Source organism: Pistacia vera, unplaced genomic scaffold (genome assembly GCF_008641045.1).
Source record: "Pistacia vera cultivar Batoury unplaced genomic scaffold, PisVer_v2 Contig1212, whole genome shotgun sequence".
Classification (NCBI taxonomy): domain Eukaryota; kingdom Viridiplantae; phylum Streptophyta; class Magnoliopsida; order Sapindales; family Anacardiaceae; genus Pistacia; species Pistacia vera.
The window spans coordinates 78646-133935 of NW_022195263.1; the positions used below are offsets into that span (position 1 = coordinate 78646).

Genomic DNA, 55290 nt, shown 5'->3' on the forward strand with positions numbered 1-55290 from the left:
CATACCTACAATATCCAAAGGCTCTTCATCTGCTAGGTATACCTTTCCATGATTTCTAGCCACATAATTTTCTAGAATTTCACAGTGTGCAGTGGTATGAAATGAAGCTCCTGAATCTAAAACCCAAGAGTCAATAGAATTATCAATAAATAAAAGTAAAACATCTTGTACCTCTTCAGTTACGGCATTGGCGGCGTCATTATCGTTGTTTTCCTCTTTCTTTAATGCTTTGCAATTCCTCTGTATGTGGCCTTTGTTGCCACAATTCCAGCACTCAACTTTTTTTCCAAAGCTAGACTTGCTTCTTTCGTTCCTTGATTTTGATCTTCCTCTACCTCGGTTTAATTTTTTATCATAGCCCCTGCCTCTTGTTTCAACATTTAAAGCATTCGATGTTATCTCACCTAAATATTTCCTGTGAACCTCCTCAGTGAGAATTTTATCCCTGATATCAGTAAGTTTTAATTCCGCACTACCTGTTGAATTACTAACTACTACTCTCTTATGCTCCCAAATATTTGGTAGAGAGGCCATAAGAATTAGGGCACGAACTTCTTCATCAAAATCAATTTTTACAAACGACAGTTGATTAATAATTGTATTAAAATCATCCATATGCTCTATCACGGAAGCACCCTCTTTCATCTTAAGATTAAATAATTTTTTCATAAGATGTACCTTGTTAATCGCAGAAGGTTTCTTATACATATTAGACAAGATCTTCATCAACCCTATTGTGGTTGTCTCCTTCACCACATTACTTGTCACGTTCTTAGTCAATGTCAATTGAATGACTCCTAATACTTGTCTATCAAAGAGTGCCCAATCTTCATTTGACATTCTTTCGGGTTTTGCTCCTAAGATAGGTAGATATAATTTTCTGCCATACAGATGATCTTCAATCTGCATCTTCAGAATCGTAATCTGTTTCATCAAACTCGTTGATCCCAAGTGCAGATCCTTCTTCTTCTCCAACCATCACTTTCTTCCTCAAACTTTGCTCTGATACTAGTTGTTGGGGGGATTTAATTGAATACTAGCAAATCCTAAATCCCTGAAATAAAAAAATAGTGCAAATAAAGGACACAAAATAACCACATACACAAACACAAGATTTATAGTGGTTCACTCTCTGTATGAGAGCTACGCCCACTTTGTCGCTGCGGAATTTCACAATGAAGAAGTAGAAAAGAAATTACAAGAATCTCTGAAGCCTCACAAATTGGCTCACTCACTAAACCTTATTTGGTGGCTCTCACTCTCTAATTGTGGCTCTGCCTTCTATTCTTTTTGTGATATCTAACTCTATGACTTAACCCCTTTTTATAGGTAATAGATGGGACACAGTTCTTAATATGACTCAAATCCCATATCCTAATAGGAATTATATTTTAATTTCTAATACAATTATAATCCTATTTCCAATTGTATTCCTAAAAGAAAATAATTCTACTTAAACACAAATTAGGAAAACCCATGTCCTAATCCAACTCTAATTTGGACTGAATTTGGCTTCACAATCTCAACAGTATAGACAATTTTCAATATAAAAAATTCAATGTTGTGTAGTGTTGAAGCAAAAATACACCAACTAGAGCGATCTGATCGACCTTAACGGGATCGAAATTGATGTGTGCGTGATTACGGATAACCAGTAATGTATTAACGGAAAATGCAATAAAGTAAATGACACAATGAGTTTTTAAAGTGGTTCGGCAAGTTATACTCTTGAGCATACGTCCACTATTTTTGTATTTGCTGTGAAAGCTTACAATAGTAATCCTATAACAATTTGTTAACCCCCTGCTCATCGTTGGAGGGGGTTTACATATAGATTTTGTACAAAAGAAAGAGCGAAAATAAAGGGCTTACAATTAAGATTGAAATGCAACTCTAATATTCTCACGATTGAGCGCTGAGGTTGCGCTAGGATTGCTGTTGATCTGATCTCTTCCGAGATATCCGGGATTTGAAGTTATTTGTGAGCTGGTTGAACAACTGTAAGGATTGATTGCAACTAACTTGTGCTAGGTCGAGCTACAGCTCAACGAGCTTCTGCTAGGTCGGATAATCGATCAAGTTGAACTGATTCTGGATCGAGCTATAACCTCGCAATTCTCTGAGCTTGATAGAAAAATCACACACAACATGCAGAGATGTATATATTGACCTTTCTATTTAAAGAAATTTTGTAAGTAATATAACAATGTATTATTTTAGCTATTAATTTAATTATTCACTCAATTCTAATAAGGGCAAGGTGGATTCTTGGTTTCAACGACCTTGACTTGTGGTTATGGGCAAGTGTGTAACATAGAGGCTGAATATTTATTAAATTTTGATACATTCCTCCCTTCACCACAATATAGTATTAATGTATTTTTAAATTCATTAGTCTATAATAGTAGGCTGATTGAACCTACTTTACAGATCTGTAGATTCAACTGGATTAATTAATTGAATTATTTTTGTACTTCAAGTATGAAATAGGTATTGATGTGTATCAAGTTGTTGGATGATAAAGACATTTCTAATTTTGTATTCGAAAGGATGTGATTTTAATTCATAAGTACTATGTCCACAAATCAAAAATATTTTAAATAATAAAAAAATGCGGTTCTCTTATCTATCTATATTTCATAAAATTAAAGAGAAAAAATATAATAATACAAGAGTAAAGATAATAATTATTTAATTCTAATTAAAAATCCAAAGCTATAATGCATTGACTAAATACCAATTCTAATTATAACTAGGATAGAGAATTAATCACCGGGGCCCTGGCTGTGACTTTCCAAAGCTGAAGGGGGGAAAGAAAACTGTTTGCTAGCTTCTTCAAGTTTTTGACACCTGTGACCGTTTGCAATCTTATAATGATCCGAGTCTTCCTCACCGTCAAAGATGGGAAGAAGAATCTGCGAAAAAAATGATCAAAGGAGCATTTAGAAGCCTGTATATGCGCAACACGTTGTTATGTTTTATTAAGAATGTTAGCTGCTATACACTCAAATACATCTATTATCTATATACACCATTGAATGCGAAAGCAAAAGAAGAATGCAGCGGCTGCAGCTGCACGAGTAATTAAATTATTAATTATCAGTATTATGGATGAACATATGAACTTATCTCTTAAAACAAACCGTTTCTTTTTCTTTTGCACGATTAAAGGCGGGTATTACTATTAGTTAAATGAGTGAGTATGAAAGAAAGGAAACTTGTGAATTAATCCAGAAAAGACTGGACTTGATGAATCTGATAAGAAAAAAGGTACATAGCATAGACAGTGGTTGACGTTTGTTGTCTGCAAAATTTTCTAAAGCAAGCACTTCTCTTTTACAAAATGATAACTCCAACCCAACCTAACTCCAACCCAACCTTTTTGAATCTAAACGTTTACGTTTCAACTGGGGTAGGTTTTCACTGTTTTATCTTTTTAAGCACAATTTACCTCCCCCAGTTACTCAACTCAACGCAAACCTAATCATATGATCAGTGTTATTGTGTCGGTGGAATAGTCAAATTTTTATTTTCCAAAAATCTACAGTAAACTGCTGCGTTTCGACTTGGTTGTTGGGTAACCAAATGATATGACAAAAGAAGTTTCGTATGATACTTGTTAATTTCCTACAAAAGCTCCTCAAATCTTGGAAAAATTTGCATTTTATCACACGTGTCATTCACTTCTTCTCTCCATGTTAAGATGAAGGGAGTCGGTTATTAGGGTACTGTTAGTGTTACCCGCTCCACTTAGGCAATAATCGAATAGCCCATCTTATAAATAATTAAGAACAAATTAAAGCCAACATTGGTCATAAAGGGTGGTAATGTTACTAGCACATTATCATAATTCATAGTATTGTCCTAATTAAAATGAGATATTAACTATTCTAAGAATTTATTTAAAGAGAAAAAAGAAGGGCTATTAATAAAACACTTAGTAGAGTTGGGGAACATTATTGGATCTACTTTACAAGAAAATACTTAATAAAGTTATAGTTTATTGTCATTTGATGTGGTTGACTTAATAACACCCGTGCTATTCTTTATAATTCATAGTAAATGACCAACATTGTTCATGAACTTTACATAATGGGTGGGTTAATTTGAGAAATTTTAATAGAGTAATCGACCCATTCCCACCCAAGGTTTGACAAAATCCTAAGTTGGTACTCCTAGTTACATTTATTTCAGATTCTCACCCTTAAAGTGACGAAAAAGTGTTTGATGACGGTAAAGGGATAAATTGGTTATTTTGCATGGACGGTGCACGTTAATGCCTCTAACAGTCTTCTGGCGCACGTTAGCAGATGACGTCCCCGATGTTTTTCGCCCTTTTTATGGCGATTCTTCCACCCAAAATCACCATTGTCACCACCATTTGAACCCCCATCCTCCCCTTTAAGAAACCTTACCCTTCACAACCCCTCATCACTTGCCAATTGCTAGCCACAGCAACCGTGACATGCGACTGGTTTTTGCCAGTTTTCGATCGTTTTGAACGGCAAAAACCCCAACCACCACCAAGATTTGACTCCTCACATCCTCCCCTACAAAACCCTTAACCTTCCCAGCCACAGTAGCTCATTGTTTGTCATCCACCACTTCACCAAAAAAGGGCCAATGAACATGAACTCTCGCCCAACGAACGGCAACTAAACAGTTGCTAGGGACATAGGGCTTTTATAGAGTTGGAGACGCTGGTTGTAGTGGTGGTGTCCAATTGGATTTTCGCCATCAGAATTCGGCGAAGAACAGTGAAACCCTAAGCCTAATGGCGTTGACGATTGGAGGGGCCAATGAGTCGGGAACCAGAGGGATTTTGGATGACGGACTACGAGGAGGGTGATTGAGGTGACAGGGGGTTCGACGCCGTAAAAAATAGCCTAGATCGAGCAAAAATCAAGAGATTGTGTAGTGACCAAGGGTGTTATTGAGATAATTTGAAAATAAAATTGTAAGTTATAGTTTTACTAATTTAGGGGTTAAAACAAAATTTATTAATTTAAGGTTAAAGGCATTATGGTAATTGTACCCTCTATACCCTAAAAATTACTAACAGTATTATTTTAAAAGTGAGTATCTAGAATAAATATAATTAGGGATACCAACATAGGATTTTGTCAACCCTTTGGTGGGAATATATCGTTACCTAGATTTTAATATGGATTCATGCATCATTAATGACAACACATGAAAAAGACGCAAGAAACTGAGAGGGTATGACCAGACAAATCTAAATTAAACCGTGTGCTGTGTGTTAGAATTCTCTCTATTAAATGGCAAGTTCGTAAATTCCTATGGGGAAAATTGTAGGAGTTAGTTGGGCCCGAATTGATATGCTGGGCCCAACATCTTGAAAATGTTGGAAACCATTTGTCTTTCGACGGGGACATGTGGGCTATGGTCAGTGGTCACCAAGCTTTGTCTGGACCATTTGGGACAGGGAGTATCTTCAATCTCATGTGTTACTGCATCAATTTTCTACGCAATCAACATGATTGAATTTGAAACTAATATGTTAAAATCTAAACCGAATTAAAATGTTAAAAAAAAAGTTGGATTTTGTTCTATGCTCATGTAAATAATAAAACGCCCAATGGTTTTCTGACAAATGGAGATCCTAATTTCTGGTAAAATCTATCCCTGGTACAAATGAATCTTTTGGTGATGATAATGCTTTGAAAAAGGAAGCGACTAGGAGACTTCCTTAGTCTGTCAAGTGGGCCACTACCAATGTAATGTCTTCTAGAACTGGGAAATGGGTAATTTATTGATTATTTTCAAACTGGGAAATATAAAAAACATTTAATGGTTCTGGTTTATGTTAAGGTATTTGCTCTGATTTGCTTCCATGTGGTGTGCCGCAACAGGCAACACCCTAAAGACTAGGTCTCGTTTGTAGGTTGTAAAAGTTGAACCACTAATCTTGAATTAAGACCATCTTATTATGACTATTATGACAATGGGCCATCGTCTATTACTAAATTAATTAAAATTTATAACGCTTCCTTATAGGTGTTCAATTCTTGTCATGTTCATTGAAAAGGAATTTTTAATAATTAACTCAATCCACTCTAATTCTGTTGGAAAGTTGAATCAGACTTATTTAAAATATCCCATACCAACGTTAATCTCAATCAAATCAATTATAATTAAAGACTTTCTCCAAATTACTCTTTAGATGACTCAAAATTTTTATTATAAAGAATTTATTTATCAAAATAAGAGTTCAATTGACTCTTTATTCTTTAAATATAAATTAAAAAGTGAGTTTAACTCTCTACATCTAAATAGTCAAATTTTACTTTTTATCTCTATTTTATTTAATAAATTATAAGTTTCTATGTATTTTATTATTAATTCTCTCTCCTATTAAGTTTATCTCTTATTTATTAAGTCTAATTTAAAGAGTTTATTGAATTTGAATATAAAATTTATTCTTTATATTTAGAAATTAATAAAAATATTTTTATCTATGTAAAATATGTTCTTTCATTAGAAATTAATAAAAAAAAATTTATCAATGTGAAATATGCTCTTTCATTGGTCATGTTTTAAAAGATAATATTAGTGAACCTGAAACACGTACTATTTTAAGCATGAGAAACTCATGTCGCACGGAGTAAATTATTGTGGCATTGGCTGGCCCCAATTGTATAGTACTTTGGCACTTTGCCAAGCCATTTCATGATAAGATGGAACCCATAAATGGCACGATAAGCAACGTGGGTTAGAATTTAGGCTGGATTTTTTTTTTTTTTTTTACCTGCCCACCAATAATCAACAGGCAAGATAAGTGGACGGCCATGGCCCTCCTTCTCCTTCATTCAAACACTGAATCTATTGCAAAATTATTCCAATCAAGATGGGGACCATAACACTGTTTTCATACTCAATAGGTGTATAAATGCTGTGTGTTTGTCATTTTCATAAAGCTATTAACTCCAAAGATTCATTATTTTGAGTAGGTATCCAAAGAATGCCTAATAAATTGACAAACTCGGAAAATATAGCAGTCCAAGACCCACTTAACAAATTCAAATGTATATGTTTTGCACGTGAGTTGTAACCTTAAGGTCCTCAACTACCATTTGCCAATGGATATTCCATTCCCTAATTAATTCATTACTCAAGTCAATCACATTGTTTATTGCTTTTATCAACTGCATAATTTTTGTTATCTCTTCTCGTAAAATAGAAAATTATAATCTCCACATATAACACACAAACCATTCCATTCTTCTTTCTTATTGCTTTCAAATTTTATATAATTTTTTTTATCTGTTCATAAAATAATGTCAGCAATACTCATAACATACAATATAATTCATACTAAATTTGGTATTTTCTTAAGAAAAATGCATTTGTATATTCCAATAGAATCAATTTACCCAGCCCAGTACAACCACCCTTAGAGGGCCCAAAAATATTCAATGAACAAGCCCATAGGTAAAATCCAGTCCAGTTTTTATGTGATCTTTAAACTGGAGTCAAGTTTGCTGTATAATCATAATGTACCCATTAAAGTAGAGCGCGTTTTGGGTACATTTTTGCTTGGGACTTGGGAGACCAACACTCGAATAGTTGGCTGAATCCTGGGCGAGGAATTCTAATCAGCAAATCTCACTATTGTCATCGCAAAACTGCACAATTCTGCTTCACTCAAGGCCTCTAAACAATTACAAAACCAGTTAAAAGGATTTGCAAGCCCAATATTTGATTATTACCCCGCAATCGGCATTTGGCAGTAGAATAAATAATCCCACAGCATATGGTCAGTCATAAATACAATTTATATGACTCGATTCTCACTTTATTAATCACAAGGTTATAATTAATTATATACATGTTTATACGATCTTATATAGGGGACAGTGCATGCATGTTGTGGCATTGGAAAGTATCGGACATCAACGGAGAAAGATTTTGATTTATGTTTTTATCCAAATGCCAAATAAGTATGTGTTATTTGATGGTCTCCTCTCCTGGCTCTTGTTTTCTTGCGCTGGAGATGCAATAAATTATATATGACATTTGACCTTTAGAAGTTAATTTGCTGAGTCAACTATCAATATAATTTATATATCCATTGTGTCAATATATTTACAAAACTCTCAATTATCAGAATCCTGTTGGGTTCCCGTCCCCTGCCTGATTGCATGAGGCAGGCTTTAATTGCCATGCGATTGTTGGATAAGGGATGCATTAGATGTGCCGTAATCACAGTCATTGTCAATGGGAGCCATAAAACCCAACCCAACCTAAACGTTGGGCCGGCTGCAATGGTTGTACAAGTCTTATTACAGTGGCCAGAGTGCAACTTGCAAATGTGAAGTCTCAAGTTTTGATCAGCATGTGAAGATGGAATTGATTGGTCTTCATCAAAACGTCTGACTTTCCTTAACAAAACGACAGAGTCGGCTCACCAGATAGATAGTCCCTAGAAAATTCTGCGTACAGAATACCTCCAAAAATATCAACCCACGTGCTTATCTTGTGCGTCAATAGGAAACTTAATAGAAACCTCCTCAATTCCAATTGGTTTTGGAATAAAATATCTTCATAAATCTTTGTAACGTTAACCCCTGGAGAGTGACTTCAATTTCCACACAAAACTTGTTTCACCGACCCTGGATTCCGACAAATAACTTGTTATTAACGTGCAAACCTTATCTCTTCTGTCGATAATTCATATTTTCCAGACACTAGTCTGGAACATTTCAGATGCTGTTTTTTTAATGAATTGTTTAATCGCATGTAGCATTTCTTTACATTTTAGTTTAAGGGACAATGACCCCTAAGCTTGGGATTATTTACAATGATCTTTCTGAGGTTAACTTAGAACCAAATGTTTTCAGAAAAGAATCTTACAAGCATGAAAATTTAATTTGTTTAATATATGTAAATTATTATTTTTATTTAAATTACATGTTTCTGAGAGGTACTTCTTTAATTTGATTTTAAAGACTAATAGAATCATTCTTAAATTATTTTTTTTTTGAATAATTAGTAATTTTATAAAGAATAAAAAAGTATAATATAAACGGGACAAATCCAAAACAGTACAACTCTGAATAGTAAAGGGATGACGCCAAACAAAAAGAACAAAGGAGCCCAGATATACACCCTTTACACACCCAAGTCCCAACCACACCCACATGAACAACCGAAAAAAAGGGGCCAGGGGTGGCTATATAGAGGCCCTTTACACGGCCAAGAACCATTCTTAAATTAAGAATTTATCTTTACGAGATTGAAAAAAAAAAGTGAATTATATACTAAGATTTTTAAAACCGTAACTTTTAAGAAGATATTCCTTAACTATGGATAGAAGAGATGAGGTTTGCACGTTATTGTCCCTTGAAACTAAAATGGAAAGAAATCAATGGTCCTAACCTTAGAAAGATTATTGTAAAGGTTAAACAATTCCACTGATCTGATATCATAGGAGATATAGGACCCCGTAAAATGGAGTGGCATCTTCTAGAAATATAGGACTAGACGATAATGATTTTGTCACCCATATCACAGTTGGATTAAAAGTAGAGGGTTATCATGAATCATGATATAGGACCCCGTAAAATGGAGTGGCATCTTCTACAAACCAAACTCACTTTGGATTCGATAATTAATATTGAAAAATTGAGAAATATACTAAAGTTTAACTTATATGATGGATAATATCAAAGAAATGATTTTCAAAGTCTAGGCATAAAATAAACAATATTCATGCTCTATTAATAAGTCAAATCGAAATAATACATTTCATTTATTCTATTTAGTCTCCGATAGTGTAGTCCTACACTCCCACACATCCAACTCATCGTTCCTATCAAAACAGTAAAAACCGGACCCACTTTTAAATTTTAATCATAGAAAAGACGAAACTGGCGTAGCCGGTTAAAAGGTTTTAAAAAAGTACAGATGATACCCCCCACCTGTCCGTTCTTATCCGTTTTGTCAATTTTCTTTCTCCCTCTCAATCCAATTTTTTCCCTTCAAATACTAACCCAAATCAACTGTCAAACTCCATCTCTAATCTAGTAATCTCTCTTGAAGCTTTCTCTATTTCTTACAACACAAAAACCCTCAACTCCGGTTTCTCCTCTCTCTTTCTTTTAAACACACACAACACCAGATATGGCTACCAATCTCCTTTCTTTCAGGCCTGCAGGAGTCCAAGCCAGAGCATCACGGGCTCCCCGAAAACCCGATTCCAACAAACAGGGGAGTCCTTCCTCCAACTGGTGGACCCCGCTTTTTGGCTGGTCCTCCGAACCTGACTACATTGACTCCAACGGTAAACCAGATCAGTCGGAATCTGATCCCGAGATGAAGTCTATGAAAGCTTCTCGGTTCACGCCGGGTTGCTTCACGGAGGAGAAGGCAAAGCAGCTTCGGATGATGACAAAGGACACCTCTTTTCATGACGCCATGTACCACTCAGCCATCGCCTCTCGCCTCGCTTCCGATTTCAAGTTTCAATCGGAGTCGGAAAGCTAATATTAGACCCGGATCAGTAATTTTTTTTTTTTTTTAATAATTAGAATTATAGTTTTATAATTTGTAAGGTTGTGTAAGTCCGACTTTTAGGGATGAAATGCTGATGAATGATGTATGGTTTAGTTGGTTACGTGGAAGAAGGTGATCTGATTAAGTGATGTAATTATATGTTAAACAACTGATAAACTATGTAATTATTGTTTCATATAATGTCACTTTTAATTATTTTTTATTCCTTGTGAAAGAAGTTTTATGGAATCTTTTAATAAACCTCAATTTGTGGTTTTAGTAAGTAAAAAGATGATTTGACATATACCAGATTATCACAAAACCATTGGATTCAACTGATTAAGAATTAATAATTAGGACCCTGGTTTATAAGACTTAGAGCATAGTGAACGGTCAAGATATAAGAATGAAAGAAACAAGATTCTTCAAGTTGTCAATGGCATATTCGGATTCTGAGTTCTGACTTCCGACTGGATCCCGGTTCTTTCGAGGCAGTCTTTAAGCATCCAACAAGAAGATGCTTTTGTTTTAGGATATTTGCTGAATGATCTTTTTTTCTTATATTTGTTTTTTATTAATTATTATTATATGGATTCCAATGTGTGCCGAGGATTATCTCCCCTCGGATATTGGCTCCTTTAAGTTTTAGTTATGTTTTATTTCTCTGTTTAATATGTTATGTTTTATTTTATGTTTAATATTTGGGTCTTGCGCTATCCTTATCATTTGAGGTGATATTACACATCCAAGAGGTTGAACTTACGTACATGGAATCCTCTTCAACTTTATCTACGTTTACTGCTCCCATAAATACTAGCTTATCTAGATCTTCTTCTAAGGTAGACAGTTTGTATAAAATATCTTATATCCCAGAAAATCAAAAAATCCAAGAAACTATCCCTCCCATTGTAAATCCTTATACAGCCTTTTCCAAGTCTTCGTCTTCTTTGTCTAAAACCTTTAAAACTCTTGTCAGACCTTCCAGAAAGCCAATCAAAGAGTATGTCCACACTAGTACTTTTGACAAGTGTCAAATTCCAGCCACAACCCAAGAACAATATGTTACTTTGGAAATCCCTCAAGAATCCATTACTCAATGTATCCGTGAAGGATACTCTCATGTACACTTTGGCGCTATCCGGCTCGCCCTATCTTATCATGGAAGAAAATGACTCCCAGTCTCTGTTCGAATTGTTTTATTGGACACCAGATTTGTCCAATATCAACATGCTTGTATAAGGACAGCACATACAACTTTGAATGTTGGGACAGTCATTATGACACTGTTTCCTAATTTCAACATGTCCCTCTCTGATGTTCATTGCTCAAAGGCTCTTAAAGTTCAATTACAGATCGTTGGTGCAGATTTAAATCCAGTGAGTATTGCAGCTACTTTGCATTACCAAATGATTTAAACCGAATTGATCAGCTCCAATACTCCTTGGATTTAAATCTGCACCAACGATCTGTAATTGAACTTTAAGAGCCTTTGAGCAATGAACATCAGAGAGGGATATGTTGAAATTAGGAAACAGTGTCATAATGACTGTCCCAACATTCAAAGTTGTTTGTATTGTCCCTATACAAGCATGTTGATATTGGATAAATCTGGTGTCCAATAAAGCAATTCGAACAGAGACTGGGAGTCTTTTTCTTCCATGATAAGATAGGGCAAGCCCGATAGCGCCAAAGTGTACATAAGAGTATCCTTCACGGATCCATTGAGTAATGGATTCTAGAGGGATTTCCAAAGTAACATATTGTTCTTGGATTGTGGCTGGAATTTGACACTTGTCAAAAGTACTAGTCTGCACATACTCTTTTACTGGCTTTCTGGAAGGTCTGACAAGAGTTTTAAAGGTTTTAGACAAAGAAGACGAAAACTTAGAAAAGGCTGTATAAGGATTTGCAATGGGAGAGATAGTGTCTTGGATTTTTTGATTTTCTGGGATATAAGATATTTCATACAAACTGTCCACCTTAGAAGAAGATCTAGATAAGCTAGTATTTATGGGAGCAGTAAACGTAGATAAAGCTGAAGAGGATTCCATGTGCATAAGTTCAACCTCTTGGATGTGTAATATCACCTCAAATGATAAGGATAGCGCAAGACCCAAATATTAAACATAAAATAAAATATAACTTATTAAACAGAGAAATAAAACATAACCAAAACTTAAAGGAGCCAATATCCGAGGGGAGGTAATCCTCCGCACACACAGAAATTGGAACCAATAAGGAGCTTAAAGAAGCCAATATCCGAGGGGAGATAATCCGCCGCACACGCAGAGATTGGAATCCATAAGCGGTTTGGATTTGATACCACAAGGGTTACTAGACCTTAAAGATGCTGTCAGAAAATCATGGAGTTTATGCATGTGGGAAATTATGATACGCGGCCTAAGCGGAACCAATCAACACAACGATCAATCAAAATGATGGTCAAGGCCCTCCTTTTATCCCACACACATGTACACCCACACAGGTTCTAACATCATCTAAAAGGGCTAGTGAATATTAAACAACAACATAAATGGAGAACATAAACATAAATGAAGAACATGTACAAAAATGAAGAACAAGAACATAAATATTAAACATGTTAAAGAACATAAATTAAAAACATATATGTGATCTTTTGCTATCTATAACATTATAAGAGTATTACAACATCCTTGAGGTTGAGGGAAAGTTAGAAATATGAAAGAAACGTGGAAGAATTATAGTAAAGATGCGTAGAGAAAGTATGGAAGTGTAGTGAAAATATAGAAGAGAAAAGTGAGAGAAATAAACAAGGGATACAAGGGATACAACCACTCATAAATGAGTCATTAAATACAAGACTAACCTTTTGGACTTTGATTTTTTTTTTTTATTTATTTACATTAAGTAGCCTACAATTCTTGACTTTTTACGAAGGATACGGGAGATATTACATTGAGATGGTAAATTACCATTTAGTCCACCCCTATTTTAAATAAAGGACACAACTATTTATTTTAACACACGTGGGTTGTTAATCATCTGACAAATTGGTAACGTGCCACGAGTCTTCATCCTGGAAGTCGAGACAACCTATTGATTGTATCCAGTCAACAGGGATTTGAGATGTATTTGGATGAGTCTCCAAAGAAATCTTTGGAATTTGAGATGTTGGCTTTGTAGACGTACTTGGTGCATGCATGTATTGTTGTCGCCTGGATTTATGGAGATAGTAATTATGAGATTGCTAAAGCTCTTCTTCTTGCACAGTATCTGGTTGTGAGTTCGGGTACCACCATTCTGGATAAGCTGAATTGTCATCGAATTGAGTATTGATGGAACATATGCATGTCTGTTTGGCTTGGAGTAATTTCTCAGTGTAGTCTGGAGGAAAGAGTTCCCACGGAGCATCATCATGAAAGGATGGCCATAGTGCATCTGGAATGATCTGATTTTTTTCAAAAAGGATTTTTTGAATTGATCTAGTCTCAACAGGATGATCAAACATATTATGGACGAGGTCATATGGATAAGACCGATGAAATGTGACTTGATGCTATGAAAAATATAGGCCATCAGATCTGCTGGAGTGATGTCTGTGAAAAAACATTATAGACCATGCCATTTTGGTAGAAATAGGATCTTTGTACTGGGCAAGTTGGTGAGCAAACACAGATTTTCATTTGTCTAAGGTTTTGAACCATCGGAGAAAAGTCATCAAAGAGCGTAATTTAAGGGTTGAGGTTGACTGATATTGGGAAATTATTTTCAACATATCATGGATCGGGAATTGAATAGCAATGTAGTATTGGTGTAACATATACCAAAAGAACCATAATAATTCTTCTGGAAATATAATATCAAGACCTGGAGGTACACAAAAGATTTTTGAAAAGGGATAATCTGGATAGACCCCTAACATATCATACATGGATTGACCACATTTTTCAATGCATTGAAGTTGGTAAGAAAACATAAGGGCAGTATCATTTTCATCAATGGTACGCATCCGAACAAGGTCAACGAATTCAGGACGGACGTCTGGAGTATGGTTTGGTGAAGAAGATGATAAACAGGAACTAGACTGGGTTAATGGTTGGAACATGAAATATGGAAGAGGTTTGGATCTAGGGTTCATGAAACCAAGTTGTTTCGGTTTGGGTCTGGATAAATAATCTGCAATGGTATTGGTGTGACCTTTGATATGTTGGATGGTGAAGGAATATTTACTGAACCATTATGCCTAGTGAAGTAACTGCTGATGCAGAACCTTTTTCTTGTGGAAACGAAGCATTTGATCAAAAGACTTCATATCCGTTTCAACAAAGAAATGATGTCCAACAAGGCGAAATTCAGACCTTTCAATGGCATTTTTTACTACTAATACTTCCTTGAAAGTAGAATGATAATGCTGCTGGTGTGGTTTGAATTGTCCACTCTGGTATCCGCACAAATGTCTTACCTTGTCGTCATCTTGTTCAAAAAGCAGTGCACCCCAATGAGTATCACTAGCATCCGTTTGAAGAATGCATTTCCCCGAAGAAGGAATCTTCAACGACTGTGTATGGAAAGATGCGTGCTTGAGACTCTTGACTGCATTTGTCTGCTTTTCAGACCACTCTGGAGGATTCTTCTTAAGCATTTGGGAAAGTTGAGTAGTGAAACCAAAAATGTTGGGAATGAAACTGCGCATGTAATTGGCAATTCCCAAAAATTGTTGAATTTCTTTCTTGGTTGTGAGAACATCTGGGAATTTTTGTAATTCATTAGCAATATGAGGGTGAAGATCATACTTGCCATCAGCAATCACCATACCAAGAAAATCAATCTTTGTTTGTCCTAACTGCATTTTCTTCTCAGAGAGCATGATACCATAAGTGTGGATGATATCAGCAAAGTCACGAAGAAGACGTATATGAGATTCCTCATCTTTTGAAAAGAGAAAGATATCATCGATATAAATGAGACATGTACGCAGAAGGGGAGCAAAAATCTTCGTCATGGCTTTCTGAAACAGGAAGGAGCGACTTTAAGTCCAAAAGGCATGACTGTCCACTGGTAGTGTTGATTGGGAATGCCGAAAACAGTCTTATGACGATCATCAGGATGAATTCCAAGTTGCCAAAATCCAACTTTGAGATCAAATTTGGAAAACATCTTTGCATTATGGAGATTTGCAAAAAAAACTTGTCTGGAAGGCAGAGGAAATTTATCATCACAGAGAAAGAAATTCAATAGCTGATAATTGATAACAAGTCTGAGTTTTCCTTTGGCCTATTTTGCCCGTTTATTGACATAAAAAGCTTCACATGCCCATTGAGAATCTGTGGGTTCAATCAATCATTGAGATAAAAGCTGAGTACATTCTTGGTGAGCTAAACTGAGATATTCTGGTGATATGTCGAAATGGCTAGCTTTAGTGGGATTGATATCTTCGCTCTTGATGAATGGAAGACGGATAAAGAAATCTGAATTCTTCCATAATGGATGAGCACATTTAGTGAGAAAATCAGCATGAGAATCTGCGCAAGAGCAGGAAATAAGCTGGGTCTTGATCTGCTCAATAGGATTGCTTTCAATCTGAAATAAATTAGGTTGAGTGGTCCAGGATTGGAAAAACATCTTGTATCGAACACCATCAGAGAGGATTCTAAGTTTATTGAGTTTACAGTAAACATCAAAACCTAAAACCATATCTTTGCCAGGTAGATCGGAACCAAGAATTTTATGAAAAGTGAAACATCCTGGGAAAATTTGGATTTTAATGAGTTTGCTGATCAGATGAGTAGTGAAAGTCTCACTATTAGCAGTGTAGAATATTTCCTGATGAGGTTTCCACTGAGAGATTGGAAGGATCTTAAGGTTGATAATAGTATGAGTAACACCAGTATCAAATAATGCTATGACTGAAACGGGATTTGAGTATTTTGTGGGGAAGATCTGAACTTTTGCTATAGGCATGTGACATGAGAAGGCTAATGATGGAAGGGATTTGGTGCTTGTTGGATATGGTAGAAATAGTGACAATCATCTGAATCAGAGAACTCAGTATCAGTGGCTGCAAACTGGAAAATAGTGTCTGAAGTGGGTTCTTCATTCATGGAAAACCAACTTTCAACATCATCATCAGGAAAATCTATATCTGTAAGTTGAGAAAGTTGTTGCATCATTTTGACTGACTATTTGGGCTTGTTTGGACAAGTTTTGGCAAAATGACCCGAGCGGTTGCACAAATAACATCGATTAGACCGTTTGCCTTTGCGTTTCCTTTTCCGAAGAAACTTGCGGTGCTTGAAACGTCAAAATTTACGTCTAGCCGGAGTATTAGGTGGAGAAAACCTGATGCGTCTAGAATAAAACTTCTTCTTGGTAGGACAAGAACATGAGGGATCTGATTTGCATTTGATCTGCAAGTCTGGTCATTGACAAACCTTTGTCAACTGTTTAGAATGCTTCAGATAATCGTCAAAAAATTGTTTTGAGAACAGAGCTTTTCTAGAGCAAGAATAACAAACTGATAAATTTCACCAAGAGAAGTGGATCCAAGTGGTTTGTTCTGGGACTGCATAAGCTTGGTTGCTTCACGACTTAAGGATTCAGGAGTTGATGCCAAAAAGGCTTGCTTCATGTTAGGATCATCCATACCCCTAAGTATATGATATCGTTTTACCATCTCTTTGTAATGCCTGTCAATATCTTTCTTTTTTAGAACAGCATCGCATCTTAAAATATTATTCTCTGACCTGGTTCTCATAAAGGTAAGGTAATCCACAGAATTTATCATACAGAAGATACAGAGCTTGGTTAATATCTAGCATTTGGATGAACAAATTTTGTCTATACTCCTAAAGACTTATCCACCAATCACAGAGAATGCCACCAAATCTAGCTGTAAACTGTGCAAGTACAGTGGAGACTTGGGCATTAGGTTTCAGCATCTCAGCTTATAACCAGGCCTGAAATTCATACATTCGAGTTCTCTATTTGTGTGGAGGAAGATCATCGACGGTAAAAGTGTAGAGCTGTGCTGAAGCTGTATAAGAGTCACGTTCAGCCGTAGTATGACAAGATTGTCGATAAATAGGCGGAGAGTCTGGAATGGAATCATCATCTTCAGGTATCTCATCATCGACCTCAGAAACAATAGGTGGTCTTGACGATTCAAGTTGATAGGTCATCAGTTGGGGAGAAACATTAGGATGTTGATCAGAAGTATTACTGTTAGAGTCAAAGCCACTTTCAAATGATTCATCAGTCGAAGGTATATCGGCTTCTAATTCTGATTGAAAGGTAGATAGAGAATCTTGAAAAATACCCGAAGCAAGAGATGGGATTTTCTGAAGAGTCAGGATTAGTAGAAGGTTGGTGGTCTTCCATCATCATTATGTGCATTGGAGCCTTATCCTTAGATAAAGGATGATGAGGCTTAGGACATGGAGGATCTGAGTGACTGGAAGAGAAAGAGTCAAGAATATCAGCGGATGGGGTCTGCGGTCTAGCAGAATACTTTTCTCGCTTCTTTTGTTCTCGTTCCAGCTTGAGCTTTTCATCACGTTCTTTACGGAGCTTGGCATATAACTGTTCAGTGTTGTCAAAAGCTTGAACAGCACCAGAAGGTATATGAGGTGAGACCAAAGGTTGGCTACTTTTTGGGAAAGGGGAAAAAGAGGATTGTGGCCATGATGTTGTGGAGTCAAAAGGGTTTGGTACCAATGACATTTCAGGGAAAGTGTGTGGTTGTCTGAGTTTTTGCTTAAGATATTCCTGCTGAAGCAAAGCCATTTGGGTTTTTAATGACTTCATTTCTACTTCCTTCTGGAGAAACTAAGCTGAGTAGCCATGAGAGGTGCTGACAATGTGCATTAATTCCTAATGGAGCTGATCAATCCGGTTTTGGAGATGATTCAATTTGTTTTTGTAGCTGAGAAATCAGCATAGTTTGGTTCTGAGACTGAGAGTCTACCTGATGAGCTACCAAATCCAGTTTTTGTTCAATTCTGGTAATGGTTTTGTTTTGGGCTAAAGCATTTTTAGTCTGCTGATTGAGAACTGCTTCAGCTTGGGAGAGTTTGGGCGTAGATCCATCAGACTGTATTACTTTGGAAGGAACTACTTTTGGTTATTGAGTAGCGGTTTCCTGAAGAGAAGGAAAATCTGTGTCATAATTGAAATGTTATCCTATCTTTGTGGGCTCAGGGGATTAGATCATCATAACGGACTGAACAGATAGAGTATGAGCAAGGGGTGAATGGGTTGGTTTATTTTCTTTGGCAATCCATCTGAGAGACTGTTGATAACATAGTAAATGTTGTTTGAAGTAAGGTGATTTAGCAGGTTTGGATAGTTTTAAAGGTGATTTGGGTTTAGGTTTTGGAGGGATGTCCCATGAGGGATTAATGGATGGTGAATCTTTCCTGGCTGGTGGAGAATATTTGACATAATAGTCAAATTTACCAGATGGTTGACCAAGAAGACCAACTTTAGGATCATGGTCTTCAAATCGGGACTAAAGATCTGTTTGACTGCAGTGAGCTATCTATTTTTTCTGTCTGAAATAGTTTCATCTTGGAAGATAATACTCATCTATTTCCCAAATAGGATCATCACGGCATTCCAACCATTGGCAGTCAAGATCAAATGGAGTATGACCAGTGACTGGATCATATTGATGATAGACAGGAGCACCAGTTATTGAAATGAATGAATGGAAAGTCCAGGTTCCCGTACTGCTGTAGTGGGTCTGACCGAAGTAATCATGAATTGAGTTTGTCGAAAACTCAAAGGTGGAGCACTGGGAGTTGCTGGAGGCTTAAATCTGATAGTTGTTGTTCCGTCACTGTTATCATGCATGGTAAATTCTGTAGAAACCACCGGAGTTTCTTTTTCATTAAGAGACTTGTAACTCGTCACCCAAGAGTCGGGTAACAATTTAATCAAATCACCTCTGGAAATTTGCTTGGGAATATTGATGCAGTGAGGAGTATTCTGAGAGTCAACAGTAAGGAGCAGTGTATCAATAGTTGTAGGGATAGCGAGATCAAGAGCATGGTCTTGGATTCGCCAAACCATTTGGTAATGCAAAGTAGCTGCAATACTCCATGGATTTAAATCTGTACCAACGACCTGTAATTGAACTTTAAGAGCCTTTGAGCAATGAACATCAGAGAGGGACATGTTGAAATGAGGAAATAGTGTTATAATGACTGTCCCATCATTCAAAGTTGTATGTGCTGTCCTTATACAAGCATGTTGATATTGGACAAATCTGGTGTCCAATAAAGTAATTCGAACAGAGACTGGGAGTCCTTTTCTTCCATGATAAGATAGGGCGAGCCGGATAGCGCCAAAGTGTACATGAGATTATCCTTCACGGATCCATTGAGTAATGGATTCTTGAGGGATTTACAAAGTAACATATTGTTCTTGGGTTGTGGCTGGAATTTGACACTTGTCAAAAGTACTAGTCTGGACATACTCTTTGACTAGCTTTCTAGAAGGTCTGACAAGAGTTTTAAAGGTTTTAGACAAAGAAGACGAAGACTTGGAAAAGGCTGTATAAGGATTTACAATGGGAGGGATAGTGTCTTGGAATTTTTTTATTTTCTGGGATATAAGATATTTCATACAATCTGTCTACCTTAGAAGAAGATCTAGATAAGCTAGTATTTGTCGGAGCAGTAGACATAGATAAAGCTAAAGAGGATTCCATGTGCGTAAGTTCAACCTCTTGGATGTGTAATATCACCTCAAATGACAAGGATAACGCAAGACCCAAAAATTAAACATAAAATAAAACATAACTTCTTAAACAAAGAAATAAAACATAACTTCTTAAACAAAGCCAAAACTTAAAGGAGCTAATATCCGAGGGGAGGTAATCCTCCGCACACGCAGAGATTGGAATCCATAAGCGGTTTGGCTCTGATACCACAAGGTATGAACCAACAAGGTAGCATATCAAAGGTCACACCAACACCATTGCAGATTATTTATCCAGACCCAAACTGAAACAACTTGGTTTCATGAACCCTAGATCCAAACCTTTTCCATATTTCATGTTCCAACCATTAACCCAGTCTAGTTCCTGTTCATCATCTTCTTCACCAAACCATACTCCAGACGTCCCTCTTGAATTCGATGACCTTGTTCGAATGCATACCATTGATGAAAATGCTACTACCCTCATGTTTTCTTACCAACTTCAATGCATTGAAAAATGTGGTCAATCCATGTATGATATGTTAGGGGTCTATCCAGATTATCCCTTTTCAAAAATCTTTTGTTTACCTCTAGGTCTTGATATCATATTTCCAGAAGAATTATTATGGTTCATTTGGTATATGTTACACCAATATAACATTGCCATTCAATTCCCAATCCATCATATGTTGAAAATAATTTCCCAATATCAGTCAACCTCAACCCCTGAATTACACTCTTTGATGACTTTTCTCCGATGGTTCAAAACACTAGACAAATGGAAATCTGTGTTTGCTCACCAACTTGCTCGGTACAAAGGTCCTATGTCTACCAAAATAGCATAGTCTATAATGTTTTTTCACAGACATCACTCCATCAGATCTGATGGCCTATATTTTTCACAGCATCAAGTCACATTTCATCGGTCTTATCCATATGACCTCGTCCATAATATGTTTGATCATCCTGTTGAGACTAGATCAATTCAAAAAATCATTTTTGAAAAAAATCAGATCATTCTAGATGCACTATGGCTATCCTTTCACGATGATGCTCCGTGGGAACTCTTTCCTCTAGACTACACTGAGAAATTACTCCAAGCCAAACAGACATGTATACGTTCCATCAATGCTCAATTCGATGACAATTCAACTTATCCAGAATGGTGGTACCCGGACTCACAGCCAGATACTGTGCAGAAAGAAGAGCTTCAGCAGTCTCGTAATTACTACCTCCATAAATTCAGGGGACAATAATACACGCATGCACCAAATACATCTGTAAAGCCAACATCTCAGATTCCAGACATTTCTTCGGAGACTCATCCAAATACATCTCCCTGATAAATCCCTGCTGACTGGATACAATCAATGGGTTGTCTCGACTTTCAGGATGAAGACTCGTGGCACGTTACCAATTTGTCAGACGATTAACAACCCGCGTGTGCTAAAATAAATAGTTGTGTTCTTTATGTAAAATAGGGGTGGACTAAATGGTAATTTGCCATCTCAATGTAATATCTCTCGTATCCTTTATAAAAAGTCAAGAATTGTAGGCTACTTAATGTAAAAAAAAAAAAAAAAAAAAAGTCCAAAAGGTTAGTCTTGAATTTAATGACTCATTTATGAGTAGTTGTATCCCTTGTATCTATAAATAAAGCCTTTTACCTTCTCGGGGAGGAGGAGGAACTTTGTACAACTTTTGTTTATTTCTCTCACTTTTCTCTTCCATATTTTCTGTACACTTCCATGCTTTCTCTACACATCTTTACTATAATTCTTCCATGTTTCTTTCATATTTCTAACTTTCCCTCAACCTCAAAGATGTTGTAATACTCTGATAATATTATAGATAGCAAAAGATCTCATATATGTTTTTAATTTATGTTTTTTAATATGTTTAATATTTATGTTTTCATTTATATTCTTGTTCTTCATTTTTGTACATGTTCTTCATTTATGTTTATGTTCTCCATTTATGTTGTTGTTTAATATTCACTAGCCTTTTTAAATGATGTTAGAAGCTGTGTGGGTGTACGTATGTGTGGGATAAAATGAGGGTCTTGACCATCATTTCAACCGATCGTTGTATTGATTGGTTCCGCTTAGGTCAGCTATTATAATTTTCCACACGCATAAACTTTATGATTTTCTGAGAGTATCTCTAAGGTCTAGTAACCCTTGTGGTAGAAAACCTCACATAACTACACAAAAATGATAGTATGGGACGTATAATAGAGGATTGCAAGAAAAGAAAGAAAAAGAAAAGAATTATAAGTGAATTTTAATATACTTAAAATAAATTTGATTGAATATTTGTCCCTACCAACCAATAATGGAGGTGTTTGCCTGAAATTCAAAGAGTAACAGGAAATGATTTTGAGATTAATCAAGGTGGTGGAAAATGTTTGGTTTATTTATTTCAATGGGGAAGTGTGTCCCCCATAAAGATAGTCATTATCCTAAAATTGTCTCTGTTCAATATTGAAAAATACATAAGCAGAGTTCTGAAATGTACTGATTATGAAAGCTGGAAATATAGACTAACATGTAAAAAGTGCGAGGAAATAGTGAAAGTGATCCTGGAGGATAAACGGTTCAATCAATTTAAATTGATGGACAGCCGATTTTGTTTTTAGTTTATTTGTATCTTTCCTTAATTCATTATTGCATTACAATTTCATTGTTAAGAAATCGCTCTCAGTAAATGTAGATTATCTCTATCCTTCCTACTATTCGCTCATCTTGATTAACCAATAATCAGTTCACTGCTTAATACTATCTTCAATAGATAACAATGCCGACTTGATGAAAGAAGCATCGCCCTCTATGAGCCTCAAGGTCGGCTGTTTCTTACACACACAAAAATATGCAAGCTCCCAAACAGACAACTTATATTATACCTGCGACCTTTTTTTTTTATTTTTTATTCGGCCATGATATAAATAGGCTGCACAAGCCATCAGTGAAATCTCCAAGGCTAAAAACTACACTCAGGCTGAACTGTTGCTATTATGTGAATTTATGAATGTCCTAATTATGGCAAGCCATCAAGTGTACCATTAAAACAGATAATTGAACTAAATTTCACTCTAGTGTCAATATTCCTCAAGTCAATAGTATAAAACAACAGCAGTGCTAATCTTACAAAAAAGCCTACAAAGGAGGCATACAAAGTTAACCTCCACCCTTCGTCTTCATCATTTCTCTCTCTCTCTCTTTCTCTTTTTCCGTTTTTCTTTTGTTTTTTCCTTCACTTTGTAAGTTTCTTTGTAGACTTCTTTGTAAAGATAGATTTATTGATAAAACAATACAGCACGTCTATAACTCATAATCATAAACTGTAATGAAAACAGAGTATTTAATTTAAATGGAAAAAAGAAAAGGTTAATCATTTGTTACCTCATTGCATGTAATAAGCTAATTGCAACAATCAGTTCCATATCATTCCTTATTCCCCACACACATACACACGAAAATAAAAAAAAAAGGGCCTTCAATAATAAAGTTACAAGATTACAAGATACCTATCATCCCAGAATTACAGTATCTAATCTGTCCTAAGCCATTGAAGGTATTACCAGATTGTCAAGCTGCAAATATTCGCAATTAAAAAAAATGTTGTAGAATTGAAGTAAACAACCACATTTCTCCTCTAACCAATCCACCTCACTTGCTCTCAACATCATAAAGATCCGTTCTGAAAATTCATTAAGGAAAAGCCAACATAGTACTGAAAGAGGAAAGAAAGAAAATAAACGGCGAGAATTTTTATGAACACAACACCATATTAAGGTCTTTTTGTTGTTTTCTTTTAAAAAAAAAAAAATGGAGGAAAGACAATCTTCTACCAGCATCTTGCATGAGTGAATCTTGATCTGTCGAAAGTACATTTTACGAATCTAATCCATGATACCCAGCACAAAGCAAGGAATAATTTCACGTTTGAGAAATAATAAATGCATAAAGATGTGCCAGAGGTGGCACACAAAATCATGGGGTAGGTTACAAAGAAGCACCAAAAGAAACATAAGAAAATATAGGTATATAATACAAGAGAAGTCAATATATATGTGAAATCAAATATAGAGCCAGAAAATACTTATCAGAGTTAAAAAACCAAGAAACAAGCTCCTCTAACCCACAGCTTTTAGCTCCATGAATGAATGCTCTTTCAAAGGCTTAAGTGAAGGAGGAAGACAAAGAACTGAAATTTACTTTCATGTCTACTTTCATTAGGGGCAACGATGAAGAGAGTTTGATTAGAACCAAATTACTTATCTCATTCATTGCATTAATAAATATGCAGAAAAAGCAAGCAATATAAAATCGTTGGTACCAAAATGCATACTAACGGTTTACGAGAAAAGTAAGAATTTTCTTTCAAAGCACATAACAGTCAGGTATGCCATTGCCATGATTCTGGTTAGTATAGTTTATGAGCACATCTCTGACTCTCACATTTTTAATACTTTCAGACCCATTTTGTGCACCCAATGACTAAAATCCTATTAAACGCTAAAGACCCTAAATGCCAACTTCAGAGGATAAATCCAAAGAGAGATGGACATGCTACTGGTAAATCAAAAAAAAATAATAATAATAAAATAAAAATAAAAATCTCTTAAAGGAACAAAAAGAGAAAGAAAAAAGAAAAGGAGATATGAGTTTAAAAAAACAAATTCCCTAACCACCCTCACTGTCTTCCTGTACCTGCTCTTGACAAGAAATGATGTTACTAAAACAAATCTTCATTGACATGTATCCGCCAATTGCTCATAGGTAAGATCTTACTAATTTGCCGAAGCTACAAAAAACCTACTCTACTCAAAAAGCATATACTGTGAAACAATAAACCATCATCTCTTAAATTCAAGCGTAAATTCTCATGTCCTACAAACGAAGTATGTAAAGAAACAGCATAGACATGAACTCATTTAACAACACTCAATGAGGATTACATGTTTCGAATATCCAATTTTACAATATTTTTACAAATGCAACACATGAAAAACAGAAAGGGCAAATATTTCCATCTAAACAACCAATATACATTTTCATAGAGGCTAGATAAAATACAAAAAAATTATGGATGAAAACCTTTTTAATAATAACAAAACATGCAACATCAAGTCACATAAAAAATATGCAAGGGTCAAACCACATAAAAGGAACACGAATCTCCCATTTCAATATACAATATGAGCACAATAAAAAGTATATGCAATGGTTCTACAATAATTCATGTATTAAAATTCAATCAATAAAAAAAAAGGTAAAAATCAAATTGCACAACGCACAGACTATAGAAGAGAATAAAGGATACACCAGATAAAATCCATGAGCAAATGCACCAACCAACACACCAGTAAACAACCGGTCCCTTAGAACTGGCTTCCTCCTCAATGAGATTCGAACTAAAACAAAGAATCAAATATGCACATAAAAATTAAAATTATTGACAAAATCAATATAATGAACATAACAAAATTATCTTAAAAAACAAAAATTAACCTTACTTAAAGGAAGAATAGGAGCGTATATAAGAGGAATCAAGAACTTGATCGGAGCTCCTTTATTTTGTTTCCTAATAACAGCCTCCCTTCATAGATATAATAGAAAAAAATGAGTTGAATTTGCATGATGAATAATAGTCAATAAATACAGAAAAAAAAAAATATTGCGTTTCGGAATACTCACTGCTTATATGGATCGGATGTCGAAGCCATGGCGTGCTCTGAAGATCAGAATAGATCTATGAGAATTCGATCAGAAGAGAGTGAATTGTTGAAGGTTACAAATTCAAGTTGGCTTTGAATAGCTGCAGCTGCCTACACTCTTTCGAAGCCGTGCTTTTATCACGGGGATGCCAAATCCTGGTGGGCCTGGGCGGTACCCGACTAACCCGCCGAAGCAGAAGGGCGGGTATACCCGAACTCGCTTCAATTGTAATATTGTAAAATAAATTGTTTTATTTTATTGTTAATTATGTACATAACCAGACATGAGTTTCTTAAGTTGCGTGGGTATGTTTACTCAATGTTTTTGAAATAGATTGTAAACAAAATTATTTTAAAAAAATAAACAAATTAGATTAAGACGTATAATTATTAAATTATACAAATTTTAAAGTAAATATAAATTTTATATATATACAAAATTGCGTTAGATAAAATTAATAATTATACCTGTATAATTATTAATATCAATTATAGGTAGATGTCATTAGATCATTCATCCAACTTAAGAAAATTATATGAATATTATATGGTTTAATTATATTTTCAAGATCATAATCTTATACAATTAATATTATTTTTGCAGACATGTCGATATTCTATGTCAGTTAGGGGTGTTCAAAAGCGGTTAACCGAACCGGATTTTCAGTTCGGGAAAATTTTCGAACCAAACCGGTCTTAGGGAAAACCGGTTAACCGTTTTAAAAAAAGCGGTTAACTGGTTTTGAACTGGTTTTCCTTTTTTTTTTATAAATTTTTTTTTTAATTTTATCCTAAATTAAATTGTAAATATAGACAATGCATTGGAAACTAAGAAAAAAAATTTAGGTTGGGATTTTAGATTGAGTGAATTAGGGATTTATTTTAGTTTAGGTTATTATTTATTTATTGAATATATATATATATTTGAAAAACCGGCTTTCGGTTAACCGTTTCTAATTTCTCCCGAACCGAAAATTTGATTTTTTGAACCGTAACCGAACCGTTTTTTTGGTTAACCAGTTTTTCGGTTCGGTTAGCAGTTCGGTTTGGTTTTTGCATTTTTTTTAACACCCCTAACGTCAGTATTTTATAGTGAATCGTGTATGATATTTAAGATCACCTGAATATTATCAAAATTAACTATTTAAACTTAAAATTTATATGACCTTGTGCAATTTCTGTAACTTATATTCATTTTCAAGTTGCATTGCTCGGGTATTTTTTATTTTTACATTATTGTTGGTTTTTTGTGTTTTAAATATATATTTTCTATATTGAAGTTCATTTTATATTTAATTGATAATTAAAAAATCAATAAATAAAATATCCACAAATTGAGCTCAAAGTTTATATCATCATGGTTCTTCTCAAATATGTCATCATTTGAAATCTGCAACCAAAGTTTAAAACTTTGTCAAGAAAAGTAAAAAAATTTACAGGATAACCCACTGGGTATTATTGATAAGTCTATAAATAAATCAGAGAAAGAGAAACCTTGTTTAAAAATATGAACTTTTAAGCAAGAGACTTGCATTGCCAAAGAAAAAAACCGATTTTGATTGTTGAGAAGAGAAAATGAATTATTATTATTTTAGAAATTAAAAAAAAAATTAAGAATGTTGAGAAAAGAACTCACATAAAAAGCAACAACTCCAACAGTACAATCTGAAGGCAACTTAATTGAAGCATTGAAGAAGCTATAAAGATAAATATCCTGTGACACAAATCTATTTGCTGTAATTAGAATTAACCACCACTTATAGCAAAAAAAGCATCTGATGATACAATCCTAAAGAAAGACGATAATTGTAAAACCCATGAAACCCACAAATCAAACAACAAAATCAATCCAAAAATCAACAAAAAGAGATAGAACAAATACAATTAAAACCACATATCAATATTAGTTTTCATTTGTCATCACTAAAATTGAATTTGTTTTATTTGTGTGATGATAAAATAAATGGTTCGGCAGCAAATCTATAGTTATCCTAATTCATCGTATAATGTATCAAATTAAATCCATATCTTTCTAGTTTCCAAGGATTCAAACTGCTCATCAATTGGATTTTTATTGAGTAAGTTATAGACAATCTATTACTGACTGTTCAGTCAAAATCGAGAAACTGGGGAAACCAAAATGTGTGTGATGATAAAATGAATGGTTCGTAAATAGGGCTACATTTATCCAAATTGAGCGTATAGTGTATCAAATTAAAGAGCATATGTCTAGTTTCTAAATATTCAAACCTCTCATCAATTAAAATTTTATTGAGCAAGTTATGACAATTTTATTACTGATTGTTTAGTGGAAATCGAGAAACAGATGAAACCAAAATGTGTATGATGATAAAAGGGATGGTTCAGAAGTGGGGCTACAATCATCCAAATTAAACGTATAATATATCAATTTAAAGCCCTGTCGGTCTAGATTCTAAAAATGCAAACGTCTCATCAATTGGATTTTAATTGAGCAAGTTATGGTCAATTTACTACTGACTGTTCAGTGAAAGTCGAAATATGTGTGATGATGAAAGGAATTGTTCAGCAGTGGGGTTATGGTTATTTAAATTAAGCGTATAATATATCAAATTAAAGCATTGTCTATCTAGTTTCTAAAGATTCAATCCTCTCATCAATTTGATTTTTATTGAGCAAGTTATGATCAATTTACTACTGATTGTTCAGTGGAAACAGAAATGCGTGTCTTAAATATCAACAAAAGAGATAGAACAACTTGTTATATCCAACAACAACTTGTTTTCGATATATGTATGTAACATAAAAAAATATCAACAAAAGAGATAGAACAAATACAATTAAAACTGCATGTCAATATTTGTTTTTCTTTGTCATTACTAAAATTGACTTGGTTTTATGTGTGGTGATAAAATGAATGGTTCGGCCGCATGTCTATAGTTATCCAAATTCATCATATAATATATCAAAGTAAAGATCTATATTTCTAGTTTCCAAAGATTCAAACTGCTCATCAATTGAATTTTTATGGAGTAAGTTATGGTCAATTTACTACTGATTGCTTTGTGGAAATCGGAAACAGGGAAAGCCAAAATGTGTGTGACGATAAAAGGAATGGTTCATCCGTGAGGCTAAACTTATCTAAATTAAGTGTATAATATATAAAATTAAAGCTCTATCTATCTAGTTTCTAAATATTCAAACCTCTCATCAATTGGAGTTTTATTGAGCAAGTTATGGTCAATTTACTACTGACTGTTCGGTGAAAACCGAAATGTGTGTGATGATAATAGGAATGGTTCGGCAGTGGGGTTACAGTTATCCAAATTAAGCATACAGTATATCCAATTAAATACCTATCTGTCTAGTTTTTAAATATTCAAACCGATCATCAATTGAATTTTTATTGAGAAAGTTATGATCAATTTAGTACTAACTGTTCAGTGGAAATCGAGAAACGGGGGAAACTGAAATGTGTGTGATGATAAAAGAAATAGTTTGATAGTGGGGCTACAGTTATCCAAATTAAGCATATAATATATCATTTAAAGCCATATCTGTCTAGTTTCTAAAAATGCAAACCTCTTATCAATTGGATTTTTATTGAGCAAGTTATAGTCAATTTACTACTGACTATTAAGTGGAAGTCAAAATGTGTGTGATGATGAAAGAAATGGTTCGGTAGTGGGGCTATAGTTATCCAAATTAAGTGTATAATATATCAAATTAAAGCACTGTCTCATTTCTAAAGATTCAATCCTCCCATCAATTGGATTTTTATTGAGCAAATTATGGTCAATTAACTACTGATTGTTTAGTTGAAACCAAAATGCTTGTGATGATAAAACGAATGGTTTACTTGACTCAAATTTAAGGGATTATCATATTATGACTGATAAGAAATATCAAATAACACCTATTAATTGGAGAATGGAATCAGCCAAAATTAATTCATTTAACATATATACTCGCACATCATTCATATAACAAATTAAAATACATGAATGTTTTTAGAGAAAACATATTCAACACAAATGAACTGTTTCTACTAATATAAATATGACACGTACTTGCACTTTGGTTGACAATAGGATCATCCTCGATTTGATCTTAGTAAAGTACATGAACATTTTCTTGAAAACAAACATAACAAAATTTAATCGATCTTTATGTTAAGATTGTTAAGGAACAATCATTCATTCATATAAAAATTGTTACCTGAAAACGAAATCAACAAAAGTTAATTAATCTTCATATTAAAATTGCTAAGGAATAAGCTTATCGTTTGGTAGGACTAACACAATTAATCATTCAAATAGATTGATCGAACAAAAACAATCATTCAACCAAATAATAACCGTTAAAATAGTTATGAGATATACTTACAATTTCGTACTAAAATAGTTAGAAGATATACTTATAGTTCAAAAGAACGAATCAACATAAGAACTCATTTGACAATGTCAATCGAACATCCTTCCTTTATTCAATGTCAATTCATGAATTTTTGACATATAAATAACAATAAAAACATAAATAAATAAAAAATCATTGATTAATAAAATCATGTAGAATAGAAGTATTATTGATACAAACTAACATGACCTATAAACAATTAACAAAAGACCAGATGTATTATTGATACCAACTAACATATTCCGATAATACACAACTGAATATATTTCCCTTTTATAACCCCTTATTTAGACATTTCGAATACTAACACAATTAAATACGAAAAAATGTTTGCAATATCACTATAATGCACTTATATAATTTTTAATAAACATGTATGCTTTTACTACCAATGCAATGCACTTATATAATCTAATCTTTATATCTATTTATTTAAACTTTGGAATACCAGTGCAACAATCTATGTTGTTTACATCATCATCAATAAAATTCAATCACATGCAATCACAAATCCAATGTGTCATTATGGTTAGACCTTTAGAATGTCAATGCAATGCACTTATATAATTTGTATTATTATTAATTATTAATACAACCAATGCAATGTACCTATGTAATTCAATCTTTATGACTATTTATTTAGACTTTGGAATACCAATGTGGCAATTAATATTGTCTACATCATCACCAATAAAATTCAACCACATGACTATCACAAATCCAAAGTGTCATTATGGTTAGACCTTTAGAATGCTAATGCAATGCACATGTATTATTATTATTATTATTATTATTATTATTATTATTATTATAGATAGAACGATAAATATCAATTCAACATATCAAAATAGAGCAATTTGATTGATTTGTTAATCCAATGTGTCAAAATGGAACAATTCTGAAGTTTCCAAAATGTATCACATGTCGATCAACCATATAGGTATTCTGGTTTATATATATATGTATATATGTATCTATATTTCTATTTTTTATACTTATAACCATTATTTTATTTTTATTAAATGTTTAGTTTCCCTTAACCCCTAATTCTGACAACTAAAACTCGAAAAACACTCCATTTAGTTTTCAGTCAAGTAAAATATTTAAAAAAGGAGTTTTAAAACCTAAAATAAGAAATACTATTGGTTCATATGATTTTAATAAGATAAACTCCTAATTCATAAATTGTAATTTTAATCATTCTTAGAAATATTAATATTAATTGTTATGACTAAGAAATCAAAGGCTGACGTGGAGTTGCGTGGCGAAACGTGGCCTGCTCCCGTCAGAATGGTAAGCGCACGTCAGGCCTGCCAAACGCCCTGGTGCTCCCACGTGTCCACTAACCTACTCCAAATCGCGTGAAATCGGCTTGGAAAATGGGTAATGGGACGTAAAATCAGATTAGGTCCTGACAATCACACCAACCCAAGGATTTAGTGATGATTACGCACTTTCAACTGGCTATAAGAGAAGGAAGACCCCTTCATTAGGGGGATTCGACAATTATACATAAAAACTCTCTCTCTCTCTTGTAAACAACACATTTACTTTTTTCTAAATCTTATGTAAGTCAGTCCGCTGTTGCGACCTGACCCACATTATCAATATTAATACAAATCAGTGGACGTAGGACTTGCTACCTTAGCATCCGAACCACTTTAAAAGCTCCCACAGCATTTATTTCGTATTGAAAATCCATATTCACGTGCGTTCCTTGTCCAATCAACGTTGCGCACGCGTCGATTGGTTGGTGCCTAAACCGTGCATCAACAGTTTGGAGCTAGAACGAGGGCTGATTTAGTGTCTACCCTTCATCAGGAGAATCTTCGACCCCCTGGTCCCACAGCTACAAATGGCCCGCCAATCTGAACCTGAGCAAGTCAACCAGTGTGCTGAAGGAGTCCCCCTAGCCCAGAGGGATGCCCCTTCCAACGTACCTCCAGTTTCGCAAAATGCTGCGGGGAATATCCTGGCAGCTCCGCAACTCAACCCTGCCATCAGAAGCTACCTGGAGAGGTTCGACAATACTCTCCAGACGGTCAACCAGAGGCTGGACTGTTTGGACCAAGGCATGTCTTCTACGACAGCCGGGGTGGTACAACCGCCAAAGACGCCTGTAGGTCGCGCGAAAGCGCGACAAATGGCAATAGCCCGTGCCGCGAGCACTGCAGCGCGTAGGCGCAAGGGTAAGCAAGTGGCAAAAAGTAAGCCTACGGGCTCCCAAGGACCAGCGAACACAAAAGGTGCCCCGAGCAGGGTATCAGCAAAGCTGAGACTCGGCGAAAAAGTGAATCCCGAGCTGTCCCATGCCACGTCGCAGGCAAACCCAAGCAAAAATGCTGGGCGCGATGATTCCTATCACCACCAGCAGAACGACCCCGATCGTTATCATACGGGTGGCCCCCACACCTCACGGGGCGGTTCGTACCACCGCGAGGGACGTAGGACTTGCTACCTTAGCATCCGAACCACTTTAAAAGCTCCCATAGCATTTATTTCGTATTGAAAATCCATATTCACGTGCGTTCCTTGTCCAATCAACGTTGCGCACGTGTCAATTGGTTGGTGCCTAAACCGCGCATCAACATTAATAATGCTGTGTAATTTACATATCTTTTTTTTTTTTTTTAATTGATGCTATCTATCTCCACCTTTATATTATTATATCTCTTTTATCATTTTTTTTTTCCGAATCTCAGTATTACCCTCTTATAAAACGAATATCTTAGACAAATTAAAAATAATAATTGTAATCAAGATATGCATTTATTATAGAAATTCTAATTTCCATTCTAAATCATAAAACCTTATTTCTTTTATCAATATTTTCAATGCCTCCTTCATTATTTTGATTTTTGACTTCAACTTGTTTTCCCTTTTTATTTATTTATCTATTTTTAATCAAAAAACCAAAAAACTGTGCTACTATATTTGTCTTTTTTATTGATGACCGGAGTTTAAACCAGCTTATACGCATCTCAACTATTCCCCTGAGATCTTGGAATTATCGGTCGGATAATGACTCTAGTGACTACCCTTATTAGTAACCTAAAAGAGACTTGAATCTCTATCGAATCACTCAGTCATCTAGAGGAGTTTGTTACTATATTTTTCAATGATGTTAAGATTAGTTAAATTGTTTTGTAACTTCAATATTTATGTCAAACTTTTCCAAACTTACATATAGTGTTAAAAAAATATTTGATTATTAAAAAAAATCTATTTCATAATTAAAATAGGCACAATAGTTTTCAATAACAAGATTTCATGAAATAAAAAAAAAATGTGATTGTTATCAAAATTATATAAAATAAGTGTTCAAAAAATATAAGACAAATTATTAAAAATAATTTTTGAAATATATGGAGTTTATTAAGATATTTAAAAAAAAAAATTTAATGGAGTTTTTCTAAAGTGAAGTTTAAAAAGACAAAATGGAGAGGGCAAACAGCATCACTACAAAAAAATATCATGCTTGAAATTTAATGCTAAATGACATGAATTATTTAAATCTGTTCTAAAAATGTCATACTTGAAGGTCTTAAAAAAAAAATCTAGTCTATTGAAGGTTTTCAAAAGTAGGCAATTCTAACTTTTGAATGGTGATACTTATACCACAATTGTTCCCTTACTTCCGTAGTAGATTCGATTGTATCATGTACGGTACACTGGAAGAAGACTTTTTTTTTTTTTTTTATTCCGATACTTATTCAGTGGTGGGGAGATATGTGTTATGCCTCAAAAATCATGCTTGTGTCAGTCTAATAAATGTGTTGTCAAGCTCATATCTCCTCAAAGATATTCACACCAACTCTATCTCATTTCAAAGAGATGAATGGACGAGAGCCTTCCATGTGTCAAGGCAACTTGCAAAACACTCATTACATTGAGTGCAAAGGTGTATAAATGGGCACTCATCTTCCCGAAGAAGGAGGCTGGGCTGAGATTTGAGCTTCATTTCATTCTCTCTCTGTAAACACTATATTTCTTCATCTTTGTATGCCTTATGGGCAATATCATAGAAATAGTCAGAGATCAATAAAATAACAGTGGATGTAGGAGTCGCTTGTTACATCCAAATCACTATAAAAACCCATCTTGCCAATCTTTTATTTATGTTTTTTGCAACATATATAATATCAGCTCCAGATTCAAATCTCATGGATTCATCACGTGTGATTCCTAAGTCCGCTTAGCGCTTCTCACGTGCGAGTCATTGACGTCCAAAGTCAAGCATCAACAGTTTGGTGGCCCATGCAGGTCCGATTCTCAAGCCTGCGTCCAAGTTCCCTGATGGCGTGCTCAAATCTCAAACCTGCGTCAGAATTCTGCAATCGTGTGGCCAGATCGCAGATCGCACATGTTAGAATTCTCCAATCGCGTGGCTAGATCGCACGCGTCAAAGTTCTCCGATCGAGTGGCCATATCGTAGATCACACACGTTAGAATTCTCCTATCGCGTGGCCAGATCACAGATCGCACGCATCAAGATTCTCCAACCACGTGGCCAGATCACAGATCGCACGCATCAAGATTCTCCAGCCACGTGGCCAGATCGCATATTGCACGCATCAGAGTTCTCCAATCACGTGGCCAGATCGCACGCCCATGCCTTCTTGATCCTCGACTTCAGATCGCTGATCTTTAGCTTCAAATCACGTGTTCAGATCGCTGATCACACGCTGAGATCGCTGATCTCTTATGCTATTAGGTAGAGCTCGTTATGATCTCTCAGGTCGAGCTCGTCATGACCTTTTCAGGTCGAGCTCGTTTTGACCTCTAAGATTGAGGTCATTTTTCTCATTGAGGTCGTTTTGACCTTTCAAGTCAAGGTCGTGTTGACCTCTCAGGTTGAGGTTTTTTTGACCTCTTAGGTCGAGCTCGTTATGACCTTTTTAGGTCGAGCTCATTTTGACCTCTCAGATTGAGCTCGTTTTGTTCAATCATGTCGTTTTGACCTCTCAGGTCGAGGTCGTTTTGACCTCAAGTTGAGCTCGTTTTGCTTAGATTGAGTTCATTTTGCTCTCAAGTTGAGCTCGTTTTGCTTATATTAAGCTCGTTATGACCTTTCAAGTCGTGCTCCTAGCAGATTTCAGGTCGAGCTTCTAACAGATTTCAGGTCGAACTCCTAATAGATTTCAGGTCGTGCTTCTACCAGATTTCAGGTCGTTTTCGTAACAGATTTCAGATTTCAGTTCAAGCTCTTCAGTTCGAGACTGTAGCCATTCAGATCAAAGACTTGAGTTTCTGAAGCGCGATTACGCATTTAAAAAACTGGGGGGCTTCTGTTATGCCTCAAAAGTCACACTTATGTCAGCCTAATAAATGTGCTGCCAAGCCCATATCTCCTCAAAGATATTCACACCAACTATATCTCATTTCAAAGAGATAAATGGACGAGAGTCTTCCATGTGTCAAGGCAACTTGCAAAACACTCATTACATTGAGTACAAAGGTGTATAAATCGGCACTCCTCTTCCCGAAGAAGGAGGTTGGGTTGAGATTTGAGCTTCATTTCATTCTCTCTCTGTAAACACTGTATTTCTTCATCTTTGTATGCCTTACAGGTAATATCATAGAAATAGTCAGAGATCAATAAAATAATAGTGGATGTAGGAGTCGCTTATTACATCCGAACCACTATAAAAACCTCTCTTGCCAATCTTTTATTTATGTTTTCTGCAACATATATAATCTCAGCTCCATATTCAAATCTCATGGATCCATCATATGTGATTCCTAAGTCCGCTTAGTGCTTCTCACGTGCGAGTCGTTGGCGTCCAAAATCAAGCGTCAACAATATGTATTACACTGGTGTTTATATATTTTAACATTTTGCATTCATTTATCCATCCTTCTGTTATATCTATATTATATTCTATATATTTATTAAGTATTAATTCTTAAATTACATATTAATATAGCTCAACATTTAAGTATAAATCTTAATTTTTTATTAAATATCTAATCACCTTTTCTAATATTTTGTTGAACAAAAATTATGTTTTAAGTAGTAATGTGTTCTTAAAAATTAGACTATTATAGCTTAATTACTTAAAAAATGATTTAGTATTTAATTGAATACTAATTTCTCATTTAATTTGCTAGATTGCATTCATCTTAAATTATAAATGCTCGAATTAAAATAAGACTTCATCAATGAAAATGTTTAAAATAACACACGTGGATTGTTTCAGTTTTGGGAATACTACTTTTAGTATTCCCAAAAAAGTTAAACAGTAAAATACCCAAAAACTCAGATTTTTTGGAATACTACTCCCAATATTATTCAACTTTTTTAAACCCCTTAAGTTTGATAATTTAATTAAATACCCCTAAATATTTTTTTAAAAATTACAAAAACACCCCAATAATTCATATTTACCAGATTCCGGCCATCACTGTCGGAAAATGGCCGGAATCTGTTAGGATGGTGCACTACCGGCTGAATCGATCTAGCATTTTTCAGTCAGATCCACGGTGGATCTGGCCGGAAAAGGCCAGATCTAAGGCCAAAGATCTGGCCGTTGACGGCCAGATCTTTGGCCGTAACTGTTTATAACGACGGCCAACAAACGGTCATCGTTGATGGTCAACGACGACCGTTTGTTGGCCGTCGTTGACGAGAAAATATGGCCAGATCTGGCCGTTGACGGCCAGATCTGGCCGTAGATCTGGCCTTTGTCGGCCAGATCCACCGTGGATCTGGCCAGCAAAGGCCATATCGGCGCACGACCGGCAAGATCCAGCTGGTCATGCGCCAATACGGTGAACCCAGCCACCCTCCGGCGGTGGTGGCCGACTGTCCGTATTTGACATTGGGTTGGGGGTGTTTTTGTTAACTTTTAAGATTTTATTATAGGGGGTGTTTTGTAAATAAATAAATATAGGGGATATTTTATAATTTATAAATCCTACATCGTAATACCCGCTCAATTCAATTTTTTTTAAACTTTTCCTAAAACCTCCAAATTTTAAACCAAACGAGCCATAATAATCAATTAGGATGCGTTTGAAATTTGAAAAGAGCTTAAAAACAAAGCGGAGCGGAAAGAAGTGCGTAAATCTGAGGCAAAGAAAGATCTGACGGTCAAAGATGTTCTAGAACAAAGATGAATCACTAAAATGTAATTTAATCCAATGGTTGGTAGAGTTGCGTCAACTTAAAGCCACGCTGAATCCTCAATTCAAATCGCTCTCTCTTATAAGCCCGTTCTTATCGCCGTCTTCACCGTCTATCATTTCTCTGCTCACACCACAAACTCGCTTTCTCGCAGTCCCTCGCCCTTTACTAATGGTAAATCCCTCTCTCATTATTTTTCCTCCTCGATCTTCTAGCGAGACGCTAGCTTTTGTTTAACAATTTCAGATCTTGATATATTGTTTTCGAAATTTGTAGTTAGGTTTATTCACTGGAGCTTTATTTGTTTATTTATTGTTTTTTCAGGCTTTGCCAAATCAGCAGACTGTAGACTACCCGAGCTTCAAGCTTGTAATCGTCGGTGATGGAGGCACTGGTAAATTTACGGATTAATAACTTGTTTTCTGATTCGTGTTCCTTTTTTTTTTTTTCTTTTTTTTTCACTAATATCGCAACATTTTTATTCGTGAGGAGACTGCAATGAAGAAATATAATGTGTAACTTAAGAGACATGAAGCTTCGTGTTAACAGTTAAAGGACATATATACTTTTATTGTTTGAATTATTTTCGAAGTAGTTTTAAGGAGAAGTGATTGTCCGCTTGGAACTATTTCCCATTTATTTATTTATTTTATGTTAGGCGCGTTGTTTTAGTGATTGATAGTTTATGTTCTTAAGTGTCGTGTTTTGGGCTTGACTGAGTGTTTGAAAATGGTGTAGGAAAGACTACTTTTGTCAAGAGGCATTTGACAGGGGAGTTTGAGAAGAAATATGAACGTAAGTGTTTCTGGAGAAGGATTGATTATTGTGTTCCGTTTTTAATTACTTGATATATTTGTATTGATTTATATTTATTTCTTTAATTGCATTACGTAGCAACCATTGGTGTGGAGGTTCATCCATTGGATTTCTTTACAAATTGCGGGAAAATCCGTTTCTACTGCTGGGACACTGCCGGGCAAGAGAAATTTGGTGGGCTCAGAGATGGCTACTAGTGAGTGAATATAGGAGCTATTGACCTTATTGAAGCATTATGTTTTAAAATTAGATCTCATCAGTCGGATGATTTGAAATGTAATCTATCATGAAAATCTTATTAGCAGATTGTTGAGCGGATTCTGCGTGTCACCATGACCGTCTGACAACAGTGCAGCTTATGTAACTTTAATCTTTGCTTTTAACTGTTTCTCTGATTCCTAGCCAGGGATAAGACAAATGTATAAGGGAACTAAGAATGAACTGAACTTTATATGGGAAAGACCTGTTTCTGCTTTAGCTTAAGTGGGAAAAAATATGTGCTATGGTTGGGGTTAGATTTAGATTCAAATGGTACCAATCATAGATACAGGCGTTTAATGTTAGTATTTACGTATCCTTATAGAATAATATCCTTCAGTTTGAATGAAGGATTTCCTTTCCGTTTTTTGATTCTAATGCTAGTGGTGTGGGCTTAGTTGGACCTCCTGTCTTTTATTAACAGTTTTCCATCCTCATATGCAGCATCCATGGGCAATGTGCCATCATTATGTTTGATGTTACTGCCCGCTTGACATACAAGAATGTTCCTACGTGGCATCGCGATCTGTGCCGGTGTGTTTAAATGAAGTTTACCTTCTTTGTTTTAACTTCAGCTTTTCTTAGGTTTGTTTTGCTGTTGCATCTGTGATTGGTTTAACATTGTGTCATTTGAATGATAGGGTGTGTGAAAATATACCTATTGTTCTCTGTGGAAACAAGGTTGATGTGAAGAACAGGCAAGTCAAGGCAAAGCAGGTCACATTCCACAGGAAGAAGAATCTGCAGTACTATGAGATCTCTGCCAAGAGCAACTACAATTTTGAGAAACCTTTCTTGTACCTTGCCAGGAAGCTTGCCGGGTAATACTATAATGTCCTAATACTTTGTGGTATGCATGTGTTGTTAATAATACTTGACATTGATGATGGTGTTTTGATGACTCTAGGGACCCTAATATTCACTTTGTCGAGTCTCCTGCTCTTGCTCCTCCAGAAGTACACATAGACTTGGCTGCACAGCAACAGTAAGTGAACTTATCTTAGTGCTTGCAATCTTTTAGTTTTGAATTTATGGATTCTTCTCGTGTCTGAACAATTTGTGGCCGCTAGTACCCCTTATTTCATGGATCCTTTTTAGCCAGTCAGCTGGCACCTACTGTGCAATTTTTCAATTTAATTGAAATAATTAAAAGTACTTTCTACATCAATTGGTTCTTATCAAAGCAGGTTTTAATTTTTAGCCATAATTTAAAGTTGTTTATTCCTTTTGCCTGACTGTTGTATTTTTGTTTCCCTTAGGCATGAAGCCGAGCTTGCTGCAGCAGCTAGTCAGCCTCTTCCTGATGATGATGATGACGCATTTGAGTAGAGGGCAGTTGCTGGTGTGGCACAACCATATGTGCTTCTTTTTAAGCCCCCTTGACCTTGTATTAGCGTTTATCATTTGAAAATATTTGCAACATTTATATGGCAGGATTTAGTAATGGGAATGTAGTAGTTAGGTCTTCCTCCATATATTGTTGGAATGTGTTTTCTTGCTGGTTATACTTGCTATTGGATTATATTTTGGTGTTGTCGATTATGCTTTCTAAATACATTTAATGCATAGTTCTATATGTTCGAACTTGAATCTCTTAGTATAGTTGTCGCGCACATACAGTCAAAACTTGGCACAATTGCAAATCCATGGGACTGTAGGGTAAATTGAGTGATTAAATGTGTGAGGACTGACGACGAGCATTAATGTAAGGCACATTTTATGCTTGTATAGAGGCAAGGTTCCCTCCAATGAACTAGTTTCACATGGAATCTCATTTCTCTAGCTGGAAAATGCTTTATCAGTTTTAAATTTTAATGACGAGAAAGAAAGTGTTATATAGAGAGTTCTTTAGGGCCTTGGGCCTCGGGGAAGAAAGTCATAAAATATTGAATTAGTTCTACGTTTGGTATGGTTTTCCAGAGACTATTGAAAAAGGCAGAGTTTGTATTGAGTTTACTGTAAGTAATCGAATGAGCATTTAAAGTCCCTCTGGCAGAAGAAAGGACATGACCAAATCCTGGTGTTAATCTTTCGTACTTCAATTGTGTAATTGATTTGTAACAATAAATGATGGGTCAAATACTTACATGAGCGGCCCATCATCATGGTTCAAACATACTGATTTATCTTAATCCTCATTAAATGGACCGACTTTAACAATAGGAAATGCAATGATTCCTATATACGCTAGGCTTTCATCTCCATCTCCTAGGAGCCCTTGTTGAAGTTAAAAGAATATTAAAGCAGGAAGTAGGAAGAAGGAAAGTGGTAACATATAAGCCTAAAAGTGAGATGTGGATTTGGCAATAGCAATGGCAATAGCAATGGCTCCCAAAGTACAGCACTAGGTTAATGATTCAACATCTGAAGATTCTAAACTTTAGCAGGAGTCACGAGAAATGGACAATTCAATAGGGGTCTGAGAAGTGTCTGACATTTACCAAACTTTTAATCATGCTCTATACTTACTCACCTCAGCCTTTTTATGATTAATTGCAGTTTATTTAAATGTCATGTGAAATCCAGATGGCATAAGTAGATGGGCTCTGACTGTTACTGGTACATTACATTCACACCCACTTGCCCGTGTCTGAGGAACCCAATACGCGCTCCCGGTCGCCTTTACTTAGCCCCAAAGGCGAAGGAGTTGTCATTTTCTGTGTCGGTTCTAAGCATAGTGAAATATTTTGGTTGAGTGAGTCGTGGATTGCAGGCAACTGTTGCCGCCCACTAAACTCCACATCATTCCAACCAATTAGTGGGGTAAATGAAAGCTGGTCTTAGCCATTGCCAGCATGTTTACACAAGGTGGGGTGCCTTCTAAAAGACAATGTCCTAATTTTCAGGGGCTCATTGCCCTAGCCCAAGGCCCCATTTTTATACATCTTCTGTTTATAAGCTATTGGGTATCCACTGTCGGTGGATGGTCGGATCCCAGTTCCACTTCCTTTGCTTCCCCTTCCAATTCCTATTCTCTTCAATCCTTGTGTTTCTGCATTGCTATGTCGACCCTTCTTTTTTGGTGTATTGGCTATTCTTTCTTTCTTTTTCTTTCATCATAACTCTGTTTTTTGTCTTTCCACTTTGTTATGTATCACGCATTAGTGTAACAATTTATGCATCCATATATATATCTTTCATCATATCTAATCTTAGTCTTATATCAAAATAAAACAGCTGTAAATGGGTCACATCACATCTATATGCAACTTTCTTTAATCAAAATCGTATGGGTCAGAATTCATTTTTGGTAAAATTTTGACAGTTTATTAATTAAGGTTTTACATATTGTTGTATGTGATTTTTCCATCAAACTCGGAGCATCGCGAGGATATAGTTTGACCAAGAACCAGCTCGACTCCACTGATTGTTCGACCCAGCATAAACTCGTCGAGCTATAGCTCAACTCAGCAAAAGCTAGTTGTGAACAGTCTGAGTGATCGTTTAACCAATTCCCAGATAACTTCAAATCTCAGATATCTCAGGAATGATCAAATTGACAATAATCTTTGTGCAATTACAATGCCCAATCGCAAGAATATCGGAGTTACATTTCAATTTAATTGTAATCTCTTTATTTTCGCTCTCTCTTTTGTACAAACTCTGAATATAAACCCCCTTAAACTATGAGGAAAGGGTTGGAAAACATTCCTGGAATTACTATTGTGAGCTCTTATAGCAAATACATAGAACAGTGGATGTAGGCTTAAGAGTTCATCTCGCTGAACCACTTTAAAATCCTTTTTGCCATTTACTTTATTGCATTCATTATCCATTCATTGCTGGTTATCCATAATCACGCACATACCAGTTCCGATCTTGCCAAGGTCGATCGATTTGCGCTAGTTGGTGCAGATTACTGTATCAATATTTTGGCGCTAGAAGGAGGGCCTTCGCCAATATCTCAGAAATTTCGGCAAACAACCACAGTGATCTAACCATTTCAGGCTCACGATGGTGCGTACAAGATCAAAAACCACCACCAAAAACCACAACGATGTGGAGACCACCCATTAAGAGGTGCAATAGGACACCGCTGGGCGTCAACCACCATTGCCGCCATCTCAACATGCCATGAATAACCAGGGGCCAGGAATGTCAAACCCCGAAAATGGCTAGCTGATGCAGATGATCAGAATTATGGTTACACAGGCAGTGCAACGGAACATGGCTAACTGAGAAATCAATAACCAATCGCCCAAAATCTTAACCAGCTGCGCTTCATTGATCCCACCCCGACGGGTCGAACTTCAGCCAGGGACCAATCTGGCTCGTCGAAGCCAAGGGGTGACCAACACCCTTGACGTCAAAGGGTGCACTCCACTCAACAGTATGAGTCACGCGGGCGAACTAGCCTAGGAAGGCGGCCAGGGAAACAACCAATGGGTGAAAGCGAATGTAATAGTCGCCCACAAGACGCTCGACCTACCAGACGAAATCCATAGTGTCAGCATGCCAGTTTTAACCCATGCTCAAGACAAGCCCGATCCTCGCAGGCTTGAGAGACGAGTAATGTGTGCTAATCTGACAATGACCGACGTTCTGGTTGTAATCGATGTCATGAGCAACGCACTAGCGAGCATAATAACACTTATCGACGGAGCCATCATGACTCAACCTCGTGCATCAATGCGCATAATGGAGGGGGTTCACAAGCGACATATTTGCGAACTCACTTGCTTGAGGTAAGGTTGAATAGAGCTAGCTAGGGCAATCACAATGAAGACTTGGATCGTGTGCATAAAATGCTCCACGATCTAAGGGTCTGCCAGAATGGTGCGATAGAAGAAATAGTGAGTTCCTCCTTCACATAGGAGGTTCGCCAAGCCCTGTTTCCACAGGGATTCAGGGTGCTAGAGAGTAAGTTCGATGGGAGAGGAGACCCTAGGACTACCTCGACAATTTCAATGACTTGATGAAGCTACACTAGGTCTGTGACCTAGCAAAGTGCCACTACTTCACAGTCACATTGGTAAAGGATGCCAAGAGGTGGTACAAAAGACTCAAGATGAACTCCATTAGTTCTTGGCAACAATTCCAAGCGAGGAGAACTGACAGGGATTCAGGGCGCTAGAGAGTAAGTTCGATAGGAGAGGAGACCCTAGGACCACCTCGACAATTTCAATGACTTGATTGAGCTGCACTAGGTCTGTGACCTAGCAAAGTGCCACGACTTCGCGGTCACATTTGTAGAAGATGCCAAGAGGTGGTACAAAAGACTTAAGATGAACTCCATCAGTTCTTGGCAACAATTCCAAGCGAGGAGACAGTTCTCCTCGTTGTACTTACAACAATTCCAAGCGAGGAGACAATTCGCAATACCTCTCAGTTACTTGAGCAATATTCTTTAGGAGAGAGATGAAACTCTGACCTTATGTTTAACGAGGTTCCAGAACGAGCAAGCAAAGGTCGCAGATGCACCCAAAAAGTCAATCCGGACTTTGCTAATTACAGGCATCAGGCCGAACACGGAGTTGTGAAAACAGCTCCAAAGTGAAGATCACGTGAGCTTGATGAAGTCTTATCAGACGGTTGCAAAGCACCAGCGAGTAGAAAGCTCTTTAGCAGTCCTAATTGGAAGCTCGCCACGAAGAGCTTCGGACAAATAACAAGATCGCTCATCAGGTAAGCGAAGGGGCCAAGACCGTAATGATAGGGACCATAATAGGTCCCAAAAAAGACAGAAAACAGATAACTGCAGGGACATGCAGCCTTTCTCGCGATACACAGAATATACCTCCTTACGTAGGACATAACTCACATTTACGAAGTCTTCCGTGAGCCAAAGAGATAGCTCGCTCCAGAAAGGATGAGAGGGGCTCTAGGCAAAAGAGATAGGCAACAATATTGTCGATACCACCGGGACCTCGGGCACAACACCAATGAGTGTCGACCTTTGAAAGATGCCATCGAAGACCTAATACAAAGGTGTCATATAAAGGAATTTGTCAAGAAGGTACCAGCTCACGAAAATACTGGGAGCAAAATAACTAGGTCCAGCAGGCCCCGACCAATGCCAACCATGAGGTCCTAATGGGTACGATTTACGAGGGGCCTGAAATAGCGAGAAGCTCAAGGCATGTTCACAAGCAGTATGCTCGTGAGGCCAGAACAGATTCGGTTCCCCAGGTAATCAGCTACGAATAGAGGTCATCAAAGCGGCTTAGACAGGAAAGCGAGGTGGTAGGATTCACTGTTGAAGAATGTGAAGAATCCCCTTGCCATAATCATGATGCGATCGTAATTGCAGCTAGGATCGACAATACTAGAGTGCTGAGGGTAATGGTCGATAATGGAAGTGTAACGAACATCATCTTCTTGGGAGCCTTCCGAGAGATAAGGTTCACAATGAGGGACTTGAGGGCGTGTCCTTCACCACTCTACGGATTCACCGGGGATAGTCAGGTCCCCAAGGGAACAATCGACCTTCCCATGACTCTAGAGGCAAGACCCAAAATGGGGATAGTAATGACTGAATTCTTAGTGGTAAATTACTCAACCACATACAACGTCATCCTCAGAAGACTGATCTTGGATGATTTGAGTGCAATCACATCATTGTACTGCCAAGCAATGAGGTTCCCGACTCTCGAGGGATTTACGACGATCAGGAGCTGTAGGAAAGAATCTCGAGAATGTTACAACCGGCCATAAATGCCGCATTAAAATAGCCACTCCCAAGAACAATGGTTATTGAGAGTCAAGATGATTAAGAACTACAGGAAAGAATCTCGAGAATGTTACAACCAGGCCATAAACGCTGCATTAAAATGGCCATTCCTGAGAACAATGGTTATTATAGAGTCTGAACCACACCTCAGACCTCTTGCATCCACAAAGAAGAACCTGCGGTAGGGCCAACGGAAGAGCTACGAGAAATATGTGTTAGTGAGGAAGATCCAACTCGCGTACTGAAAATTGGTAGTAGCCTGAGCAAAGAAATGGTCGATAATCTGGTGGGGTTTCTGAAGAAAAACCTTGAAACGTTCGCATGCACCCATGCGGATATGGTAGGGATCAACCTCGAGGTAATATGTCACGGGCTGACTATCGACCCAAAGGCTCGACCAATAAGACAGAAAAAAAGGTCTATGGATGCAAAGCGTTCTAAACCGCTCAAAGATGAAGTTGACAAACTCCTGAACATCAACTTCCTCAGAGAAGTAAAGTATCCGGATTGGCTCGCCAACCCAGTCCTGGTTAAGAAATTGAACGGCAAATGACGGATTTGTGTCGACTTCACAGACTTGAATAAAGTATGTCCCAAAGACAACTTTCTGCTATCACGGATTGACCAACTAAAAGATACGACAGTTGGAAACGTACTATTTAGATTCATGGACGCATACTTGGGATATAACCAAATCCCAATGTATCAACTTGATGAAGAACATACCTCTTTTATTACTGACCGTGGGATTTATTATTGTAGGGTTATGTCGTTTGGCTTGAAGAAGGCTAGGGCGACCTACCAACGCTTAGTGAATAAGATGTTCGCCGACCAGATCGACAAAACTATGAAGGTATACATCAATGACATGCTCGTTAAATCAAAGGTCGCCAAAATCCATGTTGAGCATCTGGGGAAAATGTTTGACATCCTCAAAAAATACAGAATGAAGCTCAACCCTCTAAAATGTGCTTTTGGAGTAAGCTCGAAAAAATCTTGGGGTTCCTTATAAATCAACGAGGCGTTGAAGCCAACCTAGAGAAGATTCAAGCTTTGTTAGATATAAAAAGCCCAACCAACATAAGACAGGTACAAAGCTTGACAGGGCGTGTGGCCGCACTCAGTAGGTTTGTTTCCCAGCCACAGACAGATTTTACCATTCTTTGAGACCTTGAAAGGGAAGAAAGGTTTTAAGTGGACAAAGGAGTGCGAGAGAGTCTTCCAGAAGCTAAAGAAACATCTGAGACAACCTTCTTTGTTGTTAAAACCCGTCCAGGGTGAGCCACTGCTATTGTATTTGTCGGTATCAAAGTCTGCTATCAACGCAACATTGGTACGCGAAGAGGGAGGAGTGTAGTGGCCGCTATACTATTTGAGTAAGAGGTAGCTCGACGCGAAGATGAGATACCCCGAAATAGAGATACTCGCCTCTAGAAAGTTGCTGCCTAACTTCCAGGCGCACTCTATCCATGTGTTGACCAACTTTTAGTTAAGGAAAATAATGCCTCAGGCAGATTGATTCAGTGGACAATGTAAATGAGTTAGTATGATATAAAGTACATCCCGAGAATTGCAATCAAAGGTCATTGACGGATTTTATATCAGAATTCTCCTATCAGCCAAAAGGGGAACGAAGCCCGCCAAAGGCAAATAGCTCAGACAAAATCGACCAGCAGAAGCCAAAGGTCGATGACCTATGATAATGGACTTTGTATATGGATGGCTCATCAAATGAAAATGGGGCAAGAAAAGGGCTCTTACTTGAAAGTCTCGTAGGAAACCCAATCAGAGCCGCAATAAGTTTCGAGTTTATTGCCTCCAACAACGAGGCTGAGTACGAGGTGTTGCTTGCACGGATCCTCCTCAACAAGGAAATTAGGGCAAAGTCCATCAAAATTTACAATGATTCCCAGCTCGTAGTCCACCAGATTACTGGGGAGTACTAGGCAAAGGAAGATATGATGGCATTTTACCTCTAACTGGTAAAATTTGAGCTCGAGTTGTTTACATTCTTTATAGTTCTTTAGATCCCAAGGGAGAAGAACTCGGTAGTTGATGGTTTAGCCTATCTGGCCTCTACAATGAACCAATAGAAAGCTAATTTCATACCAGTTAAATTCCTCCCAAGACCGAGCATTTCCGCTCCACAAAAACCAGTCTTAGAAACGAGTCAGAGATACAGTTTGATGGATGTAATCATTGTCTACCTAAGGGATGGTATACCGCCAGAAGGAAGAATTGAAGCCAAAACACTTCGCGCAAAGTCAACTCGGTCCAGGCTCATCAATGATAAGTTGTATAAGCGCAAGTTCAGTGTACCGCTACTGCGATGTATCGACCATGAGGATGCATATTATGTTTTGAGGGAGATCCACGAGGGGATTTGCGGGGACCATGTAGAAGGCAAATCTCTAGCATACAAAGTGCTTCGTCAAGGTTATTACTGGCCAACAGTTTTCGACGATGCAGCATACTATGTGCGCAGATGCGACAGATGCCAAAGATTTGCAGATACTCCACGAGCTCTATTTCAAGAATTAACTACACTGACAAGCCCTTGGTCATTTGTAATCTGGGGACCTTATCGGCCCTCCTCAAGAAAAATTGGGTGTTAAGTTTGCAATGGTTGCTATTGACTACTTCACCAATTTAGTAGAAGACGAGCCTTTAGCTACAATCACATCTAATAAGTTAAAGAATTTCATCTACAAAAACATCATTTGTAGGTTCGGAATCTGCCACACTATAATTACTGACAACAGGAAATAGTCTGACAGTGAGGACTTTAGATCTTTTTTACGAATAGCTCGGCATCAAGAAAAGCTTTGCCACTATTTATCGGCCTCAAGCCAATTGTCAAGTAGAGGCTGTAAACAAAGTCATTAAGCAGACCATTAAAAAGAAGCTCGACGCTCTGAAAGAAAGATGGGCCAATGAATTGCCCGAAGCCTTGTGGTCTTACATAACAACAGTCAAGAGCTCAATAGGAGAGACCCCGTTCTCTCTCTTATATGGGTGTGAAGCAATGGCTCCAGTCGAAGTAGGGATCAGTTCGTTCCGAATGGAAGTTTTCGATGATGAAGCCAATCAAGATCTTTGCCGCCTGAGGCTGGATATAGTCAAAGAACTTCGGGCCAAGTCTCAGTTAAGGCTTGCCTTATATCAGCAGTGAGTTAGGAGATACTTCAACACCAAAGTCAGAAACAGAGACTTTGAAGTGGGTGATCTAGTTCTCCAAAAGGTCATCCAGGATACTCAAAACCTGAACTTAGGGACACTTAGGCCCGAATAGGAAGGTCCATTCAGGATCTTCACAAAGCTCTCACTTGGAACGCCTCAACGACGAAGCAATACTACGAGCCTGGAACGCCAAACATTTATAAAGGTATTACCAATGAGCAGCTCGGGTTCCAGGCATGTGTTATTTAATCATTCATTGTAAGGCCGATTATGGTCAAAATGTCCTATCAATAAAAGAAGTATTATTCAAAAAAAAAAAATTGTTCATCATTGTTACTTTTACCTGTTTAGCGCTTATTATTCACTGCTTCAAAAATTGCGACATATACGATAACATCTAGAAAAGAACTTGGAGTCGAGTTCGAAAAAAGACAGCTTATCTCAATAAGCCATGCCAAAATCTGACTATATAAGGGTGAAATATCTCAAATCGACGAAGTTAAACTTGGAAAAGTTTAAGAAAAACACGTCGAAGGAAATTGGCCCTAAATTGATGACCAAAACTCGAAACGGATAATGGATCTGAAGTCGGAGTTGTCACATAAGATTTCATCGCATATATTCAAAAAAGCTCCTCAAGAAGCGAGCTACGCATAACTTGGAGCAAATTTGGTTTTTTTTTAGAAGTCCAGTTAAGACGATTGAAATGACTCTGTAAGATTATAAAAAAGAATTGGTCGATAAGGATATATTACAATATCTTCTTTTCATTAACGAGTTCGATTACAAATTTAACAAAAAAAAAAATAATAATAATCTTTTAGGCAGGTGGAGGAGCAGGGACATCATCTTCGGCCAAACCAAAGAGCTCGCCACTGACTATAACAGATGGACGGTTCCTCGACGGAAGGAATGGTAGCGACCTTTTTAAGGTTGGGAGCCTCACCCGTAGAAAGATCGGTAACTCTGGGGGGAAGTATAGCCAAGGGAGTCGGATCCTGGACTTCTTGCTTGAGGCCAATCTTCTCCTTACCTTCCTCGACCTCATCCTGGCCCTCACCATCATCCTTGAAATCATCTGAGTATACGTAGACCATTCCTTGAGTTTCGGTTTTCATCCTATCAACCTCTCTCTAATAAGCTCGCGGAAGGAAAAAGAAGTCAATCGAGGGGTGAACTTCCCATAACTTCTGCATGAGAAAGATTGATGTCTGCCAAGCCTGAGTGGTGATGGCCTCATTCAGCTCCTCAATTTGAAGCTTGAGTTGCTCGGCCTTAACTTTAGCTTTTCATTGACCTTCCACTTCTTGGGCAAGGTCAAGCGAGGTCTAGTTAAACTTTGTCTCCCAACCCGAGGGAGCTTTTTGGACTGAAGAAAGCTCATAATTCAGCTTGTTATTGGCACCCTACTGCTATGCCAAACTCTTTCCAACCTTGGTTGCTTCGGCTTCAGTCTTAGCTTATGCAACCTCTCGCCTTTATCTTGTCAAGGAACTCCCTTTCCTTGACCCCGAAGGCCGCCATCTCCTCCCTAAGCCGCTCAAACTCAACCTACTTTGCTTCCTTTGCCTTTTTAATGACCTAGACCCTAGCTAAGGCATCCTCTTTCAATGTCTCTGCCAGTTGCCATTCTTTGTGAGTGCCTTTCAACGTATGATAACACTCATCGTAGAGAAGCCTACTCGCAATGGCAGCCTAAAGAAATGATGAAAAGTCAACAAGAAATACTGATAGCAAGCATAAAACAATAAAGAAGGTGAACTACTAGTACCTTTAACGTATAGCTACACACCTAGGCCAGCATCTCGGTGGGAGATGAATCCCTAATGCCCGTGAATGTTTGCAAGGTGACACCATCCCTAGTCGTTGCGACCCCAACACTGATATGGTCGGGGAGTTGGTCAATCAATGCATCGACCGTAGTTGGGGTTGCTTCGTCCATCTTCTTGCCTCTCGACCGAGATGAGTTGGACTTACTTCCCCTGGCAGCGATAGTTTTACCCGTAGAAGCAGACTTTTTCTTGGCCAAGTCCTTAGCTATAGACTTCTTTTGGCCGTCAGCCTGCATGGCAACCTCTTTGCTTGACCCAACCTACTACTTGGCCACTTTTTGCTTTTCTGAGCCCCCTTGAGGCTCGATCAACTTCTTCTTGCCGAAGCCGTTATACTGTTCAGGTGTCTTTTGTTCTCCCGAGTCCACAATTACCTCAGGTGTTTTCTTTGTCGGCCCTTTTTGGGGCTCAGAGATATCTTTCCTGCCAACTGCCTTTAAGGCAATCATGGACTTCTTCACACTTGGGTCTTCCCCAAGTTTACCACCATTATGCTTCACGTCAGCAATGCCAGTGGGTTGCTTTGTTGCCAAAGCATCCGACGTTTTCTTGGCAGCCGTAAAAGCCACTGCCTTCTTCTTGAGGCCTTTTGGTTTCTCAGCCCACATTTCTGGAAAAAAGAGAAGCAAATGGTGAGCAACCTATCTACGTAGAAAAAATAAGAGCAAGCAAGCTATAACTAGCCTTTCTCGAGAATGGTAAGAAACTTGGTGTTGCCTTTACAGAAGTCATACTCCTTTAAGTGAGGAAGGGAAATGATCTTGTTAACGTTGTGTTGTCTATCGGGCAGGCCGCTAAAACGTTAGAGCCTTTGCAAACTTGCAGCAAAAAGACAATTTTGCTCGACATTAACTACAAAGCAAAGCAACTCAGTTAGCTTAAACATAAATTTTGAAAGTTGTTTTTGCACACACCGGGGGTCGAAGTCTTACTCGCTTCCAAAGCAAAAACACTGGTCTCCCAGGCCTCATAAAAGAAAAATTGGGAGTCGTAATGCGGGACCTTCTTTGGGATATTAATCAGCCCGTTGAAACGTACCTTCCTCATCTTGGAAAGGTAGTACATCTGGTCTTACCCCTTTTTTAGCCTATACAAATGGACGAGCTCCTCAACAGATGACTCACCCAAATCGGCGATCGTGTATGCTATATACAGACCTATGATTATAATGTATGAGTTCACAGACAGTTGGAGAGGAACAATGTCGAACCGTCTGAGAACCCTATCAATAAAATAATAAGGGAGAATAGATACCTTGCATCTCAGGAGGGTCTCAGAGATCGCCACCTATTCGGGTGAGGGATTCTTCCAAGAAGAATCCTTAGGAACTATCAAATTGAGTAGCGGTGCATAAGTCTCTCTTATGCACTTTAGGTCCTCGATATTAATCGAGGATTGTGGTTCCCTCTGCAGCCAATGAACTAGAGACCGCTTAGATTGAGCCAACTACACTGAGGCACGATCATACGAGCCCGCCGCATTAGGGTCCGAGCTTCGCGCGACGATTTCCTCGAAAACCTTAGGGATTATACCCTCGAGGACTGTCGAACTTGTAGGTGAATCGAACATGCGATCAATCATGTGGCTGCAGGATGAAGACATAATTAAAGCTCACTTCTAGGTACCTGAAACAAAAGTGAACCTGTGTCAGAGCTCAAAAGACTCGGCGACCTATCCACAATTTGCTTTTAGTTCAAGCACCCAAGATAGCTTGCGTCAGACGACGAATGCACATGATCTATCCAGGATTCTGACGGCCATCGCATTAAACCCTCCTTAAACCTAGGACCGTTGGAGACACGTTTAAAAACCTTAGTAAATCCCTAGAAGGCTCAATGTGGCCACGATAATGGTCACCCTTAGCCGCAAAAATAGAGAAAGCAACTAAAGAGAGGGAAAGAAGCCTTACTAGAATAAGAGAATGTGAAGAACTCGTCGAAAAGAGCACCGTGACGACAATGAAGTAGCAACAAAATAAGGAAAAGACGTCAAAGAATTTTCACAAGTTGAGTGAGTTTTTGATGACTTTGTTCGCTTTTATAGTAGCTTGCATGGGAGGCGAAAAGGCGGGGTTCGATCGTAGCTGTCGATCTACAGTGAGTCCCAACCCTCCATTTATTGAGTAATCTTAGCCCTTACACGTGGCCACGTGTCAACCATCAGCGAGGGGGGACAAACCATCAGACTGCTGTAATGATAACTATTGCCACACGTCACCTCAACTCGGTGTGTGGACAACTAAAGTCACCCACGCACGATGAAACGTGACTGTCAAAGGCTGCCGCATTTAATGCGACATAATCGCGTGGAATTTACATAATTGTCCTAACCATTCATATTCCAAGTTTTTCAGGTATCATAGGAGAGAGAAGATCAAAGTGTGGAGTATGTCGACAAAGCATGGGGTTCGACCCTTGGAGCTTGACCGAACCTGCGTCCAGAGACCTACTGATGATGTCGAGCTTGATATCAAATCGAGTGATAGTTTTTGAAGCCCAAAACGAGCATCGAACACTAGGGGGGCAGACGTTGTGTGTGATTTTTCCACCAAGCTCGGAGCATCGCGAGGATATAGTTCGATCCAGAACCAGCTCGACTCCACTAATTGTCTGACCCAACATAAGCTCGTTGAGCTATAGCTCGACCCAAAACAAGCTAGTCGCAAATAATTCGAGTGATCATTCAACCAATTCCCAAATAACTTCAGATCTCAGATATCTCGGAAATGATCAGATTGACAGCAATTTTTGCGCAATCACAACGCTCAATCGCGAGAATATCAGAATTGCATTTCAATTTAATTTGTAATCCCTTTATTTTCGCTTTTTCCTTTGTACAAACTTTGTATATAAACCCCTTTAAATGACGAGGAAAGGGTTGGAAAATATTCCTAGAATTACTATTGTAAGCTCTCACAGCAAATACAAAGAACAGTGGACATAGGCTCAAGAGTTCATCTCATCAAACCACTTTAAAATCCTTTTTGCCATTTACTTTACTGCATTCATTATCAATTCATTGCTGGTTATCCATAATCACGCACACACCAGTTCCGATCCCACCAAGGTCGATCGGATCGCTCTAGTTGGTGCAAATTTTTGTATCAACACATATATTACAAAATACAAATACATGTATATATCAATCAAATCAAATGGAAACACTTTTTTTTTTTTTTGGTATGTATATAATAAGTGGGGAAAGGGGAGTTAATAAAAGATTGCGACTTATCATGAAATGGGCCATCATGTGAGAATACGAAATACATTGATATATTAAAGGGAGGAACATAATAAATAGTAGAGATGGTAATGGTAGGGCAATGAGAGAAGAAGAACCATGTTTGATATTCATGTAAACTTGGAACAAGACATGTTCTGCAATAGTACCATGTGCTTAACCATAAACATCAGAGGCATAAATGGGAGGATAGGAAGCAACTGTCATTGTCTATCCCCATTTTGCAACCCCTTTCCTTTTCTCTTAATTTCACCCTTATTTGTTTTTCTCATCTCATCTTCATCTTCCCATCCTCCATGCTAACCTACCTCCTTATTTATTCAACTCTATTTCATTCTACATGCATCGCAACATAAATTTACTATATAAAATATATAGTCAAATTAATGGCAGTCGACCTTCGTTTAATTTGTCCTTTTTTTTCTTTTATACGAACTCCATGTCAAAATTTTGTTCTTTATGGGATTATTAACAAACTAATGTTGTATATATATAGAAGATTAGAGGTGGTTTACTTAATTTTAATAGCGTAGGATTATATTTAGCAAAGGGAAAGAAGTGAAATGAATTTATTAATTGATAAAAGGAGAAAAGACATGGGCGTTGGAGAGAGACAAAAGCAGACAAGGATGGTTTTAAAGAGACAAAACATATGGCATGAAATGTAGTACCTAGTGCTTAGTTTCCTTTTCAAATAATATTTATTTACTTTGGTGAATTAATGAATTGTAAAAACTTGAGAAAAAGTGAAAAAACACTGCCCTCGATTCACGAGGGTTGGAAAAAAGTACGGATTTGGGCTGTGATTCTTAACACTGCCAGAGGTTGTTATCTTTGTACTCAAAAAACTAATAAAAATAGATGCATGTGATTTTCTTTTTAGTTTCCCAAATATATCCCTTTGTCAGCTTTGTGTCTTTGTCCCTTATCAAGATTAGGATGATCCAATTACAACTCTCTTCGATATTTGCAATCTCATTTGAACTCATCATTACTTTCCTCTTAACATTAACATTAACCTAATTAAATTCATCTCCATAGAAGAAAGGGTATTATGGTAAAATGAAAAAAGCAAAAGGCAGAAAGGTAAATGATTGGGTGACACGTGGCTGTAGTCGATTTGACAAGGCTGTGAAGGACCCGTCACACCGTTGATTGCGTGGACGAAAACTGGTTAGATGTTAGATCATTTCATATATATTCTCTGTCGCTATACGTAACAGTAGTTGACAAAAAACAATCCAACCATCACTTTGATTTTTCTTTTTATTAATTAATTTAATTTAATTTTCATGCTTACAATCATCGTTTTCAAGATGAGAGAAGATCTTTCGGTTAATGCATGCGCAACCATGCACGCGCAAAGGCAAACCTATTTTTGAAGCTTTGGATTATAGATAAATGATACGGCCTGGGGGTGGGGGGGTTAATCTCAATTAAACAATTCTATAATGGACATATAATTACGTTAATGAAAATTAAGGCCCAACTATCATTAAAAATGGATTTGTCATTGAGTAGTTATAGATCTTCAAGGACTGAATTGATTATAAACGAAGGTCAAAACTCTTTAAAGTTTTACGTGTGATTAAGATGTGAAAAATTTGAAAAAAAAAAAAAAGATATGATATGGTGGTGGAGAGGGATTTGCTAACAGATCGTATATGCATATCCCTTCTTTTCCTCTTACTTCAACAACTATATAAATAATTAAGTAGTCTACTCCAATTATTGTCAATTATTTTTCAACCCAAATCACTCCAAAATTCTCAATTATGTAACTCCCATAAATTTGTCAACTTCCAAATAGAGTTATATATGTTTCATAATTAAGTACTACGGTTGGTTAATTGTCATT

General features: G+C 37.0%; 4 protein-coding genes across 5 annotated transcripts; 3 read left to right on the top strand and 1 right to left on the bottom strand.

Moving 5' to 3' along the window:
• The first annotated feature begins 10004 nt into the window (after positions 1-10004).
• LOC116114154 lies at positions 10005-10711 on the top strand. Its single transcript, XM_031400306.1, has one exon. It carries the CDS (start codon positions 10144-10146, stop codon positions 10504-10506), a length of 363 nt encoding a protein of 120 aa, XP_031256166.1. The 5' UTR covers positions 10005-10143; the 3' UTR covers positions 10507-10711.
• A 12866-nt stretch (positions 10712-23577) lies between these two features.
• LOC116114111 lies at positions 23578-26038 on the bottom strand. Of its 2 annotated transcripts, none has more exons than XM_031400274.1 (4): positions 25896-26038; positions 25715-25797; positions 25522-25612; positions 23578-23895 (listed from the first exon to the last, which is right to left on the bottom strand). In XM_031400274.1, exons 1-4 carry the CDS (start codon positions 25922-25924, stop codon positions 23865-23867), a joined length of 234 nt encoding a protein of 77 aa, XP_031256134.1. In that variant the 5' UTR covers positions 25925-26038; the 3' UTR covers positions 23578-23864. The 2 variants fall into 2 exon arrangements, with proteins under 2 accessions (XP_031256134.1, XP_031256128.1); XM_031400268.1 differs by lacking the exon at positions 23578-23895 and adding an exon at positions 24285-24421.
• Positions 26039-37419: 11381 nt separating this feature from the next.
• Positions 37420-39983, top strand: LOC116114060 (GTP-binding nuclear protein Ran-3-like). The gene is made up of 8 exons (XM_031400217.1): positions 37420-37610; positions 37761-37830; positions 38175-38231; positions 38331-38448; positions 38955-39044; positions 39152-39331; positions 39418-39495; positions 39770-39983. Exons 1-8 carry the CDS (start codon positions 37608-37610, stop codon positions 39837-39839), a joined length of 666 nt encoding a protein of 221 aa, XP_031256077.1. The 5' UTR covers positions 37420-37607; the 3' UTR covers positions 39840-39983.
• A 7383-nt stretch (positions 39984-47366) lies between these two features.
• LOC116114080 lies at positions 47367-48352 on the top strand. Its single transcript, XM_031400236.1, has 2 exons — positions 47367-47747; positions 47987-48352. The coding sequence occupies exons 1-2, from the start codon at positions 47367-47369 to the stop codon at positions 48350-48352; spliced, it is 747 nt and encodes a 248-aa protein (XP_031256096.1).
• Positions 48353-55290: the final 6938 nt, after the last annotated feature.

Excerpts from the sequence above, each read along its gene's own strand:
- LOC116114111 (XM_031400268.1), bottom strand. The coding sequence starts at position 25,924 with ATGGCTTCGACATCCGATCCATATAAGCA. Across the intron at positions 25,798-25,895 it reads ACATCCGATCCATATAAGCA|GGAGGCTGTTATTAGGAAAC; the intron begins GTGAGTATTCCG and ends ATATCTATGAAG. Across the intron at positions 25,613-25,714 it reads CGCTCCTATTCTTCCTTTAA|TTCGAATCTCATTGAGGAGG; the intron begins GTAAGGTTAATT and ends TCTTTGTTTTAG.
- LOC116114080 (XM_031400236.1), top strand. The coding sequence starts at position 47,367 with ATGGATGTAATCATTGTCTACCTAAGGGATGGTATACCGCCAGAAGGA. Across the intron at positions 47,748-47,986 it reads TGACAAGCCCTTGGTCATTT|CTCGGCATCAAGAAAAGCTT; the intron begins GTAATCTGGGGA and ends TTTTACGAATAG.
- LOC116114060 (XM_031400217.1), top strand. Across the intron at positions 38,232-38,330 it reads GTTTGAGAAGAAATATGAAC|CAACCATTGGTGTGGAGGTT; the intron begins GTAAGTGTTTCT and ends TGCATTACGTAG. Across the intron at positions 39,332-39,417 it reads CTTGCCAGGAAGCTTGCCGG|GGACCCTAATATTCACTTTG; the intron begins GTAATACTATAA and ends TGATGACTCTAG.
- LOC116114154 (XM_031400306.1), top strand. The coding sequence starts at position 10,144 with ATGGCTACCAATCTCCTTTCTTTCAGGCCTGCAGGAGTCCAAGCCAGA.